This window comes from Ylistrum balloti, unplaced genomic scaffold (genome assembly GCF_031769215.1).
Source record: "Ylistrum balloti isolate Yb309-2 unplaced genomic scaffold, AGI_CSIRO_Ybal_v1 Utg370050, whole genome shotgun sequence".
Classification (NCBI taxonomy): Eukaryota; Metazoa; Mollusca; class Bivalvia; order Pectinida; family Pectinidae; genus Ylistrum; species Ylistrum balloti.
The window spans coordinates 358331-430419 of NW_026782103.1; the positions used below are offsets into that span (position 1 = coordinate 358331).

At 37.2% G+C, this 72089-nt stretch overlaps 3 protein-coding genes and 1 pseudogene across 4 annotated transcripts in view; 2 read left to right on the top strand and 2 right to left on the bottom strand.

The window, feature by feature from the left end:
* Window positions 1-2736: 2736 nt before the first annotated feature.
* Window positions 2737-18966, bottom strand: LOC132549234 (methenyltetrahydrofolate synthase domain-containing protein-like). Its single transcript, XM_060213149.1, has 7 exons — window positions 18865-18966; window positions 16246-16307; window positions 14131-14234; window positions 13734-13847; window positions 8568-8681; window positions 8081-8171; window positions 2737-7793 (listed from the first exon to the last, which is right to left on the bottom strand). Exons 2-7 carry the CDS (start codon window positions 16295-16297, stop codon window positions 6703-6705), a joined length of 1566 nt encoding a protein of 521 aa, XP_060069132.1. The 5' UTR covers window positions 16298-16307; window positions 18865-18966; the 3' UTR covers window positions 2737-6702.
* A 2935-nt stretch (window positions 18967-21901) lies between these two features.
* On the top strand, window positions 21902-48942 carry LOC132549228 (hydroxymethylglutaryl-CoA lyase, mitochondrial-like). 2 transcript variants are annotated; one of them, XM_060213144.1, is made up of 11 exons: window positions 21930-22013; window positions 22728-22858; window positions 24032-24100; window positions 25288-25395; window positions 35673-35768; window positions 36424-36482; window positions 37175-37264; window positions 44376-44439; window positions 44567-44755; window positions 45645-45770; window positions 46248-48942. In XM_060213144.1, the coding sequence occupies exons 4-11, from the start codon at window positions 25291-25293 to the stop codon at window positions 46350-46352; spliced, it is 834 nt and encodes a 277-aa protein (XP_060069127.1). In that variant the 5' UTR covers window positions 21930-22013; window positions 22728-22858; window positions 24032-24100; window positions 25288-25290; the 3' UTR covers window positions 46353-48942. The 2 variants fall into 2 exon arrangements, with proteins under 2 accessions (XP_060069126.1, XP_060069127.1); XM_060213143.1 differs by lacking the exon at window positions 22728-22858 and having other exon boundaries at window positions 21902-22013.
* A 13428-nt stretch (window positions 48943-62370) lies between these two features.
* Window positions 62371-67078, top strand: LOC132549218 (uncharacterized; annotated as a pseudogene).
* Window positions 67079-68213: 1135 nt separating this feature from the next.
* Window positions 68214-72089, bottom strand: part of LOC132549235 (ankycorbin-like) — a 5672-nt gene continuing 1796 nt past the window's right edge. The window contains exons 2-3 of the mRNA XM_060213150.1: window positions 68730-68828; window positions 68214-68587 (exon numbers count right to left, since the gene is read on the bottom strand). Coding sequence (XP_060069133.1) covers window positions 68214-68587; window positions 68730-68828 — 473 coding nt within the window. The remainder of the gene's footprint in view (window positions 68588-68729; window positions 68829-72089) is intronic.

Consider the following 72089-nt stretch of genomic DNA (forward strand, 5'->3'; position numbering starts at 1 on the left):
ATTTTACTTTTGTAATCAATGTTTTTGATAAACAAGTATATTGACATTCATGAACTAATATATGAAAAAACAAATTTTGTTTATGTTGAAACAACAGAATGAATAGTTATACTATGTAATCATGATTATTGTTTCTGTTATGTATACCACTAGCTCTCTTCATGTCTTTATGCCTACAGTACATATATCTGTCTATAAAAATATTTAAACAATTCCTTGCCTTTACTTTTTCCTAAGTTCCTAATAGCATGCTTATAGTTGAACCGGTGAATTAGGTATTGAATACACTATACTTATTTTCATCCAGGTAAATACAGGTAATTACAGGAAATGTTTTTTACAAATGTTGATGAGTGGTAATGAATCAGATTGCCAATTCACCAATGTCAGCCAGGTCCACTTCTCATGGGGATGTTTCAACTCCTTACCTGGAATATCCTGGATGTTGTCAGATGACCGTGATTACCTAAATCACTACCTGTCTGTAGATGCTTTTTTTGACGGTTGTTCCACAACTACTCTCCTGTCTTTTGACCTATTGGGATTGAGCTGGAAATTCCCTGTATCCTCTCTCTGTGCAGAAGATCCACACATCCATCCTGTTATTCTAACCTCTTTTAGTAATGAAATGCCTCTCCACATAATTCTTCCCCATGCCTTGTCAGCTCTACCAAAACCATTTGTTTCCTTGCTTTGACCAGATGAGAATATCTGATCATAGGTTTTTGTAGATGATGTTGGGTAAAAACAAGTTTCCTACCTAGGACAGCTCTCATTTCCCAGCTCTGTTCGCAGCCAGGATTCCAGTCTAGGGAGTTGTTGCTTTCCCTGTTGTATCCACATTGTCCCTATGTCTAGGTTGTCTGCTGTACTTGATGACCTTTTTTACCTGACCTTATCTTTATGCCAGTATTCTTTTCCTTAGAGTCCCCCAAAGTCTTTCCCAGTCTTATATTCAACATGCTAAGCTATTCCTAATCACTACTTAATTGAATTGTTCACAACATAAGGAATGTGTACTTGCACTCCCGTTTTAAAACAATGATATATAATTATGTTCTCTTCTATTCAACCCAGCATTTTCCATTCAGGGTATCCCTTAACATTGCTTGATTTCAGTCCATCTGACTTCTGGTGTATACTCTTGCAAAGTCGAAAAATATATGATCTTTGACTGCCACAGGGACAAATTCAAATCCCATGGACCATTTATGTCCCTGTGGTGATCGTTATACAAAACACATTTGTGGCCAAATCATCACTTTGTAACCAGCCATGTTAGTAACTATCAGATGTGTAACACAGCAACCTCTACAGAAAGTTATGTCCACTTCATGACTTTGCTTACAAGGATGAAACAGCTGTATGATGCAGTTTGATTCATTATTTGACTCGAACAAGAAATCATAAATGTCACCGGTGTTGTCAATAATAGAGATTATCAACAAACAATGAGATAGAAATTGATTTCTATTTGAATATGACTGTTGACCTTTACACCCTGTTAAAGCAAAAACAAAATTGTACTATTTCACCTGGAAAAGTAAGGGATAGTAGTTTGGGATTTTCACTTTTTTTTTTTTAAACTGATGTTTGGTAGCTTTTGACATTGATTTCTGAAATACAGCATGTTGGTTCAGGAATGATATTCCATTTTTGAAAATGATGGTCTATGTTATGAGTTTAAACTTAATCCATTGAACAGTGTACGAGGGTTTGCAATTAGAAGGTTCTGGACAGATGGACAGACATACAGACGAGTGTTTCCTATGTACCCTCTTTCCAACTTGTTTGTAAGGTTCTGGACAGATGGACAGACATATAGACAAGTATTTCCTATGTACCCTCCTTCCAACTTGTTTGTAAGGTTCTGGACAGATGGACAGACATACAGACTGGTGTTTCTTATGTACCTTCTTTCCAACTTGTTTGTAAGGTTCTGGACAGATGCACAGCCAGACCAATAATTCCTATATACCTCCCTCCAACTTATTTGTAAGGTTCTGGACAGATGGACAGACATACAGACAAGTGTTTCCTATGTATCCTCCATCCAACTTGTTTGTAAGGTTCTCGACAGATGGACAGACAGACCGCTGATTCCTATATATCCTCCCCCAACTTGTATCATCCAAGCAATGCAGTTATCACTTCACTTTCAAAATTATTCATGAGAGATGCATACTTGTTTGGGACACAGGATCTCAGCTTGGCTTTTTGTGAAAGTTCATGATGTTTTCAGGAATGGTGTACATTTAAAACTTTCATTGCAAAAACCAATGTTGGCATGGTGACCTGTATCACCCTTGATAGGTGTCAAGAGAATATTGACATCGGTCTGTATAAATACATATTATGTGTCTCTGGTGAATTTACTTCAGGAAATCAACAGAGATTTTAGAGTAACTTTTGCCAAAATGTTGAAAGTAATTGCAGTCAGAGGATGAAAAATTAGGTTGGTTTGAAAACATTTTTGCCCTAGTGAAGCATTGTATGTTGATTCAGTTTGATGTGCAAAGAGAAGCTTGAGTTATCTATCTCTACGGTTACATTGTCATTGACCTATGACTATCATATTTAAAGAAATCTCTGTCAAGCGTTCCCAATGACAAAATGTCTCAAAGTTCAATATTAACAGCTTAGTCATTGGTAGAGGAACATTTGTTTGGATGACAACAGCAGTTCGGTTCAGTCAACCTCTTCTATTCAGATAACAAAAAGTATTCAAACGAGGACTTCAATAATGACAATGCATTGTTTTATTATTAAATCATTATTGATTAATAAAAAACTATATCTATAAACTATGATATTGCAGTCATGCTTTCTCGAGTCACAACCTCATAGAATTTCATAACTTTTTTTAAAGGGAATTCAATTTCTTTGTAACTTGTTTTTAAATCAATATACAACACAGCACAAATCAACGGTCATTTCAATTATACAGGGTTGGAATAACAACAAACACAGTCATCAATTCTGAATTATTGGTTAACGAAGTTTTTTTTATAAAAGTTGGGTTTCAGCTGATTCAAGGAAACATGTTATACAGACGTATGCCAAAACGTCTGATTTTTCCACTAGCAAAAAGTTTATGAACTTTCCTTACTATCAAAAAATTAAGGCAAAAAACCTGAATATGCTTCAGGTTAGTTTATACCTAGTAAGTAAAGGTGAAAAATGTTTCAATTTGTCCTGTATTAATGCACATTAAGGCAATGGTATGTAAATGACTACCTTGTAAGGAAGTTTATCTAATCATAAAACTATCATCCGCTGTTTGCCAATCTCTTTTTTTATGCCTGAATATTTGACAATGGTGATTTATTTTCTTCTGAAAAGACAGAAAGCCAGAAAATCAGCAAGAAACCCATCTTTAATAAATCAACATTCTAAAGACTGAGAAATCACCGCCTTCCAACCCTACGACCAAATCACCAATTTTATTATAATTTTTTGCATTTCATCTTCACAATGTTGCTGAATTTGATTTGACCAACATTTTTCCTAAATAAAGAAGATAAGTGGCACTTGTTGGGATCCAATTGCATAGTTGACAATTTCTTTGGCAGATAATGCTACTTTATAATGTTAAGCTGAAAACAGGATTGCTTTTGAAGATTTCTGAGAGGCGCTTTTTACTCTACATAAGGATGAAGGCATGTTATTTGTTGCTAGAAGGTAACTGCTGACATTTAGGTTATATGCTCCCATGCAAATTGAGTTGGGGTTGTCTCCCTTGAACATATTTTTTTTTATCAATGTCAATACTTTTTTGCACTTCTGATTTCAACTGCAATGTTCTCATGCAAATTGAATTTGTCCAAATTGACATTCTCAAATATATAACTCTGATATATTTCAGCACTGAACTCTTTTGGAAAGAAGATAAAGGTAGCATATAACCTTAAACTACTCACTAATTTCTGACTTCGATATGTTGAAAGTTAAGATTATTAGATCAATTCATGGATGGATTTTTTTTCTTTTGATGCATTCACGAATCATGACACTGCACACACTTGATAACTAAATAATTATGTCCAACCTTGAACACATCTATGTATAACCTATATACATGTTGAAAAATAAGCATAAAAATGGGTGTATATATCTATATGAAAGCTGTACGGTAGAAATTCCTTTTCAATCCATTTTTATGAAGCATCCATTCAAATAATTTAATACTTAACACAATACATGTTAAATGTATATATGCTTCGGTGGTTGAAACCCTTTTGACCGTTAAACATCTTTCAGCTTTCCCCTGATAATGCTAATTTGATATGACATGTATAGTAACAGTCTAAAAATGGCCTTGACAATGCATTTCTTATTTAAAACTATTTCACTTCCAAGACAGGCAGCAGGACTGCTGTTACTGTAAATTTGAAATACCTGAACTCATTTCCAAAACAAAGTGTTAGGCCTTAAAACCTGTTGTCATAAATGTAACAGTACATTATGTACCATATCACTCAGGGAAACTGGATTATTTCTTGACTGAGCTAAAATATCCTCTACTTATATGAATATCAATCAAAGAGACAAAACAAAGTGCTCCAACCCGGCTACTTTTAAACATCTTCTATACAACAACATGGATTCTATGGCCATGAAAAAAAAACAAAAACAAGCCTCAGATATCCGCTTCAGAATTAAAGTAGAGCAAGTAGTACATTTAAAGAAATCTTAGAAATAATTTCTTTGATTAAACACAGGAAGTGAAAAACAGCATACTTATTTTTTCTAATCAGAACTACAGGGTACATGTGTAACTTTGGTCAGTAAAATCTCACACGTGTAATTCATTGTTTCAATCATTATAAAGATCATAGTGAGATGATAATTTAAGCTAGTTACTGTTGAAAGTCCTGTCAGTTAAATAACAGTCATTTTGAATGTGAATGTGTTCATAACTTTGTTTTTAAGACCTCTTTCAGAGATATTTTTATCCAGAATAACTCCTTCTATGATGTACCACAAGGATAATGAACAAAAAAGCCATAGTAGATATTGTAGTGAAAGGACCACCACATATCATCAATACTGATACATCTAATATTGTGTATTTCATATAGATTCCACTTGATTTTCCATAACATTGTCCCTTTATGATGATAATCCTTACAAAAAGCACTCATTTTCAAGTATCAAAAATGCTACTGACATTTTATAGACAGTAAAATGAAATCAAAATAGTCAGACGAAAAGGTGCTTCACATATTTCTAACATAAATAGCTCTTGCCAACAACATTTAGCAAAACAACCTCCAATAGTTTGTAAGTCCTGCAATTAGAATCACTAATACACTTTCATGTATGATTAGGACTCTTAATATCCAGACTACAAAACACCTAAGACACAGTTAGTTCATTGAAAGGGTTTGCATAACTGCTTAAACTCACAATCAGGATTTGATTGCATTTTGAGGCACAATACTACAAATTGCTTCATATGGCATTTCAAATTACTGTAAATCACTTTGATTTAGCAAATTCTTTATTTCCCAGATTTACCTCTTTTACCTTATTTGCAGATAGATGATTTCACAAACGCTGATCTGGAATTGACTTTAAATTCACGAATCATGAGCTATTAGACACCTACACTCTTTAAGACTTCAAAAATGGTTACCGAATCAACAAAGATACCATACAGAATTATTTTACAAATAATAGCATGACTTTCCTCGCATATTAACCCGGAGATAAATCCCACGCAAAATTTAAATGATTTACAGTAAGTCAGCCATTTTAAAAAATAGGAAATGATTTCTCAAACACCAGAAGATCAATAAGAACCAAACTTGGACATATACAGATGTCCATTTTGTACAGCTATATTGTAGTAATGCTGATCAATATCATTAGCTGCTACATAATGCATACATAAAAAAACATTCACTGTATTTTTAGGAGCTGATCAAACATCCAATCCACTTAAATGTTACAGGCCAAAGGGTTCAACCAATCAAAACCATTGCAGCTAATATGCAATCAATGAGAAGCTGTCTCGTAAACTAAAGAGGGATTTAAAGTTGAAACACAAACCCATGAGAAATAAACATGAGAAATGAAATTGTTTTGTGTCAAACATTTCAATGAATATGATTTTAATCAAAAGCAACAACAATTTCCTTCTTTGTGACCTTTAGAACAATCTTGCTCTCCAAAAACAACTTTTTTCCAAATTAACACTTTTACCATGAAATGGTGAAAAATCAATTGTGTCTTTAGCCTGTCACAGGTTTCACGACTGCCCTCGGGGACTAGTGCACATTTCAGTCAATTTCAGTCTAGAATCACAGGTTCTGAATCAAGGTTATCAGAAAAACTCCCATTCACCATAAATTAATCGGACAAAAATCATGTCTGTACTGTTAATATCTCATTCCATTACAAACAAAAGATGACTGTGTGGCATCCTTTCCATGACTGCATAAAACTGGAACAGTGACAATCACTACAGAGGGTCAGTGATAAATGATTACAGTTTCTTCCTACGTCATCTCTTATTAAAACCATGAACATGAACGATCATCAAGATTACTTGCTGCAGGCTTACCTAACCTGGCACAGAGACTGGAGGCATCGGTCAATGATGCTGATTTTAAATAACAGTATATATATACCTTAGCACTATTTGGGCACAGCACGTAAGTGCTACATGCATCCCGACCACCTATCTCCAGTATTGCTTCAATCATCATTCTTAATGGACATCTGTTGCATGCCATCAGCTGCACCGTTGATATCCACATCCCCGTCTCCACGGTCTCCAGATGAATTATTTGACCGATTTGTCATTGGCTTGGATTCTTCTATTCTTAGCTGCTTGCCATTGATTTCAAATTCTCTGAGAGAGTCTAAGGCAGTTTCCATTTCACCCTGCTTTGTGAATTGAAAGAATGCATATCCACGTGCCCCATGCCATATTACGCGAATTGGGAAGATATCCATTTCACGGATCCTCGTTTTCAGTTCACTGACACGAGTTGCACGTGGAATGCTACCAACAAAGATTGTAGGCATCCTGGTACGAGGGTTGTTTCTCATTCTGCGTGGAGCACGACGCTCTCCACCTTTACCCCTTCTCTTGTCTGGCATCTCTCTGTCACCATCACCCTCTCTCGGTGAATACTCATCAACATTCTGCTCAGAATTTTCTTCCCCTTCATCACGGCGATCGGAAGCCCTCCGCCTCCTGCGTGGAGGTCGTGGACGTCTTCTGCGCTGCGGACGCCCTTGATCACCTTCAGCATGAGTTGCTTCATTGCCTGATGACTCACCTCTCTCCTCATTGACTATTTCTCCATCTCGTTCACTGTTTGGCCTTCGACGTCCTCGTCCTCCTGGAGCACGGCGCCTCCTATTAAATGGTGGACGTCTACGGCGGTAGCGATCATTCTCTCCGCTCTTTTCATCCTCACCATCATCGGCTGTCTCATCAAATTCCTCCCCATCTTTAAGAGTTACGTCCACTCCTGCTTCACGCTCCAAGACGCGTAGACGCCTAAGGATAGCAACTTGTCGCATCTTCTTGGGTGTAATGTAAGACCAGATAATACCTTTTGGCTGGGAACGTTTGCAGTCACACTTGATGATTTCAGTTGGTGTGACGATGTAGTTTACCTGAACATCATGGGGGGTCATAAGGGACTCAGGGATATCGAGTACCTGACAGTCGTGGACGGTCGAAATGACAATGGTGTTATCGTCAATGGCACCCATGCTTTTCATCATGGCATACTCAAGATCTCCAAAACCCTCGCCCTTACCAATACGAAAACCTGAAAGCAGAAAATCTATGTGTTGTAATACATGCGTTTTCTTTGACTTCGGACACAAAAACATCAGAGACATCAAAGATGAATCATTATTACTAACAGTTCTGTAAAGGCAGATTTTTTAAACAATTCCATTTGATTTTTTTGCAGTTTTACCAAAAGCTTTTGAAAGCGTTCTGTACAAGGTGCTGTTTTAAAACCCTAAGGATGTTTTTCCTTCTTTTTTTCTGACAAATGTCATACGGGCTGTCTAAAGATAAAAACAATGGGAGTCATTTAGTATAACTGACCTTCCTTGGACACTGCCACTGACCCTATAACAATAAGGTCAACTTTTACTTTGTCATCCAGACCAATCGGCTCGCTGTGTTCCCTCACTCCCTATAACAGAGAAAATCATTAGACCACACATACTGTTTGTGTGTTAATGTATTTGAATAGACAACACATACTGTTTGTGTGTTTATGTATTTGAATAGACAACACATACTGTTTGTGTGTTTATGTATTTGATTAGACAACACACTCTGTGATTATATGTACTTTATTAAACAACATATACTGTTTTGTGTTTATGTGCTTGACTAGACAACACACTCTGTGTGTATATGTACTTTATTAAACAACATATACTGTATGTGTGTTTATGTACTTTATTAAACAACATATACTGTTTGTGTGTTTATGTACTTATTTAAACCAGTGTATAATTGATCTTTTACATATGAAAATATTGTTTATTGTACAACAAAGCAGGAAAATCAATTAGAAATCTACCTGAGTAGTGGAACAAATCCTCAGCATTTCCTTGTTAGCATCCTCTGGGACCACAATCCTATTAAACAGTCCTGTCCTCAAGCGTGGAGTGGGCACTAACAAGGTCTTGTTAGCCTGTCAACAAGGTTCAATAATGACCTGGTGTTTTACACTTTATCATGTTATATTGTATAAATTTTTCTATATTTTTATTCCATCAGATAATCCACAAAAAGTATACAAATTATTCAACTACTAACAAAATTGATTAGTTCACGGAATTCCTTATAACAAATATTACGATAATATGTAGCACAGTATTACAACTTTTTGATACACCAAGCTGGTCTTGTGTCAGGCTCACCTCCATAACAACCATGTCTTGTGTCAGACTCACCTCCATAACAACCATGTCTTGTGTCAGATTCACCTCCATAACAACCATGGCTTGCGTCAAGCTACCTACTATACCACTCCTGTCAGACCTACCTCTACACAAAGCATGTCTCCTGCCAGACCTACCTCTGAACCAAGAATGTCTCCATAACAACCATGTCTTGTGTAAATCTCCTGTCAGACCTACCTCTACACAATCATGTCTCCTGTCAGATATATCTCTATACCAAGCATGTCTCTGCCAGACCTACCTCTATACCAAGCATGTCTCTGCCAGACCTACCTCTATACCAAGAATGTCTCCTGTCAGACCTACCTCTATACCAAGCATGTCTCTGTCAGACCTACCTCTATACCAAGCATGTCTCCTGTCAGACCTACCTTAACAATCCTGTCTCCTGTCAGACCTACCTCTATACCAAGCATGTCTCCTGTCAGACCTACCTCTATACCAAGCATGTCTCCTGTCAGACCTACCTCTATACCAAGCACGTCTCCTTTCACACCTACCTCTATACCAAGAATGTCTCCTGTCAGACCTACCTCTATACCAAGCATGTCTCCTGTCAGACCTACCTCTATACCAAGAATGTCTCCTGTCAGACCTACCTCTTTACCAAGCCCGTCTCCTGTCAGACCTACCTCTATACCAAGCCCGTCTCCTGTCAGAACTACCTCTATACCAAGCCCGTCTCCTGTCAGACCTACCTCTATACCAAGCTGTCAGACCTACCTGTCAAGCCTGTCAGAACTACCTCTATACCAGGCCTTTCTCCTGTCAGACCTATCTTACCAATCCTGTCTGCTGTCAGACCTACCTCTTTACCAAGCCTGTCTCCTGTCAGACCTACCTCTATACCAAGCATGTCTCTGTCAGACCTACCTGTATGCCAAGCATGTCTCTACCAGACCTACCTCTATACCAAGCCTATCTCCTGTCAGACATACCTCTATACCAAGCATGTCTCAGACCTCACCACCTACCTCCTGTATAAGCATGTCTCTGTCAGACCTACCTCTATACCAGGCCTGTCTCCTGTCAGACCTACCTTACCAATCCTGTCTCCGGTCAGACTTACCTCTATACCAAGAATGTCTCCTGTCAGACCTACCTCTATACCAAGAATGTCTCCTGTCACATCTACCTCTATACCATGCCTGTCTCCTGTCAGACCTACCTCTATACATTGCATTTCGTCTGTCTCTTCTAGCTCTCTTCACTGCCTGTCTGCTGTCAGACCTACCTCTATACCAAGCATGTCTCCTGTCAGACCTACCTCTATACCAAGCCTGTCTCCTGCCAGATCTACCTCTATACCAAGCCTGTCTCCTGTCAGACCTACCTCTATACCAAGCCTATCTCCTGTCAGACATACCTCTATACCAAGCATGTCTCTGTCAGACCTACCTGTATGCCAAGCATGTCTCTGCCAGACCTACCTCTATACCAAGAATGTCTCCTGTCAGACCTACCTCTATACCAAGCATGTCTCCTGTCAGACCTACCTCTATACCAAGCATGTCTCTGTCAGACCTACAAGCATGTCTCTACCTACCTCTATACCATGCCTGTCTCTGTCAGACCCTACCTCTATCAGACCTACCTCTATACCAAGCATGTCTCTGTCAGACCTACCTCTATGTCTCTGTCAGACCTACCTCTACCCTGTCTGCTGTCAGATGTCTCCTGTCAGACCTACCTCTACACAAAGCATGTCTCCTGCCAGACCTACCTCTATACCAAGAATGTCTCCTGTCAGACCTACCTCTTTACCAAGCATGTCTACTGTCAGACCTACCTCTATACCAGGCCTGTCTCCTGTCAGACCTACCTCTATACCAAGCATGTCTCCTGTCAGACCTACCTCTATACCAATCCTGTCTCCTGTCAGACCTACCTCTTTACCAAGCATGTCTACTGTCAGACCTACCTCTGTACCAAGCATGTCTCTGTCAGACCTACCTCTATACCAGGCCTGTCTCCTGTCAGACCTACCTTACCAATCCTGTTTCTTGTCAGACCTACCTCTGCACAAAGCATATCTCCTGTCAGACCTACCTCTATACCAAGCCTGTCTCCTGCCAGATCTACCTCTATACCAAGCCTGTCTCCTGTCAGACCTATGTCTATACCAAGCCTGTCTCCTGTCACACCTACCTTTATACCAAGAATGTCTCCTGTCAGACCTACCTCTACAAAAAGCATGTCTCCTGTCAGACATACCACTATACCAAGCATGTCTCCTGTCAGACCTACCTCTATACCATGCCTGTATCCTGCCAGACCTACCTCTATACCAAGCCTATCTCCTGTCAGACATACCTCTATACCAAGCATGTCTCTGTCAGACCTACCTGTATGCCAAGCATGTCTCTGCCAGACCTACCTCTATACCAAGAATGTCTCCTGTCAGACCTACCTCTTTACCAAGCCCGTCTCCTGTCAGACCTACCTCTATACCATGTCTCTGTGACCTACCTGTATCCATGTCAGACCTACCTCTATACCAGGCCTGTCTCCTGTCAGACCTACCTCTGTACCAAGCATGTCTCTGTCAGACCTACCTCTATACCAATCCTGTCTCCTGTCAGACCTACCTCTTTACCAAGCATGTCTACTGTCAGACCTACCTCTGTACCAAGCATGTCTCTGTCAGACCTACCTCTATACCAGGCCTGTCTCCTGTCAGACCTACCTTACCAATCCTGTCTCCTGTCAGACCTACCTTACCAATCCTGTCTGCTGTCAGACCTACCTCTATACCAAGCATGTCTCCTGTCAGACCTACCTCTATACCAACGCTGTCTCCTGTCAGACCTACCACTATACCAAGCATGTCTCTGTCAGACCTACCTCTATACCAGGCCTGTCTCCTGTCAGACCTACCTGACCAATCCTGTCTCCTGTCAGACCTACCTCTATACCAAGAGTGTCTCTGTCACACCTACCTCTATACCAAGCATGTCTCCCGTCAGACCTACCTCTATACCAACTCTGTCTCCTGTCAGACCTACCTCTATACCAAGCCTGTCTCCTGTCAAACCTACCTCTATACCATGCCTGTCTCCTGCAAGACCTACCTCTATACCAAGCCTGTCTCCTGTCAGACCTACCTCTATACCAAGCATGTCTCTGTCAGACCTACCTGTATGCCAAGTATGTCTCTGCCAGACCTACCTCTATACCAAGAATGTCTCCTGTCAGACCTACCTCTTTACCAAGCATGTCTACTATCAGACCTACCTCTGTACCAAGCATGTCTCTGTCAGACCTACCTCTATAGCAGGCCTTTCTCCTGTCAGACCTACCTTACCAATCCTGTCTGCTGTCAGACCTACCTGACCAATCCTGTCTGCTGTCAGACCTACCTCTATACCAAGCATATCTCCTGTCAGACCTACCTCTATACCAACCCTGTCTCCTGTCAGACCTATCTCTATACCAAGAATGTCTCCTGTCACATCTACCTTTATACCATGCCTGTCTCCTGTCAGACCTACCTCTATACCAAGCATGTCTCTGTCAGACCTACCTCTATACCAGGCCTGTCTCCTGTCAGACCTACCTTACCAATCCTGTCTCCTGTCAGACCTACCTCTATACCAATCCTGTCTCTGTCACACCTATCTCTATACCAAGCATGTCTCCTGTCAGACCTACCTCTATACCAAGCATGTCTCCTGTCAGACCTACCTCTATACCAAGCATGTCTCCTGTCAGACCTACCTGTATACCATGCCTGTCTCCTGCCAGACCTACCTGTATACCAAGCCTGTCTCCTGTCAGACCTACCTCTATACCAAGCATGTCTCTGTCAGACCTACCTCTATGCTAAGCATGTCTCTGCCAGACCTACCTCTTTACCAAGAATGTCTCCTGTCAGACCTACCTCTTTACCAAGCATGTCTCTGTCAGACCTACCTCTATACCATCCCTGTCCCCTGTCAGACCTACCTTACCAATCCTGTCTGCTGTCAGACCTACCTCTATACCAAGAATGTCTCTGTCAGACCTACCTCTATACCAGGCCTGTCTCCTGTCAGACCTACCTTACCAATCCTGTCTGCTGTCAGACCTACCTCTATACCAAGAATGTCTCTGTCACACCTACCTCTATACCAAGCATGTCTCTTGTCAGACCTACCTCTATACCAACCCTGTCTCCTGTCAGACCTACCTCTATACAAAGCATGTCTCCTGTCACATCTACCTCTATACCATGCCTGTTTCCTGTCAGACCTACCTCGATACCAAGCATGTCTCTGTCAGACCTACCTCTATACCAGGCCTGTCTCCTGTCAGACCTACCTTACCAATCCTGTCTGCTGTCAGACCTACCTGACCAATCCTGTCTGCTGTCAGACCTACCTCTATACCAAGCATGTCTCCTGTCAGACCTACCTCTATACCATCCCTGTCCCCTGTCAGACCTACCTCTATACCAACCCTGTCTCCTGTCACATCTACCTCTATACCATGCCTGTCTCCTGTCAGACCTACCACTATACCAAGCATGTCTCTGTCAGATCTACCTCTATACCAGGCCTTTCTCCTGTCAGACCTACCTTACCAATCCTGTCTGCTGTCAGACCTACCTCTATATCAAGAATGTCTCTGTCACACCTACCTCTATAGCAAGCATGTCTCCTGTCAGACCTACCTCTAAACCAACCCTGTCTCCTGTCAGACCTACCTCTATACCAAGCCTGTCTCCTGTCACATCTACCTCTATACCAAGCATGTCTCTATCAGACCTACCTCTATACCAAGCCTGTCTCTGTAAGACTTACCTCCAGGGTTAGGAAGCGCACATTCTCCTGTGGTTTATCTGGATTGACTTTCACAACTCGTGCTGATTTAAACTCAGCCATTGTTGGTACCTTCTCAGCAGCATTGGCTGCTCCCTGTTACAAACAGCAAGTCAAAGATGAACAATAATGATTCCAACATAACACATCTTTCTGATTTCATCAATAAATTCCTAATTTTGAAGGAAGGATAACAGTTTTGATAATTTTAGGGATTTTGAAGATTTCAAAGTGTTTATATGCTATATTGATAGTGCCATGAGGCCTTTAATTAACTAAGTGGACATAATAATCCTCTTTCTGAGTCACTGGGGCAGGTGTTTTATTAGAATGAATACCACAAACATATTTGAAAAATTTTCTACAAGGATTCTAGTACCTTAAAGTTAGGTATCCTGTTGTAAACTGGACGTGGGAAATTGACCAGGTTATTCTGCTCCAGGTAATCCCAGACAACTTTACGTATGGACTGCTTCGTAATCTCTGTAAATGTTGTTTCACATTGTCAGTTAAGTTCTGATCTAACATCCAAATTGAGGACTTCCAAAAGCAACTAAAATCTATTTATAAACTGATATTAAAAAGGACAAAGCCTATGTAAGATATATCTAAACAAGAGGTCCACAGAGAATTTATTGCTCACCTGAAAAAACTTGCTCCTTCTCCATCCAAAATTGCTTCTGACTAAATTTGGTCATAATCCAATCACTCCTAAAGGAGGAGTACGATTTTGAATAATTTGCTCAATTTCCCCTATTGGGCCCTGCCCCCAGAGGGCTTAGACCCAACGTTTTGCTCCTCTGGCTCAAACTTCCGCAATAAATGCTTCAGACCAAATTTTGGCAAAATCCAACCATTCCTCTAGAAGAAGTAAGATTTTAAAGAAATTGCTCTATTTCCCCTTTTGGGCCTTGCCCCTCCCCTTCTAGAGGGGCCCCGAGTCCCGCCAGGGCAGGTGAGCTAAAATTGAAAATCTAACTGACACACAAAGTAACTGAAATGGAAGAGTCACACTGACTTGTATTTTATGTTGCACCTATTCCAAGAGATGGATCGACTGAAAAGTTTGATGAAAATTGGAATTTCAAAAAGAATAGTGGAGCCAAATACAGAAGTCTGAAAAATGCAACCACATACACACATGTATGCACTAGTATGTCACTGTGCCCTAAATATGATATATGTTTTATATAAAAAATATTTTCATATGAAGTTTGCTGAAATCTGTGTATTTAATACTGGTATACTAAAATACAGACTCTGTAAGGAATGATGGGATTACTTCACAAAACTAGTTAATTCTGGTTGGAATGCTGAATAATACAGGTAATCTACTTAGTGACTGACAGCACATTATACTATTGATCAGCTCACAGCTACTGAACAAGTCTGTAACTCTTCACAAAGTATACAGTTATTCTACACCTAAATACACATTGATATTGGAGAGTGGACAATATTCCTCTCTTCTGTCCATAGAATATTTCCCTGAGTAACACTAACAATTACAGAACACCAGTGTTGCTGATATCTACTACATTTGTGTAACAGGACTAAGCATGAGTAAAGATACCAGCGTACACTAGCTATGTTGTAATAGTACTTTTATCAAGTCGTTATATTTTCATGTGGGATGAAACTCGGAAAGAACTACTTTACATATCTATATCAGTAAAAACAGCTATATCAATATCAAGTTTCTCAAGATATCCCTCTTGTAGTTGTGGAGAAACTCGGAAAGAACTACTTTATATATCTATATCAGTAAGGACAGCAATATCAAATTTCGTGAGATATCCCTCTTGTAGTTTCAGAGAAATGGTGGAAACAAAAAAAAAAGCAAACTAACAGATAAAAATGTACCATGAACTAAAGCAATTTGAAAAGCCTGTCATTCTGATTTGATAGTGGTCTAAATTACCATAACGAGCAATATTTTTCATTTTTCTCAAACAAAGAAACTTATAACAAAGAAAAAAAACAGATTCTTCAATTATGAAAAAATTCAAAGGAAATTTCCACAATGAAAGGTTTAAGTTTCTGTTTTAGAATTATATTTGTTAAAACTACATCAGCCAGAGAAAATACTGTGTTGATATAGTTACTGGCATTGATAGAGGGATTATCAAGCTTATACATCACTATAAATATAATTTCTCTGTGGTATGAGTCGCCAATAGGGGGCGCTATGTGTATGATTTGCACATGCAAATTAAGACCAGGGTCGTACTGTCATGTGTTACCTGTACGTGTCATTCAGGCGGCACAGGTAGGGACACACAGACGTGGAAATTTTTATTTATCATTATTAATGGAAAGGAGTGACATGTATATACATACATCGTATATTGTGTATTTGTAACAGATTAGTGTATGATTTACACGTTTGTTTAATAAATCAGTTGCAATGCCTCTGTCGCCGTGAAATACATTTTCATATTTTGTGTTGTTTATCCTATTGGATAATAAAACAGAGAACAAAACCAGCACTAACCTTCAGGACCCATTGCCTTGACAGACTCTGCTGGCGTTCTTGATTCCGACATTTTGTCTTATCTGAAGATATAAAACATAAACCATAAAATCTTTTTGTTAGATACATAGCAATAAGTTATGGTATTATCATTCTTAATCATATACTGTGTTCCTCCTACAATAGGCCCGGGTCAACATTACTTACCATTAGGGGTGGGCTTATGACAATGACATTGGTTTATGATCTGATGGAACTATTAAAAGGATAGCTTTGTACCAGATATAGGCATATTGACAGATAAATATAGTAATCACTTTATACAAAACATGTACCTAGGCCTTTGGTATCATTGGATGTTTGACTATTGCTCATCATTGTTACATGGTAAGAATGATGGAGTCGAGAAGTAAATTATATGTAGAAACTTAACATAACTATATCGCTTATGATAATTCACAAGACAAGTGTCTACAGGTTTTGTGTTAGGGAGGTTGGGTCATGTAGTGGTGATTCACTTGCCTTTCATCTAGGCAAACAGTTGATTTCCCTAAAAAGGTATAAAGCTGTGTTAGAATATTTTACATACCCATGTCTACAGTACATCTGATTATGTAGGTATTAAGTAATTGACAATATCAATGACATGGGATGGAGCATCATTCTCGTCAGGTTGCCCCAACATTTTTCAGTTCCATCAATGTTTGGGGCCATGGGGCATTGACAGGTTCTAGCCAATTGCATTTTGTACAAGCTTGCAGATTTGTAGGTTATACATGCAATGACCTACTCATTTAGCCTCCTGAACATTGGGGAATGACCATGTCCAGGCCTCTGGTGCCAATATGTTTTTAAGGTCTTGAAAGCAGAAAGCCCCATCTAACCCATCCTTTACACAGATGACATCTTTCACGTTGTAGTTACAACATAGAAGATGTCTCTTAGCAGAATACCAGTACTTCATAATTTGTGGACTGTGTTGTCCACAGCTAAAATACTGTGTAATGTTACATAATGTTACATCATCATCAAAAATTGGTTACATTTAACCCAAACCTGTGTTTGAGTTTATTATATACCCATGTTTACAGTACATCTGATTAATGATTGGTATAGGATTGTATGTGTGTAACTTGTTTCACTACTATTCTAAAATAGATAAAGTTAATATCTATATTACTGTTATACAAACCATTGACTTATTGGTGGATAAATACAAATATACCTGGCATTTCAACATGAATAATTTGAAGAAAAAAGAAAAATGTCATTCAGGACCTACAATAAAAAAACAACCCTTATCTTAAGATCCTATCTGGTGTTGTTTCAATGTAAACTTAGAATGATGAATATGAAAAGTACAATGAAAAACAAAGGGTATGACAGATGAAGTAAGATGACAAAATGCAAAAAAAAAATAAAAAAACAGAAAAAAAGTGTGTGCATGAAAACGTTTCAGTGTAAAGAAGCCAAGAACAGTACTCAGGAATTTTAATCTTGTAAGTGTCTAATTATGAAATAACCCCCCATTTTGTGTTTGTTATTTTTAAACTTTAAAACTTGCTGGTTAAAATTCAATGTGAAGCACTAGGTTTAAATGTGCTCTTGTAATAAATGCATTTACTGCTAACATTTTCATGATTACACAAAATGAAAGCTGATATGGGTCTAAAATGGTTCCTATTGTTTCATCATAGGAAGAAGCCAACACTGAAGTTCAAGGAACTAAACAGATCTTAATATTCTTTTTTGTAAAGAAACTTGGCAGTTAATTTTTAGGAACTTTATATCCTATATGGTATCATATATGATGCTGACTAATTATTGCCCAGTACCAAAACAAATCTAGCCACATCTACTTTTGTTTTAAACAGGATGACAAATAAGATTTAATTGGATAGGATCTCTAACATCAAGAGAAGGCCTTGTAGTTGACAGTGGGAAATGCATTAATCAGTTCACTCAACAACAATGTGCAGTAAAATAGCAATAAATATGTTACTGCCTCTGCTTGTAAAAAAAGAATGAAAAAGAAAACAGAAAGAAAAAGATATATAGCTTATTAATAATGGAAAAGCTAGAATTCGGAAGCTACTTTCAAAGTATCATCAGAAAGGATGATCTGAATTGCTGAAATTTCTACATTTCACTAAAACTTGACAAACAATGTGAAAACAAATATTCACACTTCAGTGTAATGTGCCTGTTGTTTCTTAAAATGAACACGATATAACTTACAAATCACTAGACTCAAATTATTCTAAATGTTCATCTTTCGGTTGCAGTTTCTGCTCAGTCTAGCAACGTTTCCATGGTGATCACGTGCAGAAAACGTCGTTTCAAAACATCCGCCCGTCGAAAGAGTTCTGAACATTTTTTCATAAAAAGCGGGATTACACGATGTTAAAAATGACCCTTGTATCGCATATATATGAAATCGTTACTGTTTGTGCTTGAAAATATACGAAATCAATGACCAACGCCTTCCTGCTTAATAAATCTTCGTCAAAATAACGAAAAGGAACTGAAAGTTTCCAGTTTGGCCGACCGGTCCAAAGGGCGGTGAAGTTTCCCTTAAATTTTTGAAAACATAATCATATTTAAACATTCGAATATATCATAAGATAACACATTGTATACCTTTTGTACTAGCTAGATAAAAATTCGGACTGTAAAGCACCTTCAAATGGAGAATTAGGTCTAAAGTTTTATCACAATTTCTCAACGTGGCACATGGAGGCTGCCATAGTCTAGGACCGCAGCAAAAATGTTTCTGAAAGAGTATCAAATGATTTTAAATAACGATTAGAATTCTTGCAATCTTAAAGATTATATTTAAAAATATTTATCAGAATAAGCATAGTGATATGTTGTTGTACGTAAAAAATCGGTCAAAGGAAGGAAATTTATATTCTGCAGCCCTACATTCAGCCAGCTTTTAGCATCAATTAGTTTCGTATTTTCTTTTTCACAAGGATTGCGCATATTGATGAATTGCTTACTTTCACTTTATGTCAAAAACGGTCGTCGCTGTTGAAATTCAAGACAATCCGATTCAAATCGATAATAACGAATCCTATGTATGTCTTTGTCTTTTTTTTGTTATAGTAAGGAAACATTCCCATCTCTCTCTCAACCCCTCACCCCTATATTTGGAATTGATTGGCGATTGTTCAGTGTTGTTTAATCAGATCACATGTACGTATATAACACATGTGTTATATACGTCTCGAATCAAATTCAGCAAAAATTAGATAGATCAGATAGCCGATTGGGGACAGTTACTGAGATCAGAGTGGAGTTCCCAATTGAGGGACCATACATCAATCTCTCTCAAAGAGTGCACTGCGGTACCAAACATTGCATTAAAAATTGTCATATTATAGATTTTTATCCTGATTGTTAGAATAATTCAAGCCAGCCACTATTTTATTCAAAATAAAAATAAATGTGTGTCATGCTGAGGCAGTAATGTTCTGTTGTTGTAAACGGTAAAAAGTAAAAAAAAAAAACTTTTTAGAAATGCCATGCCTTATCAAGCTGAAAAAATCCTTGCATTTTTGCTTCACTACTTTGAAAAGTTAATCAATTTTGCACCAAAACCTTGAACAGCATTGAATTTACCTTTGGCCGTGAGAAGGCTTCTCTCCCGGTTCCTTTCGGCCCCAAACCAGTCTGTCCTTTGTTGTTCCAGCTCAAGTCAATCCGGCACCCAACACGATAACAGTTTATATTGGTATACTTTGTGTGAATAATAATTAAATCTGTTCGTTTTATGTATGAATAGTAAGAGTTCATCCACGGTAAAAACAAAATCATGATAGAAAACAATCACAACCAATCATAATTAATCTTTTTATTGGTGATATAAATGTTCTTTTCATTTCGTCCTACAAATAATATCATCTTCTTAATCATCATCATCATCATTGGGAATATGATATGGCTTTACCCATCAACATGAACATCACCCATCAAGAAGTCCTGGCACCATGTCAATCTGAAATACAAAAAATATTGATAAAAACCTACTCTCAAATAAAACTGCCTTCAATGTTTTTTACACATCCTTACTTTAAAATGTAAAAGTATCTTTGTTTCTAAATTTTCAAAAAGCATCAACAAACTTGATATTTTACATGTAATTATATATATCACTATCTGTTACTGGTTAAGATCCATCAGATTATTGAGTATGTAAATAAGTAAGTAAATAAATAAATAATAAAAAAAAAATACTATAATCATACTACAATTGCAGTGTCACAAATCACTGTGTAGATGACACAAGATCACATATTATAAGCAATAAAAAAAATCAACAGGTAAGAACAGCTGTATGATATTGTTTGATTATTTTTAATTAGCATGGCCTAATTTCACTTTACATTACTTCAACCCAAAACATATTATTCCTTAAAAGACATAGCGATATTGTCAAGCAATTGTAGTTACTTTACACCAAATTCCTTATTACACTATTTTCGAGCAATTTATTTTGTACTGTTTGAAGATGTTTTATAGCACATAATTACGAATGGACCCCAATAGGAAGTTGTATTTTTTGAACATCAGAAAGTTTCGCTTCATGTCAAAAGAGTTTCCAATGTATTCCAAACTGTCAACTCTTGATTTGCATATCTAGCATGTTATTATCAGCATGTTGAAATGTTGTTATTTAAAGTGATTACTGTGTGAAATTTCGATAAAAAAAATAATGAATCATCAGATTTGACAATTCATCATAAATTATATATAAAAACAACAAATCATTGTATTTGATGATTTCACACTACACATATATAACACAAAAAGAAAGACAGAAAACCTTTTTTCTGGAATAAAGTCACTGAAGTAATTGAAACAAAAAGAAAAGCACCTGTAAATATTCACATGTAAATATTGAAATTTTTACCTTTAGCATTAACCAGGTGACCTTGACCTGAAATCGGATATTTTCTCAATTGATTTCAGCAGAGACGTATATATCACACATGTGTTATATATGTCCGATTTCAGTAATGTTTGCCTCAATCCTGATCACCATATATATGGTAGTTTGACAGTCCAGTCAAAGTTCCATTTTCAGTTCATTTTCATATTTAAAAATGTTTGTGCGGTCTCATAGTTTTCATCCTTACGTCTACCAATAAGTTTTTCTTTCAATTTTGTGGTATGGACCATCGGATGTATCGTTCAAAATCTAAGACACACCAACTTTCCTTAAAACCTGTAGTCGATGTAGACGTTCCGGACACTCCAAATTTCAATCGGAAAAATAAACGTCTCAGGATTTTTTTTTATATGGTCACCTTAGTCCACATTATTTTCCCAGGAATAATTTCAGACACATGATATCTTACTCGAAAACTTATGTCAACGTAACATGACATATGTTACATACGGATTGGCCGAGATGACTTTAGCCGACATTCCCTTTGGCCGAGGTGACTCCAAAGGGATTATTCTAGCAATGTGATAATCTCTTATTTTTTATAATAATGTTTGTAAATTCATAATAATCATATGCTTCAATGATTAAATCGTCGAAAATAAAGTGAAAAAGAAATACTGTTTTCGTTACGTGAAGAAATACGAAACTATTTGCTAATTCTGACTGAATTCAGGACTGCAGAAAGAGTCATTTTCCAAACGGAAGCATACCATATTGGGGATATTGTTTACTTCCGGTGAAAATGGCCTCGTTGACTTTCACTTTACACCGATGTACTCAAATATTTTCGAAGTTGTCACGAAAGAAAGTGTCACGAAATTGTTCAAATGCTGCTGTAAGGATATATTTTTTTCCTTTTTAAGGAATGCCGTTTTGTTGTCGCTGTCGTCAATCATAAAAAATGTGTTCCCATTTCGACAACCCACACAAGTTAGATGTAATATAATCTTATTTTGAATTTAGAGTTACCACGTTATAGTATGCTTGTATGCTACTAAAAATACAAATCACGTATTTGAAAGGTTTCCACGTGTCTTTAAAACACCATTCAAATGTACATCTGATAATACTTTCTCGTTACTACTTTGCTGTCTTGACGATTTAGAAGAACGATTTATATCCTTGGCACATTAGTTTCGGACCACAGAAAAGTCATTTCTCGTTAGCTATGCTGTGTCGACGAATTGCCAACAAATAAATACATAAATGAATTCAAATGTGTCCATAATATAAGATTTATTTTTTAAAACGGTGAAACAACAGTATTTTTCATTCAAAATATCCATGTATTCAACTTCAAATCTGCTCACCTGAATTGACTGACATTTGTATCGGACACGTGACTGCACTTTCGTTTCTGATGACCAAGAACAGTATCAATTTGTTATAAGACGTTATTGTGCCGACTGAGAATTCTTTCCAAGCTCTAAATCTTTGATGCTCATTCTACCATCAAATCAGGGTGGAAAGAAGGATTCAATATATATATGATATATATGTAAGCTTTATTTATTTTATATAACAGTTGTAAAACAACAACTTATTTCAGATTATGTAAATCACTGAGAGGGGTCTTACTGTAGGAGAAAACTGGAGTACCTGGGGAAAACCAATGTGGTCAGACAGTTGGCTTCCTACCTTTACAGGAGTGTTCCTGGAATCAACTTCATGGACAGCTAGGTGAAAGGGGAGTGCATTACCACTGCACCATCTCACCACTTGTTCACTGCCATAGTAATATTGTGTTAGGACTAGAATACTCGGTCCCTGACAAATCTTAGGGACATTGTGCTTCTCATACTGTCCAAGGGCAGCCTACAGGTAACCAGGCCTGTTCACTGCCATAGTAATATCATGTTAGGACTAGAACCCTCAGTCCCTGACAAATCTTAGGGACATTGTGCTTCTCATACAGGTAACCAGGCCTGTTCACTGCCATAGTGGTGTTGTCTTAGAACTAGAACCCTCAGTCTCTGACAAGTCTCCAGGAACCTTATGCTTCCCATACTGTCCGAGGGCACCCTACAGGTAACTAAGCCTGTTTACTTCCATAGCGGTCTCGTTTTTGGACTAGAACCCTTAGTCCCAGAAACACTTTGATTTCCATATTGTTCATGGAGCACCTTACAGTTAACCAGGCCTGTTTACTGCTACGAAATGTAACATGCACTTTGGGTATGACATAGCAGTCCCCCATGCACGTGCAGAGTATGTCTTATATTGTGTGTCTTATAAGTGAAATAGCTTTCAACAGGACAGTACAAGCAATTAAGCTTCCTTTATTCTGTTGAAAATTGATAAAACCCATCAGGTACATGTGTACATTAATTAATTTTTTGACCCCACATGTCTTTGTGGATAAAGTATTATACTCAGTCATCTGTTTATTACAAAAACAAATTTTATAAAAGTCTTTCAGAAAAATTGTGCATGTTTAAATATCAAAACTACAAGATGAAATTTTACTTTGAAATACCAGTATTCAATAAGAATCGTACTCAGAATAATAATTCATGGATCTACCAGCTGATTCAAAGAAGCATGTTCCATCAGGAAAGTGACAGATTCCATATCTATCTATAAGCACATTGATCCTCTTCTTTTACACCATTCCCTCCTTTTCAAGATTTAGTAAGTCACAATCAAGAATCTCAACACCACATTCCTTGAAAAAAAAACTCACATTTACTGCTCGTCCAGACAGAAATGGAGCTTCCACAGCTTCAGCTAATAAGTTATTCAGTTCTCCTTTTTAACCCAAAGTGACAATGAAATGATTAAAGTAAAAAAGATACAGGAATAGATGCTGTGTTTTGTATGAATATTAAAAAAGAAAAAAATTGTTGATTACAGTTTGCAGGATTCCCATCATTTGTGAAAGTGGTAGAGGTTGGCCCACGAGACGGATTACAAAATGAGAAGGTTGGTACAGGAAAATGTATACTAAATTGTTGAATTTGAAATGTTGATGAATTTTTATTTAGTTTTTATACAGTCAATAAAATGAATTTGAGATCATAATAACAATGTTATCACAATGTACTATAGTGCCACACATTTCCAGGTGATTCTATTTAACCTGTTATTTATTCATTGGTTACCAATGTTTCAGTGCCATGCATGATATAGTTGTGGTACCATACTTAGATTGTTTGAAAAGTCTCATACCTGTGTCATTCACTACACAGTGCTGACGTATATACAAATTTGAAACGAGAAACATCTCAGAAATGATGGTCAGACCAGGTGGATTTATATTGGCTTGGAAATTTATTGTAAAACACCTACTTTTTGTGGAATTTATTTTCGCATTATAAGAAGGGAGGGAAGGTTGCAAATTTGAATCCCTTGCAGTTATTTGTACAAAATTAATTCTGGGTGACATCTTTATTGTTATGGTTACTGGTATCAGCGTCCTTCATACTCCAGTTCTCTAATGGCCCATCTTTCCTGACTTTAAAGTCATTTATAAATCAGCAATAGCAAAAATATGTTTTCGCGAATATGTCTGAAAAGGCATATTTGCTTAATAAATTATTTACGAAAACTAAGTGATTTGCAGTAGTTTTTATGGGTTCTTTGGCAGTTTATGCATTATTTACAACAATTGAAGCAAATCTGTAAATAAGATAAGTATGGGTTCCAGCTGAGCATCTAACTCCCTTTATTAGACTAGTTCCATGCAAGTTAAGCTGGATGTGTTTGATGCTTGTTAGTCACCTGTTGGTTCTGTTGTCGTATACCTAACTCTCATTTTAGAATGTGGTATTTCTTACTTGGATTGACAAAGATTTTAAATGGTGGGTAAACAGGAGATGCTTACTCTTCCAAAACATCTTGTGTTATTATCTTTATTTCTCAAAAGTCTCTGTGTAAATCTTTTGTTCATATTTGCCGTAGCTAGTATTATTGAATTTGAGTTTGGATTATGATTTTGTTGTCATGTTGGTATTTTTTTTTCATTTTTAAGCATATTTGGTAGAAACTCATAAGCATACTACCAGAGGGGGGAGGGGGGGTAATATCTCTGCCAGGTCTCTGTTATGTAAGATTAAAATAGATAGGTAGCATGCTGTTATATACTGACTGTCTGATATTTGAAATTATAGGTTATGGTGCCAACAGAAACCAAAATCAAATTCATAGATCTGTTGTCAGAGGCCGGACTACCTGTGATTGAAGTTACAAGTTTTGTATCTCCGAAATGGGTACCACAGGTAAAAATTAATAAGTCATTCATACACCTATTAAAATTGATATCTCTATCATTTGTCTGTAAGAATTTGATATTAGTTGTTTGTTATATATTTACCCAGCAATTAGCCCAGGAGGGCAAACATAACAAAAAATCCATTGATGGGCTTATTACAGAGCCCCAGTAAGGGCCAATATGAAAAAGATATGTAAGTTGATGGGCTTATAACAGGGCCCCAGGAGGGCAAACATAACAAAAAGTCAGTTGATGGGCTTATTACAGAGCCTCAAGAGGGACAACAAAACAAAAAGTGTCATTTGATGGGCTTATTACAGGGCCTCAGGAAGGACCAACATAACAAAAAATCATTTGATGGGCTTATTATAGGGCCTCAGGAAGGACCAACATAACAAAAAATCATTTGATGGGCTTATTATAGGACCCAAGGAGGGACAACATAACAAAAAGTCAGTTGATGGGCTTATTACAGGGCCCCAGGGGAGGGGGATGTAACACAACAAAGTTAAGGCGATGAACATATTACATGACCATGGGGGGTAAACATAAGAAAAGGATAGATGATGGGCTTATATCAGGACCCCAAAGGACCAATAAAGCAAAATTAGGTGATGGACAACAAAATAGAATTTGTTCGTAATTCTACTAAACAGCAATATTTACAGGTTGAATTTATTACCAAACAATGAAAATAGAATTTGTGTGTTATTCTTCTGAACAGCAATGTAAATGGCAATGTAATGTCTACCAGATATAGACTTCTACTAGATATATACCAGTCTATATAGTCTACCAGACATAGACTTATCACTAGATATATACCAGTCTATATAGTCTACCAGACATAGACTTATTACTAGATATATACCAGTCTATATAGTCTACCAGACATAGACTTATCACTAGATATATACCAGTCTATATAGTCTACCAGACATAGACTTATCACTAGATATATACCAGTCTATATAGTTTACCAGACATAGACTTATCACTAGATATATACCAGTCTATATAGTCTACCTAGATATATACCAGTCTATATAGTCTACCAGACATAGACTTATTACTAGATATATACCAGTCTATATAGTCTACCAGACATAGACTTATTACTAGATATATAGATATATACCAGTCTATATAGTTTACCAGACATAGACTTATTACTAGATATATACCAGTCTATATAGTCTACCCGACATAGACTTATTACTAGATATATACCAGTCTATATAGTATATACCAGACATAGACTATATCACTAGATATATACCAGTCTATATAGTCTACCAGACATAGACTTATCACTATATCACTATATATATACCAGTCTATATAGTCTACCAGACATAGACTTATCACTATATCACTATATATATACCAGGCTATATAGTCTACCAGACATAGACTTATCACTAGATATATACCAGTCTATATAGTCTACCAGACATAGACTTATTACTAGATATATACCAGTCTATAAAGTCTACCAGACATAGACTTATCACTAGATATATACCAGACTTATCACTATATCACTATATATATCTATATAGTCTACCAGACATAGACTTATTACTAGATATATACCAGTCTATATAGTCTACCACTAGATATAGACTATATATCACATAGACTTATCACTAGATATATACCAGTCTATATAGTCTACCAGACATAGACTTATCACTATATCACTATATATATACCAGTCTATATAGTCTACCAGACATAGACTTATCACTATATCACTATATATATACCAGTCTATATAGTCTACCAGACATAGACTTATCACTAGATATATACCAGTCTATATAGTCTACCAGACATAGACTTATCACTAGATATATACCAGTCTATATAGTCTACCAGACATAGACTTATCACTATATCACTAGATATATACCAGTCTATATAGTTTACCAGACATAGACTTATCACTAGATATATATATACCAGTCTATATATATATATACCAGACATAGACTTATTACTAGATATATACCAGTCTATGTAGTTTACCAGACATAGACTTATCTCTAGATATATACCAGTCTATATAGTCTACCAGACATAGACTTATCACTATATCACTATATATATACCAGTCTATATAGTCTACCAGACATAGACTAGATATATCACTATATCACTATATATATACCAGTCTATATAGTCTACCAGACATAGACTTATCACTAGATATATACCAGTCTATATAGTCTACCAGACATAGACTTATTACTAGATATATACCAGTCTATATAGTCTACCAGACATAGACTTATCACTAGATATATACCAGTCTATATAGTCTACCAGACATAGACTAGATATATTATTACTAGATATATACCAGTCTATATAGTCTACCAGACATAGACTTATCACTAGATATATACCAGTCTATATAGTCTACCAGACATAGACTTATCACTATATCACTAGATATATACCAGTCTATATAGTCTACCAGACATAGACTTATCACTAGATATATACCAGTCTATATAGTCTACCAGACATAGACTTATTACTAGATATATACCAGTCTATATAGTTTACCAGACATAGACTTATCACTAGATATATACCAGTCTATATATACAGACATAGACTTATCACTATATCACTATATATATACCAGTCTATATAGTCTACCAGACATAGACTTATCACTATATCACTATATATATACCAGTCTATATAGTCTACCAGACATAGACTTATCACTAGATATATACCAGTCTATATAGTCTACCAGACATAGACTTATTACTAGATATATATATACTTTTTTTTTATTCAAGTTTTTCTCCATAATCACATACAACTATACAATCTCACCTCACAATGATCCAAATTTGTGTACACACATACATTTAAATAGCATACTGCACTGTACAACTTACACTCATTGATATAAATCTGTATACACACATACTTTGTAATAGTATACTGTACTATACAACTTACACACCAATGATATAAATTTGTATATAGAGGTACGTTAGAGGTATACATATGTATATTGAACTTACATCTTACACATAATGATATAAATTTGTATACACATGTACTTAGTAATACACTATATTTTCACAAGTTGGTAACTTAAAGTATAGTTGTATAACTTTTATTTTAATCAGCAGATTATCTTAACTTAATAACTGATTGATAAAAATCCATTTGGTTTTTTTTTATCTCTTCTTGTTTTTTTATATGTATATGCATATATTCCCATATGTTCTATTTTATTATAATAGTTAATGTATTTTCTCCCTTCAGATATTGTTGGTACTGTATTTTTCAACTTACAATAGTAAATAAAGTATCTCATGAGAATTAGTAAAAAAATAATTTCATATTCGGTGTTCCACATCTACATCTGTTACACCAAAAATAAAGATTTTTGGATGCCTAAGTAAGGTTATTTGGTATTTGTTTCCTAACATTTCCATCAACAAAAGCCAAAATGTTTTGACAACACTACATTCCCAGAACAGGTGAATAATAGTTTCCCTCTCATTTATACAGAAAGTACATCTTTCAGTTTCTGTTAGTTTACATTTCATTAGCTTTGTATTAGTATACAATATATTGGGTATTATTTTATACTGAAAGTTTATAAGTTTTGTATCATCAGTTACCTCCCTTGGCATGAGATAATCAGTTCCCAAGTTTCTTCACTGATATCAGTAGTGAGAATTTCTTGCCATTTTCTTTGACTACTTATTGGCTTTTCAGAAAATAAATGAATAAGAATATGATAAAAGTATTTTGTTACTTTATCATGTGTAGTGAGGTGATTGATTAATTTATATTCAACAGTAGGTGTATCAACATTTACATTCTGCAGAATTGCTTTCCAATTTCTTGGTATGGCATTAATAACGCCATTGTAATCTTAATAATTCACATTAATGTCATACTTAATAGAGAAATTATCATAAGACATAAAGAATATTGTTTTCTAGTAAGTCAGAAACAAAAAATATGCCCTTTTTACACCAATGTTTATAAAAAAACTATCTTTTGTCTCTTTTAATGAAACTATTAAAAAAAAATACCATCAGGGGTTGTAGGCTGTGATACCACCTCTTTTCAGGGGTTGTGGGGAGGCTGTGATACCACCTCTTCAGGGGTTGTGGGGAGGCTGTGATAAAGGGGTTGTGGGGAGGCTGTGATACCACCTCTTCAGGGGTTGTGGGGAGGCTGTGATACCACCTCTTCAGGGGTTGTGGGGAGGGGTTGTGGGGAGGCTGTGATACCACCTCTCAACATACCACCTCTTCAGGGGTTGTGGGGAGGCTGTGATACCACCTCTTCAGGGGTTGTGGGGAGGCTGTGATACCACCTCTTCAGGGGTTGTGGGGAGGCTGTGATACCACCTCTTCAGGGGTTGTGGGGAGGCTGTGATACCACCTCTTCAGGGGTTGTGGGGAGGCTGATACCACCTCTTCAGGGTGCACCTGTGATACCACCTCTTCAGGGGTTGTGGGGAGGCTGTGATACCACCTCTTCAGGGGTTGTGGGGAGGCTGTGATACCACCTCTTCAGGGGTTGTGGGGAGGCTGTGATACCACCTCTTCAGGGGTTGTGGGGGACACATTTTCCTGTATAGAAGCCCAAGCTGTAAACACTTCTCTCCAGAAAGTATTAAAATGCTTTGATAATTCTGTTAATCCTTCTTTGGTCATTTTAAAAATATTATCACCTCCAACACCCTCCAATTCATCTATGAGTAGTATTTTCCATGCTGAATGGTTCAAGGGATCAATGATTTTTTTGATCCAAGACATCTTGAGAGAATGACAAAAACTTAAAACATGTGGAAGACACAATCCCCCATTTCCATAGTCACTATACATAATATTTCTCTTTATTTTGTCTGGCTTTCCATCCCACAAAAAAACAAAAAAACATTTTTGTAGCTCATTTGTAATATATGAAGGTGGGTCCGGAAGGACAGTTAATATCTGAATAAAAATAGGCAATGCTAGAGTTCGAATGATTGCTACTCTTCCAATGTAAGATAAATTTCTAAAAGACCAATCTTTCAATAATTTTTGAACTGCTTTTAATTTTTCAATGTAGTTATCTTCAAATATGTTCATTTTTTGAAAATTATATTTAATACCAAGGAGTTTAAAAATACCTTGGTGATTCCATGATAAATTTCTTTCAGGTAAAAGTTCCAACCCACAACCCCGTCTTGCCCCAATCCAAATTGCCTGAGTTTTTTCAAAATTTATTTTAAGTCCTGATACTTTTCCAAAATCTTCCAAAATATTTAATGTTGTTTCACTGGATCATCTGAGAGGGTAAAAGATGTATCATCTGCAAATTGGTTTATTAAATATTCTGAGTTGATAATAGTAATGATGTTTATATCTGGATTAATTTTTAAAGCTGAACTTAGTAGTTCTACACATAAAATAAATATATAGGGACTTAAAGGGTCGCCCTGCCTTACCCCACGCTGTACATCAAAAAATTCTGAACAATGCCCATTGTTTAAAATACAACAAGAACTATTTTTATACAGAGCTTTAATCCATTGAATAATTGAAGGGCCAAAACCATAAAAATGTAAAGATTGAAAAATAAAACCAAAATCTAAAGAATTCCTTCTTTTTCAAAGTCAATCAATAAAAGAAGTCCTGGAATATTACTTTTTTCAGTATTTTCTATTATGTCTGCAACCAATCCAGTGCACTCTCCTATATATCTACCTTTTATAAAGCCTTTCTGTGTATCACTAATAAGAGTATCTAAAACTTTCTTTATCCTATTCGAAATAACAGATGATGCAATTTTATAATCTACATTTAAAAGAGTTATGGGCCTCCAATTTTTCATATACAACTTAGACTTTCCTTCCTTAGGGATACATGTAATTATACCACGTCGTTGTGAAATAGAAAATTGACCACCTATATGTGCCTGGTTTAAAGATCGTATCAAAAAAATAATGAATATCTGGCCAGAAAAATTTATAGAACTCTACAGTGTATCCATCAATACCAGGCGATTTATTGTTCTTTATACTTTTTACTGAGAAGAGACACTCTCTGTATTCTAATTTACCTTCTAATTCATCAATTTGTGCGACAGACAATTTTTTTATGAATGGATTTGTATCATCAAAAAAAAATATGCTGATTTCCTTCTGCTGTATTTTTTGTATATAATTTTTCGTAGTAATGTTTCTGTTCTTGAATAATCTCTTCTAAATCAGTTATCTCTTGTCCATTATCTTTTATAAGTTTCGGAATTAGTTTTTCCTGAAAATGTCTCTTCTCCAGATTACAAAAATATTTGGAACATTTTTCACCTTCTACTTTCCACCTTGATTTTGCCCTTAAAACAATACCATTTATTTTCCTCTCCCTGAGTAGTTTTAGGTCATTCTCTACCTCTCCAATAAGTTCTAGCTGTCTATATTTTGCTTTTTGTAGTGTTTTTAATCTGGTTTCTAACTGTTTTTCTTCCCTTTCCCGTCCTCTTTTTTTCTGTGCTGTATAAGCAATAGTTTTTCCCCTAAGAGTAAATTTCATGGTTTCCCATAATAAAGAGTCACTGATACTAAATGTCAACAAGTCTTTGTTTTCTACCTCAGGATTTTCTGCATATTTATTAACTACTTCATTTATACATCCCTTTACTAAATCTATATAGTCTGGATCTCTCAGCAAACTATTATTAAACCTCCATGTTCCCTTTTTTGTTTAATAAATTCTAACACTGTGGTCTGATCTATAGCTTATGCCTATGTCACTTTTTGTTACAGCAGAGATTAAATCAGAGGATACCAGAAAATAGTCTAGTCTTGAGTGTTTCCTATTTGGACCATGCCAAGTATAAAAATTTACATCTTGATGCTGCTCTCGCCAGATATCTACAAGATCAAAAGAATCCACAATGTCTATAATTCTACCTTGATTGATTACATTATTTCTATTGGTGTAATTCTTAGTATCTTTACAATAATTCTGTGGTGCATTCCAATCCCCACCTATAATGATTGACGTATTTTCACAAAATTCAAGGTGGTGAGAGAGTTGATGATAAAAGTTTACATCTGTGCTGTTTGGTCCATACACTGCTACTAGAGTTAAGTTCCTATCGCATGAGGTTAAATGAATATTCACCATTAAAAAATTACCATTTGCATCTTCTTTCCTGGATAACAAAGAGAAACCAAAAGAATTTTTAAACAAGATTGCTACCCCTCTACTGTTCGATACATATGAACTAAACCAGGCCTCATATCCCCATTCTATTTTCAATAAGTTTTCAACTTTTTTAATGGAATGTGTATCTATAAGGAAAGTTATATCATAATTTTTCCTACATTTGTCAAAAAAAATTCCTGCGCTTTATTGGATCTGAGGACAACCCTCTACAATTTACACATCCAATCCTGAGACCTTCAGCCATTAACTAAATATACAACTATGATTTTTAACATACATAGTAAAATGCTAATATCATAAATGTAAGAACAGATTATATGGTCCATTGACAGTTGACAGCATGTAAAAATGTATGAATACATGAATGATATTGTGATGTAAGACAATACAAAATTTCCCCTTTCCCCCCAGCTTCCCTCTCCAACTTCAATAGAGAATATATTCTCTATTCCACTAGTCCGACTACAAATCATTTCAATTATTAAAAAATAAGAGATGTTCATTGTACTTCAGTCCACTTACAGGTGTCTTCTTTACAGCTATAGACATGAAACCAACAAACATACTAAACATAACTTGCCTTCAACTAGCTTACATTTCTGTATTATATTATATGTTTTAAACACAAAAAATGTCATAAAAGAAAAAATGAAATTGAAGAGTGCAGGTCTGGTCTAATTTTGTCTGTACTCGACTTGTACATGTAGTAGATAATTGAATAGTACGTACATGTACATCAATTTTAGTAGTGACCTAATTCATTTACCTAATGCATATTGTAGCTTTTTAGTTTTTCAAATAGAGATCGTAACAGTCGTCAGAACAATTCCGAATGCACTGTTTGTGTTGGTATTGTACTGGATCGCCTCGAAGCTACATGTGGAAAAAATAATAAAAAGAAAACAAAACACTCCGGCAAAGATAACGAATCATGATGAAGATTCACGATTGTTTGGTTTTTAATAATAACAGATGACATTGTGACTATATGTGTTGCATTTGCTATTTGTTACCTTCAACATTCGGCGAGTATGTGTTGTTCAATGGTGGCTGCCATTTTATGTGAAACCGTGCAAGCGCAAATGTGAAGTATCTGTTTCCTGTTTTAAGCGGCCTTACTACATACTTTTTATATGAAGCATTTCAATTGGCCTTGATACTAAAAAAATACAAACATTACAATACTTTAGAATTGTAGTATTAGAGTTTGTTACCAGATGAGTAAAAAGCTATGGAGTATTATCTTTATATTGTAGGCAAGATAACTTTCACATTTTTTCAGTAACTAGTAACTGGGTATGATGTTTTACTTTATATTCTGTACATTACTTGTATACACGGGTTTAGACACCAATAGCAACACTATCCATAGAAAACACACACACTCGGGTAGTTGTGGCCGTGAGGTCAGTCTATAGAATTTAGTGTCATGCACGTGCGATCGGAATGTGTTAGGTCATCCAGTTCTCTTTATTGTACATGTACACCATGGAAATGGATTATAGACATAAAATTAGGTTATTACTTACGGCATTAAAGGCACTTTACTGGTGTTATTCTCACAAGTATAACACAGATATCGTACACATTCCAAACGTATATAATCAAACATCATAACTTGTGACCAGAGACGCACATAACATCTCATTTTGGCTACAACAACCTGGGTACACTTGAAATATTTACTTACAGAATTTGAAGGTGCACAGCAGAAATTACATGTACTTCGTATACACATTTAGGCTTTTATAAACCCTTCACATGATAGTATCTAATAGTAAATGTATATATATATCAAGTATACTTGTACACAACTGTATATTTATTGTTTTTAATTGATAACCAATGAATCTAATCATTTTTACTGTCTTTTCTTGATATCAACACTATGACTCGATCTTTTCTGTACTGTACCATGTTATCCATGTACGTATACATACTTCTATACTGTCCTTGTATGTTGTATGCATACACACCAGAAGTATATATTATACATGTGTAGAAGAGTTACTTTTTTTCAAGTGTCAGGAAAGGCGCGTTCTTCAAGTATATCAGTTTGGTCTTCCTCTTCTCATCTACAGGGAGATTTTTCCTTTTACCAAGTAATTCTTGACGGAGTTTGGCCAAAGATGGTGGTAGGTCAGGTACCACTGCAAAGCCCAACCCTGGTTTAAGTTTGGACATAGCCTGTTTGAGGACAAAATCCCTGTCCATAAGGGCCGAAAAACGAACAATAATGTTTTTCTTTCTAGGTTGACCACTGGGCAATCGATGTACAGCTGTAAATAAGAGGTTCCTAGTAACCTCATCATTAATTTCAAGACTATCTTTCAGAAAATCCCTTACCTGTTTTAGGGTGGTCCGTGGCTCCTCCCTCACCTCCCCCTCAATACCTCGAAAAACCAGGTTCCACTTGCGCCCCCACAACTCAAGACTAAGCCTTTCGTTTGTTTCTGCAGAAATATCACTTTTTTTGGTGGAGATTTCCTCATCCACATGCTCTAAAGCTTTTTCATTTTCAAATACTCTGTCTTTGACCGACGTGACTTCTGCATTTATTTTCGAGACTTCATTTTTCTGAGTTGCTATTTCCCCTGAAATTCATCTATCTAATTGTCTGAAGCATTCACTTATATCTGAGAAATCGTCGCATTTATATGTCGACTCACTTCTAGTTTTTGTTGCTTTGGGTGGCATGATAGTAACTGCACGTGCAATGACATGTATACACGTAAAAATACAGGTCGTTAGACACAAAACTTACAAACCAGTTCAAAAACACCGACAAAGCGACTCCACAATACCTGAAAAGTCTTCTACTCACAATTCTTTTTCGCAACTGTCAATTCAAAGTTCAAAAAGAATCACTTTAAGGGAAAAATAAACAAATTTACGGAGACACCTGTAGGTACGTCCACTCGCTTACACCGTCATACCGGAAGTTTTGTAAAATCTTAGTTGAAATTATTACTAGATATATACCAGTCTATATTATGTAAATAGTGTAAGTAGACCATAAACACTTGAATATGATATACATAATGTTTTTAATCAATTTCTGTCTCCTTTTGTCTAGATGGCAGATCATACAGAAGTCCTACAGGGAATCAAGCGACATCCAAATATCTCCTATGCTGCTCTCACACCCAATCTTCAAGGATTTAAAAGTGCTGTAAGTCTCTCCAATACTATCTGATAGGATTGCCTCCCTTGATCTTACATTGGACCAGCCAACCTTGATATCACAGAATTGTCACTTTACATTCTAGTCCTTTGGCAATTTGAAAGTTAAAATTAACTAAATTGCATAGAATTTTCTGTAGTCTAGTTAGCTTTTACTTGTTAACTCAAATTTGACAGATTTATGTTAGAAAGAATGGACACTGTATCTTAGCTTTGGGATGACAATTAGCAGCCTGCTTCTCAGCTTTCTATTAAGTATTGGATTCTTATCATTGACAGAGAAAATTAATATTTAAATCTGTTTATATGTTAACAGATTCAATCAGTTCAGGAAAGGAGAATATGAAAGAAGTTCTCATAAAGATATTCATTCATTGTCATGTAAGACAATGGAGAACATAAGAAAAGAAAGTTACAATGCCATTGTGAACAACAGTTTTCAATGTATCCAAAACGGAATTCCTTATTCTAAACACATGATAATTATAGGTTAAGAAGACAAAGAGTAAGAATGATTTGGGTGTAAAAAATATTCTGTTGTAAATCACAATATGAATAAGGAAAGAAAAATCTTTTTTAGATATTTTTTCAGCTTAATTTCAAAGTTATGTGTGTTTGAATCTTTAATTATATTTGTCTTACAGGTAAATGCGAAAGTCTCTGAGGTGGCCATATTTGGAGCAGCTTCTGAAAGCTTCAGCAGGTATGTGAAGCCAACAAGTCAGTATGTGCCTATGTGCAGGATCTCAGATATCACATGAATCCCTATACAATTGGATAGTAGTGGCCATGAGTCAAGGTTAAAGGTCAAAGGTCATGCCAATTTTGAAAGTTGAAGCGTGTGTACAAGCCATGCACAGATTTAGTTAATATCTACACCATAGCATCAAATTCTACACCTGATTATATCTTGATGGTCATCTGCCAGGGTCAAAGGTTATATTAGACTACTTCTGAACAGGCTTCTTGTCTGATATTACTACCTTTTAGTCTTTCAGTAGTTGAAGTCATTGATAGCTTGATGTGAACAAGATATTTCATGATCAGATTTGGTTAAAAAATAAAAAGACCGAAACTAGGTGGATATCTATGTGAGCTGTGGCTCACTTTGTATATCTATGTGAGCTGTGGCTCACTTTGTATATCTATGTGAGCTGTGGCTCACTTTGTATATCTATGTGAGCTGTGGCTCACTTTGTTAATGTATTTTATCAGGTATCTAAGTTTACTTTATCAAAATTACCAATAGAAGAGTTATGATGCTTAGATAATATCACACTGATAACAGATCTGTTGTTGAAAGACTAAAAACTTTCTGTGAAGTACCATGAATTTATGCAATGTGATATTTATTGATATGTTTATTTAATAGTTTTCTTTCTTGATTGTTTACAGAAAAAACATAAACTGTAGTATAGAAGATAGCTTGAAGCGATTTGAAGAAGTCATGAAGGCTGCTAAGGAATGTAAGATGCCTGTTAGAGGGTAAGTAAAACTTGTAGGCTTTACCTGTGTTGGCCATTTTAGGTACCATTCATCTGTATATAAAGATTTAGAGATCCGCTGCAATGACTTAGCTGTAACATGTTGCATAAAGAATTTGTTTCCTGATCGCTTTTTTACATCAGGTAATAATGGCCTTTGTGTAGTTTAACTGAAGGTTTTTTAAACCAGATGAATTTTTTAGGCTATCATCAGCAGATAGTGGGCAAACTTGTCAAATTACCCTTTGTTCATCATCAATCCTTCTCCCTTAAACAATTCTTGTTATCACGATTTCTTGAGATGTGCTGGATGAATTATATGTCATGTTGTTCATCTTGGATTTAAACAGTAATTATAGTTTGTTTTCGCCTTTCTGTAGTTGTTTTACATATGTATATACAGAAAAACTTACTTGTGTTAAACACGCTTGAACCAAATACATCAGACAAATTGAATGTTTTGTTCCTTCCCAATTTTTTTCTTCCATTATCTTGGTAAATCTCAGATGCTTGGAACACTGTTGAATCAAAAACTGCATTTGAGTTGAATATAACTTGTGTTCCATCCCTTCTAAATTATACCAAAAGTTCCTTTTTTTGTGTCAAACATTCAGGCGTCACACCACCTTGTCTTGGGTACATCTACTGTGTTTTGTTTATTTTTATGTGCATGCATGGCTGACAGAAACCAAAAGGAAAAAAAAAACTTGATAACAGTTACGCTCTTACAAAGCTGTACGTGTAAAGTTATACTTCAGCGATGTTGCCGCAACCTTCACCTTTTTGTAACCCAGGGTTACTGATTTTGTATTAACGTAGAATGTTATTGAGTAGGAATTTATTGAGTTTAATTTATAATATTGTTGATGGGAATTGTTAATCTTAAAGATATAGTTGTGAGTACACTTTAAGTATCGATTTCACAAATTATGTGTGTGAGAGTGGTTGTGTATTGACATGTGAGCTGCAATTCAATGACGAGTGTTTTACATTAGTTTTTTTTATCCCCCGCTTTCACTGAAACGGGGGGATATTAATTGGAGTTTTTTTTCATGTAAAACCAATTTTCATGAGGTAATACTTACCATAACTTTATAATGCAAATACAGTACCGACACACATCTTTGTATCCCAACAACAAAAGATTCAAACAAACCTGTCATTCCTACGATCCATGAGCCATCACCGCAGGAACATAGAGTGATCTCCTTTCCTCTAATAACCTTTATGGAGTACCCCACAGAGGGGCAGCCAGGCAAATAAGGAAGAGGGGAGGATAGGGTGGGACTCCATAAAGTTATAGTAAGTATTACCTCATGAAAATTGGTTTTACATGAAAAAAACCTCAATATCATTTCAGTAATAATTACCATAAATTTAGTAAGCGAATTCGTCTTACCGTAGTGGTGACTAGAAGCCAGGCAGCCCCTTCAGCACAGCCAAAGTAGTAGGGAGGGAGAACAGAGTGCCAAAGAGAAGGAAGGGACCTCTCTGTGAAAGAGCAGGTGTACCCACATGCCGCTGTACAGAAAGACATGCCTCGGGCTAACAAGGAGGCCCAGCCACTGACTATGCCACCACCAGAGGTCCCAACGAATACAGGCCTTCTGAGTGGGAAGCTAGGTATCGCAGATAAAGATCTGTGAAGGTATCCCTGCCCCACCAGAAGGCAGCAGACAGGATCTCCTGAAAGGAGGACCCATTGAGAAGGGCCAAGGACGCAGCGAGGGCCCTGACCTCATGAGCCCGCACTTTTACTCTCGCCCGAGCTTGATCATCAGAATGCTCGTAAGCATACTTAACCCCCTGGCAAACCCACCTGAAAACCGACTGGGAGGAGATATTTCGTTGTCCCTGTTTGATGGGCAAAAACAGCCAAAAGGAAGACTGCCTTGAAAGTTACAAACCTTAACGAGGCAGACTCCAGAGGCTCATAAGGAGCCCTAATCAGGGAATCTAGCACCAGGGCCAGATTCCACTGTGGGGCCAGCTGCCGAACACTGGGTCTTTCCAGAGCGAAGCCTCTGATTAAGGCAGAAAGAGAGGAGGACGAACCTATCTCTTTCCTGCCATAACACGCAAGGACACTGGCAATAGCTGTACGATAGCCAGCGATAGTGCCAGGTGCCAGATTGCAATCCCTAAACAGAGAGAGTAGGAAATCCGCAATCAACTGCACAGAGGCTTCGAACGGATCAACCTTCCTGCCAACACACCAATCACAGAAGATCTTCCAACGTGACAAGTAGACAGCAGAAGAGGAAGCCCTGATTGATCACTCGATGAGATTGGACACCTCTCGAGAAAAGCCTGCCTTGGCGGGGCTTCCAAAGATAGCCTCCACGCGTGAAGGTGGAGGATCTCTGGTCGAGAGTGTGTCGTTCTGGACCGAGGAGATTCGGTCTGGTGGGGAGAGCCAAGGGCTCCTCCACGAGAAACAACAAGAGCTCCGGAAACCAAGGTTGTCTCAGAACTTCTGTAGCACCCTGCCCACCAGGTTGAAGGGAGGGAATGCATATGCATACATCCCTTCCCAGTCCAGAGAAAGGGCGTCCACAGCCCAAGCCTTTTGGTCTGGCACCGGGGAGATGAAGGTTGGCAGCTGGTTGTTCAGGGAAGTGGTAAACAGGTCTATAAGAGGTCTGTCCCACATCTGACAATTCCCCTTGAAAATCAAGGGACACAGCTGCCATTCCGTCAACACCGGCTGGCAGCGCCTGGAGAGAGTGTCCGCCAACACATTCAGCCTGCCAGGAAGATGCTTGACTGCTATGGTCAACTGCATGTCCTGGCAGAGAAGAAGGATGCGGATGATATATACGATATGATATCCGTTCTACTGAATGGTCCACCAGGGAGCAAACTCCCTGACCGACTGGGTAAGCGGAATCCAGGCCTCCCACTCCTGGATGATGGAACCCAGTTGGACATGAGGAACATCTGGAGAGGTCTGATGTGAAGCCTCCCAAGGGGGACCACATCTGCCAGGGAGTTGAGATAACCCAGAAAACTGAGGAACCAAAGTACCTGGACAAGCGACCAAGCAATGAAGGTCAGAGCCCTGGCCTTCTCAAACTTCTCTAGAGGTGGAAGGGCTAAGCCCCAAACCATGACGAAACAGTTCCACAGGAAGATGAAGTCCTGAGATGGAGAAACCTCTGACTTCTCTCTGGAAGGAATGAAGCCGACTCTGAGCAAGAGTTTCAGGACCAGACGAGTGTCCTTCACTAGCGATTCCTTCATCATACAAAGCATGAGGGAGTCCTTGAAATAAATGTGGACATCTATTTCGCGTGAGTGAAGGAATCCCATGACCACCTGCAGCAACACCAAAGGTGCTATTATGAGCCAGAAGGGCATCAGGCCCTTGGCTAGCATGGTCCCTACTTCCTCCTGGAGCGCCCGAGCCTTTTCCAAATCCCCCGGTTGAGGAAAGAAAATCAGGCGGGCGGCAAGGGGTGGATCCCGAAGAAGGGGAATACCTAAACCCTCCTTGAACACAGACAAAGCCCAAGCGTCCTCTGTGATCTCCTGCCACTGGGGAAGGGAAGCAGAGAGACGCCTGCCCACAGGGAGTTCTGGATGGGGCAGATTGAGCCCCTGCCAGACCAGCGAATCATCTGCCCACCCGGAGCCTGAGCCTGTGGGAGAAGGACAAGAGCCAGGAACGGGAGGACCGCCGTTTCCCTGAATAGGGTAGAGCCCTAGAAGGGGGCAGTCAACAAGCGGGAACGGTAGAGTTACTCGACTGGGCGGGTTTTCAGAACTGAAAGGAGGTGGATTCGAGCACCTACGATGCAGAAGGCGGTTGCCAAACCTCCGCCCTGAGAATCCAGGAGATGTCGGCCCGGAGGGCCGGGATCCCCGAAAGCACATGCTGAGCCTTGGCTTCAGCAGTATCAGGGCCATCTTCCCCCTTTGGAACCCTTCTGGCCGGGAGGGTCATGATCAGATGACTTGGATGAATCAATCTCCGAGCACCCAGGAGAAAGATGAATGACATTGTCTTCCTCTGCAGAACGTTGGGGAGATTCCACACTGCTATAACGTTTCCTAGAGGGAGAGACCATGAAATGAAATTTGGTTTGTCCGTCCGTCAGTCTGTCCGTCCTGCCGTCTATATGTCTGTTACACTTTCGTTTCCGTGTTCTGACTTCCCCAAATATCATCCAATTTGGGTGAAACTTGGTCAGCAGATGCATCTTGAGGTCATTAAGACTGAGTTTGACTATCAGTGTCATCTGACATATCCTTTGATTTCATTGGTCAGTTTACTTTTGTGCTGTAACTTTCCTAAATATAATCCGATTTAGACTTGAAGTCCCACAAATATTATCCAGTCCCCTATACTGATCATCATATTATGTGGACTGCTGTACCTGCTGATGACCATGGATCTGCTTAGCACCATTAAAGTTACTAGTATGCAAGTTTTCTTCAATTAGTTCACTTTATTGGTTAATATTTGATATGTCCAATAAAACATCTACTCTCTATAATCCTTTACATCTTTCTTTGGCTTTAAAGCAATACACCATAGCTCAAGAGAATATATCATTCTACATAGCATTATGACATGTTTACAACCGAACCTCTAAAATATTTACTTACAATATGTTTGGAATGCGGGGGATATAAATTCCATGAATTTGCTTGTTTGTTTTATATTTGTACTTATAAATGTTTATTTAAATAAAAGATATTGTTAGTGTAAAAAGTAACATGATTTGTTTTTTATTTATTACTTATTTCTTACTGTTACACTGAGACACGTATCCAGTAAACAGCCTTGAGACACGTATCCAGTAAACAGCATTGAGACACGTATCCAGTAAACAGCCTCGAGACACGTATCCAATAAACAGCGTCGAGACACGTATCCAGTAAACAGCCTCGAGACACGTATCCGGTAAACAGCCTCGAGACACGTATCCGGTAAACAGCATTGAGACATGTATCCGGTAAACAGCCTCGAGACACGTATCCGGTAAACAGCCTCGAGACACGTATCCGGTAAACAGCATTGAGACATGTATCCAGTAAACAGCCTTGAGACACGTATCCAGTAAACAGCCTTGAGACACATATCCAGTAAACAGCATTGAGACATGTATCCAGTAAACAGCCTTGAGACATTTATCCAGTAAACAGCCTCGAGACACCTATCCGGTAAACAGCATTGAGACATGTATCCAGTAAACAGCCTTGAGACACGTATCCAGTAAACAGCCTTGAGACACATATCCAGTAAACAGCATTGAGACATGTATCCAGTAAACAGCCTTGAGACATTTATCCAGTAAACAGCCTTGAGAAATGTATCCAGTAAACAGCATTGAGACACATATCCAGTAAACAGCATTGAGACATGTATCCAGTAAACCATTGGTTAAGTCGAATATTTCATTTGGTCCCATCAGCTTTGACTTATCTGTGTTTTACACGTATCCAGTAACAGCCTTGAGACATTTATCCAGTAAACAGCTTGAGACACATTCCAGTAAACAGGGACATGTATCCAGTAAACATGAGACACATATCCAGTAAACAAGGTGACACTATCCAGTAAACAGCATTGAGACATTTATCCAGAAAACAGGCTTGAGAAATGTATCCAGTAAACAGCTAAAATTGATGGACACATATCAGAAAATGCATTGAGACATGTATCCAGTAAACAGCATTGAGACATGTATCCAGTAAACCATTGGTTAAGTCGAATACTGTCCCATCAGCTTTGAAATCTGTGTTTTACTGGAAGGTGACCCAAAAATTGAGGGACTGATCAGAAAATGGCTGAAAGGTGACCCTAAAATTGAGGGACTGATCAGAAAATGGCTGGAAGGCGACCCTAAAATTGATGGACTGATCAGAAAATGGCAAGAAGGCGACCCTAAAATTGAGGGACTGATCAGAAAACGGCTGGAAGGTGACCCAAAAATTGAGGGACAGATCAGAAAATGGCTGAAAGGCGACCCTAAAATTGAGGGATTGATCAGAAAATGACTGGAAGGCGACCCTAACATTGAGGGACTGTTCAGAAAATGGCTGAAAGGCGAAAGGCGACCCTAAAATTGAGGGATTGATCAGAAAATGGCTGAAAGCGACCCTAAAATTTAGGGATTGATCAGAAAATGGCTGAAAGGCGACCCTAAAATTGAGGGACTGATCAGAAAATGACTGAAAGGCAACCCTAAAATTTAGGGATTGATCAGAAAATGACTGGAAGGCGACCCTAAAATTGAGGGACTGTTCAGAAAATGGCTGAAGGCGACCCTAATATTTAGGGATTGATCAGAAAATGGCTGAAAGCGACCCTAAAATTGAGGGATTGATCAGAAAATGGCTGGAAAGCAACCCTAAAATTTAGGGATTGATCAGCAAATGGCTGAAAGGCGACCCTAAAATTGAGGGACTGATCAGAAAATGGCAAGAAGGCGACCCTAAAATTGAGGGACTGATCAGAAAACGGCTGAAAGGTGACCCTAAAATTGAGGGACTGATCAGAAAATGGCTGAAAGGCGACCCTAAAATTGAGGGACTGATCAGAAAATGACTGGAAAGCGACCCTAAAGTTGAGGGACTGCTCAGAAAATGGCTGAAAGGCAACAATATTGACAGTGTTAGGTTACTGTAGTCATTTCTTGAGAAACACTGGATTAATGATTCCTGTTGATCATAAGTTGTGCATAATTTATTTTTGGACTGATTGAAAAAACAACATGGATTTAGATAATTGCAGTTGGTCACCACTGTTCTTTGAGAGGGATTTCATCTTTGGATTTTCCTTGATCCTTAATAGTGCATATAAAAAGTTATTACCAATTTGAAATAAACCATTGCCAATAGGGGGTCACCTGTTTATTCCTGTATTTGTAGTCAAGACTGGAAATTATTAACAACAAACAATATTAAATACACTTATAATAAACTTTTTTTTTTTTTTAAATAAAATTTTCTGAGAGAAGTGGGGAAGTGATTATGATGAAAAAACCCAGGAAAATATGGTGTTCCACGGTAAAGTATTTGAAAGTTTTGTTTAAAATACCAGTAAAGAATTATCAGAAGTAGATTTTGATGAAGTCAAGGTGCTTTATTTTGGTTTATTGCAGGTATGTTTCCTGTGTACTGGGATGTCCGTATGAAGGAGATGTGGCACCAGAAAAAGTAGCCCAGGTAAAGTTGTAATATAGGTTATTGTAGTGCATGTACAACATATCTGCTTATTTAAGTTTAAAAGTACCACTGATATGGATCCTTGCAACATATCTATTGTTACACCATATTTGATCGGCTGTTTTAGGTATCTAAGAGTATGTATGACATGGGTTGTTATGAGATTTCTCTCGGAGACACGATAGGAATTGGCACCCCTGGAGGAATGAAGAAAATGCTTACTGAAGTGATGAAAAGTGTACCGGTCAACAAACTGGCTGTTCACTGCCATGATACTTATGGTCAAGCTTTGGCCAATATTTTTGCTGCTTTACAGGTAGGTTTTAGCTCTCAAAACGGTCATTAAATAGGTCAAATGTACCACATAACATGGCCATGTTTCATTGTAAAAAGATAACTTTTTGCATGCTCAGATTTAACCATGATATTATATCCTTATTGAGTGGTGTAACCATGGTCACCCAAAGTATATGTATTGTGTTTACATCTATTGTGAGACATTTTTACCTGTATAGAACTAGTAAGGATCTTACTGTTGGATGAGTACCAAGAGAAAAACCATATACTAGGGAAAGTCATTAAACAGTATACTTCTCCAAATCTCTTCAGGTCATCACACTCTGGTCACCATTTAACACATTGCCACTCTGCCAACTGACCACTCAATGTAAAAGAAAGCTTGAGGTGTAATGATGGAAATTTTACGCGCTAAAAATATTTACATTAGATAATGGTAACTCTAGTCAAATCCTGACCGCAGTTTACCGCTTGGCTGGAGAAAACTTTTCCTTGGCTTGATTGTTGAGTGTCAGGCTTGTAAATTAGTGGTCCGGAGTTCGAATCTTTACAGAGGCATTGAAATAAATAATGACCGCTGTTACATTGGTGTTAATTTAGGGACTCAGGAATACCACTTATTGTTACTTTCATAAGCAATGCTGTTACCCTTGGAAACTTAAGGACTAATTATTTCCGAGAGGGAGAGTATGTAACGCTGGTAATACTATCCAGTGGTCCTGAGTTGGAATCCTAGTAGAGGCATTGAAATAAATAAAGACACCTCTGTTGTATAAAAGCTAAGATATGAAACATTTAATGAATGATATCTTACTTTGATTCTAAAATTCTTGATTCTGGAAATTAGCTTTTTGATCCTCCTTGTCACAACACATTTTGAATTGTTTGACGTTATTTTTTGTACACAGATGGGAGTGTCAGTTGTAGACAGTTCTGTAGCAGGACTCGGTGGCTGTCCATATGCCAAAGGTGCCAGTGGTAATGTCTCCACTGAGGACGTTGTCTACATGTTGAATGGTCTTAATATCAAAACGGTGAGTTTATATTATTTCTCCTTTTACCAAGAGGATATTATTTATTTTTTTCTCGAAACAAGCATTTTCATTGGCTAATAATTATTGTTTCATTGTTTGTTAACTCCCTTTTGATTAGCTAATAGAGTTGGTGATAATTTCTGAAGTAAGACAATCCCTATACTAGTCAATAAAATAAGATATATAATTCTTAATATGATTATGTAAGTCATAACACTTAAAACCAGTTAACAACTTAAAGGTCATTAAAATTAATCCATAAACGGTGTTAACCAGATTTCAATGGATAATTTAGGTCACCTGAGACAAAGACTCGTGGTAACCTGTTGCAATCAACTTCATCCAATGTCTTGCGTCCTTAAACAATTTAACCTTTATATTTAATATTACTTATTTCAGGTGACCGTCATAGTGGCTAGGTATCTTGTTTTCAACATGAGTGATTTGTAACTTCGATTTTTCATTTTACTTTCTCAGGGTATCAATATACAGAAGCTACTGGAGGCAGGACAGTATATTTCCTCGGCTATAGATTGTCCTACACATTCCAAGGTGGCCCAGGCTAAAAAATCTAGCTTATGATATCACTGCTTGACTGTTAGATATAGATACAATAAATACAATGAATGTGGAGACGTCTGTTGACCCCCTCAGTTTATCACAGTATAAATACAGTGAATGTGGAGACGTCTGTTGACCCCCTCAGTTTATCACAATATAAATACAGTGAATGTGGAGACATCTGTTGACCCCCTCAGTTTATCACAGTATAAGTACAGTGAATGTGGAGACGTCTGTTGACCCCCTCAGTTTATCACAGTATAAGTACAGTGAATGTGGAGACGTCTGTTGACCCCCTCAGTTTATCACAGTATAAGTACAGTGAATGTGGAGACGTCTGTTGACCCCCTCAGTTTATCACAGTATAAGTACAGTGAATGTGGAGACGTCTGTTGACCCCCTCAGTTTATCACAGTATAAGTACAGTGAATGTGGAGACGTCTGTTGACCCCCTCAGTTTATCACAGTATAAGTACAGTGAATGTGGAGACGTCTGTTGACCCCCTCAGTTTATCACAGTATAAGTACAGTGAATGTGGAGACGTCTGTTGACCCCCTCAGTTTATCACAGTATAAGTACAGTGAATGTGGAGACGTCTGTTGACCCCCTCAGTTTATCACAGTATAAGTACAGTGAATGTGGAGACGTCTGTTGACCCCCTCAGTTTATCACAGTATAAGTACAGTGAATGTGGAGACGTCTGTTGACCCCCTCAGTTTATCACAGTATAAGTACAGTGAATGTGGAGACGTCTGTTGACCCCCTCAGTTTATCACAGTATAAATACAGTGAATGTGGAGACGTCTGTTGACCCCCTCAGTTTATCACAGTATAAATACAATGGATTAACTGTTTGTCTGACAACAACTGTATATGTTTATAGTATGTATCGCTTCGTGATGACATTGAGGTATTTTTGACAGCTTAACAGTATTGTATAACAATAAACCTGTGTTGATAATAAGGCTTTCTACATCTGTTGTAGTGAATTTAGAATTCTAAAAATTCTAGATGATACAATTAGTGTGTTCCTCTATTATTTTAGCATATGATACTTTTGGTAATTCTATTGTTAAAATGGAAAATTGTCTGCAGTATGTTTTTTTTTTAATTCCAAAAAGTTTTTGTACAATTTTTGTGTCGCCTGCAGAGCTGGCTGACACTAAGGGATCACTTTGTTCAACGTCACGCGTCATCGTTGTTGGCAGCGGGGGCGTGGTCGTCCATACGAAAGCTTTCCGGACTTTCTTCGGTAATGCTTTGAGTTATCAAAATGAAATTTGGCATGTGGCTCTTTGTTGCAAGAGTACAGATTAAGCTGGATTCACAGCTGTCTGTGACGCATTTTGGCAGAGATATGCCCCTTTCAACTTAGAAAATTTCCTGGGAATATTGTTTTCCGGACTTTTTTGGCTTATGCTTTGAGTTATCGAAATGAAATTTGGTATATGGCTTCTTGTTGCAAGGGTACAGATTAAGTTTGATTCCTGGCTGTCTGTGGTCTTTCTTGGCTGAGTTATGCCCCTTTGAACTTAGACAATTCTCTGGGAATATTGTTTTCCTGACTTTCTTTGGTTATGCTTCAAGTTGTAGAAATGAAATTTGGTATTACAACTTTATGGTTGATCGTTGCACATCCAGTCCAATTTCTGGGTGACTGTGACACTTTATGCAGGCGACACATACAGTTCTCTTGTTTAAGATGAAAGCATGACATGATATGAATTGTTTAAGAAACCATGCTTTCTTGTGGAGCATGTCATTTTTTCTAATAATTGTCATAATTATTGTTGGAACAAATTTCTTTGAGGAAAAGCAAAAGTTTTTTACGAAGTGGCAGAAAATCAAAACAGTGTTACTTTTAAAAGAGGTCAAAGTTCATCAGAGCATGTCTTTTAGAATAGGTCAAATTTGATCACTGTATTTCTAGTAGAAATTATATTTATATAGAGTGTGTCAAAGTTCAATATGTATCTTTGAGAAAAAAACAAGGTTGATCACAATACTTGTAGTATATTGATTTGAGTCTTAAAGGACAGTTCATAATACTGCTTATGTGTTTGCTAAGTGTTTTCATGACCTCAACAAAAAAATATTTCTGCTAAGGACAAACATCAAAAGTAACATATGGTGTCATTTAATTGTTAAAGCTCTAGTTTAATGATAAAGAGGTGAGTCAATTAAATTATTTTAATTAATGTGATTTAACAAGGCTCAGTTGTCATGGTTCAGTGACAAAAATGAAATGGCATTTAGACTAGTCAGATTTTAGTGATCATGGTTTTTCACCAGAACACCCTCACCTAGCTTTTATAATTAGTTAATAAATTGGAAAATGTTGAACTTAAACAAAATTTGTTTTTAAAATGCTATGGTCACAAGATTTCTACAATTTCATTATAAAACAATGTCCATTTTATTTACGGAGTATCCACTATATGTTATAAAACTGTTTGAGATTTGAGTTTTAATTCTTTGATGATAACGTGAAGTTTAATTGTAATTATTTACAAATGTGTTTGTGTGTCTAAATATAGTATAAATAAAGTGTAACCATTTACAGAAATAATTGTGGGTGAAAAATAAGATGTAGTAAAAATTAAAATTCTTTTTACTATTTTGTTATTTTTAGCCCACCATCATCCAATGATTGAATTTTTCAAAATGCTGATTTTAGCAAATGCCAAGAGTCTTCGGTCTGTTGTCTGTGATCCGTCATTCATAGTCTGTGGTTCTTTGTCTGCCTCTCGGTCCTTAAGATACTTGTAATCGCTACTTCTTGAGAAGTACTGGATGCACCTTTTGTGCATTGACCCATTTTCAAACAGATCCAAAATATAACATGGCCGACAGGTGGCCATTGGATTTTGACAGAATAGATTGTTATCTCTATTTCTTCAGAAGTGCTTGGTGGATAGTTTTCAAATATTATATGTAGGGGCCACTCAGTCTCTAGTTGTGCATTGTCCCATTTTTCACTGATCCAAAAAATAGCGTGGCCAGGCTACCATCTTTGATTTTGATGTAATAGTTTGTCATCTCTATTTTTCAGAAATACTTGATGGATCTTTTGCAAATTTCACATGTAAGTGGCGCTTATTTGTTAACTTTTCATTTTGGGGCTGATCAGAAAACAATGGCAGACAGGCGACAATCTAGGATTTTGACAATGGAAACTTTTTGGAAATGTCTGATCTTTCTCGTATTTCATACTTACATAACTTTTGGTCCTTAGTTGTGCCCATTCAATGGCCAGTCAGATTTACAAAGACAAAACACATGTAGGATGTAGTTTAATATCTCTGACGAGTCAGGGGACAAAGCACCTGTAGGATGTAGTTTAATATCATTGACAAGTCTAGAGAGATGTAGAGACAAAACAACTAAGGGATGTAGTTTAATATCTGTGACGAGTCTACAAACAAAACGCCTGTGGTATTTTGTTTGATATCATTGAGGAGTCTAGAGACAAAACACCGGTAGCATGTAGTTTAATATAGGATGTAGTTTAATATCACTGTCGAGTCTAGAGAGATGTAACACCTGTAGGATGTAGTTTAATATCACTGACGAGTCTAGAGAGATTTAACACCTGTAGGATGTAGTTTAATATCATTGACGAATCAAGAGAGACAAAACACTTGTAGGATGTAGTTTAATATCACTGACGAGTCTAGAGACACAAAACACTTGTAGTATGAAGTTTAATATCACTAACGAGTCTAGAGACAAAACACCTGTAGGATGTAGTTTACTATCTCTGACGAGTCAGGGGACAAAGCACCTGTAGGATGTAGTTTAATATCACTGTCGAGTCTAGAGAGATGTAACACCTGTAGGATGTAGTTTAATATCACTGTCGAGTCTAGAAAGATGTAACACCTATGGGATGTAGTTTGATATCTCTGACGAGTCTAGAGTCAAAACACCTATAGGATGTAGTTTAATATCACTGTCGAGTCTAGAGAGATGTAACACCTGTAGGATGTAGTTTAATATCACTGAGGAGTCTAGAGACAAAACATTTCTAGGATGTAGTTTAATATCACTGTCGAGTCTAGAGAGATGTAACACTTGTAGGATGTGGTTTAATATCACTGTCGAATCTAGAGAGATGTAACACCTGTAGGATGTAGTTCAATATCACTAACGAGTCTAGTGACAAAACACCTATAGGATGTAGTTTAATATCACTGTCGAGTCTAGAGAGACAAAACACTTGTAGGATGTAGTTTAATATCACTGACGAGTCTAGAGACAAAACACCTGTAGGATGTAGTTTAATATCACTGACGAGTCTAGAGACAAAACACCTGTAGGATGTAGTTTAATATCACTGACGAGTCTAGAGAGACAAAACACCTGTAGGATGTAGTTTAATATCACTGACGAGTCTAGAGAGACAAAACACCTGTAGGATGTAGTTTAATATCACTGACGAGTCTAGAGAGACAAAACACTTGTAGGATGTAGTTTAATATCACTGACGAGTCTAGAGAGACAAAACACTTGTAGGATGTAGTTTAATATCACTGACGAGTCTAGAGAGACAAAACACTTGTAGGATGTAGTTTAATATCACTGACGAGTCTAGAGAGACAAAACACCTGTAGGATGTAGTTTAATATCACTGACGAGTCTAGAGAGACAAAACACTTGTAGGATGTAGTTTAATATCACTGACGAGTCTAGAGAGACAAAACACCTGTAGGATGTAGTTTAATATCACTGACGAGTCTAGAGAGACAAAACACCTGTAGGATGTAGTTTAATATCACTGACGAGTCTAGAGAGACAAAACACTTGTAGGATGTAGTTTAATATCACTGAGTCGAGTCTAGAGAGAAAACACAAAACTGTAGGATGTAGTTTAATATCACTGACGAGTCTAGAGAGACAAAACACCTGTAGGATGTAGTTTAATATATGACGAGTCTAGAGAGACAAAACACTGTAGGATGTAGTTTAATATCATTGACGAGTCTAGAGACAAAACACCTGTAGGATGTAGTTTAATATCACTGACGAGTCTAGAGACAAAACACCTGTAGGATGTAGTTTAATATCACTGACGAGTCTAGAGACAAAACACCTGTAGGATGTAGTTTAATATCACTGACGAGTCTAGAGACAAAACACCTGTAGGATGTAGTTTAATATCACTGACGAATCAAGAGAGACAAAACACTTGTAGGATGTAGTTTAATATCACTGACGATTCTAGAGAGACAAAACACTTGTAGGATGTAGTATAATATCTCTGACGAGTCTAGAGAGACAAAACACCTGTGGGATGTAGTTTAATATCACTGACGAGTCTAGAGACAAAACACCTTGTAGGATGTAGTTTAATATCACTGACGAGTCTAGAGAGACAAAACACTTGTAGGATGTAGTTTAATATCATCTGACGAGTCTAGTTTAATATCACTGACGAATCTGAGACAAAACACCTGTAGGATGTAGTTTAATATCACTGACGAGTCTAGAGAGATTTAACACTTGAAGGATATCGTTTAATATCTCTCTCGAGTCTAGAGAGACAAAACACCTGTAGGATGTAGTTTAATATCACTGACGAGTGTAGAGACGAAACGCCTGTAGGATGTAATTTAATATCACTGACGAATCAAGAGAGACAAAACACCTGTAGGATGTAGTTTAATATCACTGACGAATCAAGAGAGACAAAACACCTGTAGGATGTAGTTTAATATCACTGACGAGTCTAGAGAGACAAAACACTTGTAGGATGTAGTTTAATATCACTGACGATTCTAGAGAGACAAAACACTTGTAGGATGTAGTTTAATATCACTGACGAATCTAGAGAGACAAAACACCTGTGGGATGTAGTTTAATATCACTGACGAGTCTAGAGACAAAACACTTGTAGGATGTAGTTTAATATCACTGACGAGTCTAGAGACACAAAACACTTGTAGTATGTAGTTTGATATCACTGACGAATGTAGAGACACAAAACACCTGTGGGATGAAGTTTAATATCACTAACGAGTCTAAAGACGAAACACTTGTAGGATGTAGTATAATATCACTGACGAATCTAGAGAGACAAAACACTTGTGGGATGTAGTTTAATATCAATGACGAGTCTAGAGAGACAAAACACTTGTAGGATGTAGTTTAATATCACTAACGAGTCTAAAGACGAAACACTTGTAGGATGTAGTATAATATCACTGACGAATCAAGAAAGACAAAACACTTGTAGGATGTACTTTGATATCATCGACGAGTCTAGACGACAAACGAGTCTAGAGAGACAAAACAGTTGTAGGATGTAGTTTAATATCAATGACGAATCAAGAGAGACAAAACACTGGTAAGATGTACTTTGATATCACTGACGAGTCTAGAGACAAAACACCTGTAGGATGTAGTTTAATATCACTGACGATTCTAGAGAGACAAAACACTTGTAGGATGTAGTTTAATATCACTGACGAGTCTAGAGACGAAACACTTGTAGGATGTATTTTAATATCACTGTCGAGTCGAAAGAGATGTTACACCTGTAGGATGTAGTATAATACCACTGACGAGTCTAGAGACAAAACACCTGTAGGATGTAGTTTAATATCACTGACGATTTTAGAGAGACAAAACACTTGTGGGATGTAGTATACTATCACTGACGAATCTAGAGAGACAAAACACTTGTGGGATGTAGTTTAATATCAATGACGAGTCTAGAGAGACAAAACACTTGTAGGATGTAGTTTGATATCACTGACGAATGTAGAGACGAAACATTTTTAGGATGTAGTTTAATATCATCGACGAGTCTAGAGAGACAAAACAGTTGTAGGATGTAGTTTAATATCAATGACGAATCAAGAGAGACAAAACACTGGTAAGATGTACTTTGATATCATCGACGAGTCTAGAGACAAAACACCTGTAGGATGTAGTTTAATATCACTGACGATTCTAGAGAGACAAAACACTTGTAGGATGTAGTATAATATCTCTGACGAGTCTAGAGACAAAACACCTGTAGGATGTAGTTTAATATCACTGACGAGTCTAGAGACAAAACACCTGTAGGATGTAATGTAATATCACTGACGAATCTAGAGAGACAAAACACCTGTGGGATGTAGTTTAATATCACTGACGAGTCTAGAGACAAAACACCTGTAGGATGTAGTTTAATATCACTGACGAATCAAGAGAGACAAAACACTTGTAGGATGTAGTTTAATATCACTGACGAGTCTAGAGACACAAAACACTTGTAGGATGTAGTTTGATATCACTGACGAGTGTAGAGACGAAACACTTGTAGGATGTAGTTTAATATCACTGACGAGTCTAGAGAGACAAAACACTTCTAGGATGTAGTTTGATATCACTGACGAATCAAAAGAGACAAAACACTTGTGGGATGTAGTTTAATATCATACTTGTAGGATGTAGTTTAATATCACTGACGAGTCTAGAGAGACAAAACACTTGTAGGATGTAGTTTAATATCACTGACGAGTCTAGAGAGACAAAACACCTGTAGGATGTAGTTTAATATCACTGACGAGTCTAGAGACAAAACACCTGTAGGATGTATTTTAATATCACTGACGTATCAAGAGAGACAAAACACTTGTAGGATGTAGTTTAATATCACTGACGAGTCTAGAGAGACAAAACACTTGTAGGATGTAGTTTAATATCACTGACGAAGTCTAGAGAGACAAAACACTTGTAGGATGTAGTTTAATATCACTGACGAGTCTAGAGAGACAAAACACCTGTAGATGTAGTTTTGTAGAGAGACAAAACACCTGTAGGATGTAGGTTAATATCTCTGACGATAAGACTTATACAAAACACTTGTAGGATGTAGTATAATATCTCTGAAGAGTCTAGAGACAAAACACTTTTAGGATGTTGTATAATATCACTGACGAATCTAGAGAGACAAAACACTTGTGGGATGTAGTTTAATATCACTGACGAGTCTAGAGACAAAACACCTGTAGGATGTAGTTTAATATCACTGACGAATCTAATATCACTGACGAGAGACAAAACACCTTTAGGATGTAGTTTAATATCACTGACGAATCTAGAGAGACAAAACACCTGTAGGATGTAGTTTAATATCACTGACGAGTCTAGAGACAAAACACTTGTAGGATGTTGTATAATATCACTGACGAATCTAGAGAGACAAAACACTTGTGGGATGTAGTTTAATATCATTGACGAGTCTAGAGACAAAACAACTATGGGATATAGTTTAATATCATTGACGAGTCTAGAGACAAAACAACTATGGGATATAGTTTAATATCTCTTACGAGTCTAGAGACAAAACACTTGTAGGATATAGTTTAATATCACTGACGAGTCTAGAGACGAAACACTTGTAGGATGTATTTTAATATCACTGTCGAGTCGAAAGAGACAAAACACCTGTAGGATGTAATGTAATATCACTGACGAATCAAGAGAGACAAAACACTTGTAGGATGTAGTATAATATCTCTGACGAGTCTAGAGACAAAACACCTGTAGGATGTAGTTCAATATCACTGACGAGTCTAGAGTAGGATGTAGAGACAAAACACCTGTAGGATGTAGTTTAATATCTACAAGAGAGACAAAACACCTGTGGGATGTAGTTTGATATCACTGACGAATCTAGAGAGACAAAACACTTGTAGGATGTAGTTTAATATCACTGACGAGTCTAGAGACAAAACACCTGTAGGATGTAGTTTAATATCACTGACGAATCATGAGAGACAAAACACTTGTAGGATGTACTTTGATATCATCGACGAGTCTAGAGACAAAACACCTGTAGGATGTAGTTTAATATCACTGACGAATCAAGAGAGACAAAACACTTGTAGGATGTAGTTTAATATCACTGACGAGTCTAGAGACAAAACACCTGTAGGATGTAGTTTAATATCACTGACGAATCTAGAGAGACAAAACACTTGTAGGATGTAGTTTAATATCACTGAGGAGTCTAGAGAGACAAAACATCAGTAGGACGTGGTTTTATATCACTGACGAGTGTAGAGAGATGAAACACTTGTAGGATGTAGTTTAATATCTGAAAATCTAGAGACAAGTAGTATCATTGAAATATTCATATATTTAGAGAGACAAAACAAATAGTTTAATATCCTTTGACAAAATCAGAGAGATATCTCTAGAGAGAAAAAACACTTGTAGGATGTAGTTTAATATCACTTACAAAACATCAGTAGGAGAGATGTAACAAAATGAAAATGTGATCCATGAGGAATAATCAATATATTATTTTTACTGAATTATCCATCACATTTATTCTATTGCCTCGATGTGAAATTGACGGAGATATATTGAAAACTACAAAAAGTGAATAATTGATGAAATCATATCTCTCAGGAATTGACATTACACTTTGAAATGATTTTTGTACATCATTGATGTTATTACATATATTTCTAAATGTTTATCCTTTTAATTTCAGTAATATTCCATTGTTTTAGTTTTATATATGAAGCCAAAGTACATGTTTTCTCTGTATGTTACATCACACCAATAATTTATTCCGATTTAAAAATTTTTTCAGGAGTCTCCATTTAATTTGTTTTGCCCTAGGTTTTATTAAATTTGGGTTTTGATTATAATTATGTTGACATGTTAGTATTTCTTAGTTTATTGAATTTGAGTTTGGATTATGATTATTTAGACATGTTGGTATTTCCAAGTTTTATTGAGTTTGAGTTTGGATTATAACTATGTTCGTATTTCCTGGGATTAATTGCTTTCTTATTTACTGTTAAATGTGCTGTGACGCAAAATTAGGCCATGTTCAGGAATACTAAGTGTCTTCTGATTCATGAGCAATGGCTGTCGTGAAAATCTTGTTCGATCCAAATAGGTAATGTAAAGTTTGGGTTAGGGTTATTGGCGTTGGTATAACTAGGATAACTAATTGCACCTCTGTTGGCTGACTTGTTTTTGTTTTATATGAGGCTGACTTTATTGAAATGCTTATCAAAACAGGTCACAAAGACTCTGAAAAGTCGTAAAATTTCTCTTCAGATTAATGACGTTTTGTCTAGAAATTACAATAGATTTATTCACTACGTCTATCGTATATTTATCCACCAAAATTGAAAATCAAAGACTTAACACACTTTCTACATCAGCTGCTTTTCTCGATCTTTTCTTACAACGAAATCAACATGAACAGCTGTATGATAAACGTGATGATGTAAATCGTATTCTATGTTTCCATTTCTGGATAGCAACATTCCTGCATTTCCAACTTATGGTCACAGTTGATTTGATACTCAATGACCTGTTGCCAGTATCACGATTTTCGTGTTAGAAGTCGTCAACTGATGGATAAACTAGTAACACAGAGGTTCAAACTTATGGACGACATAGTGATCTCAATGAGAAATATTTTATTTCTTTTTGTGATATTCGGCTGGACATGTTTGATTCTCGTTAATTTGTCTGTTGGTTCCGTTACTGCATACCTTTTTTTCATTTGAGAACGTGACAATATTGTGTGTTACTATAGATACAGTAGATATAATCTGTATAGATACAGAAATTATAATCACGGTGTTACTATAGATACATTTGATATGTAGACATTTATTTTAGAGTTTAAAACCATTCTTTTATAAATTGAGAGAAATATACTCATTGAAATGAGATAATCCTTAGAAACAAAGAACAGCTATACTTAAATATTTCCGATTGGAATCGACAAATAATGACGTATTGCCAAAATCATTTTACGACGAAAATAACAAAATAGTTTGTGCCTTTTGTATAATCTTTAAGATATCAGGTGGTAGACACTTCTGGCGGACTTTTGTACAATCTTTGAGACAATATGTGGTAGACACTGCTGGTGGACGTTTGTACAATCTTTGAGACAATATGTGGTAGACACTTCTGGTGGACTTTTGTACAATCTTTAAGATAGCAGGTGGTAGACACTGCTAGCGGACTTTTGTTTAATCTTTGACATAGCAGGTGGTAATCACTGCTAGTGGACTTTTGTACAATCTTTGAGATAGCAGATGGTAGACACTGCTGGCGGTCTTTTGTACAATCTTTGAGACAATAGGTGGCAGACACTGCTGATGGACTTTTGTACATTCTTTGAGATAACAGGTGGTAGACACTGCTGGTGGACATTTGTACAATCTTTGAGACAATATGTGGTAGACACTACTGGTGGACTTTTGTACAATCTTATATATAGCAGGTGGTAGAAACTGCTGGTGAACTTTTGTACAATCTTTGAGACAATAGGTGGTAGACACTACAGGTAGACTTTTGTACAATCTTCAAGATATCAGGTGGTAGACACTGCTGGTGGACATTTGTGCAATCTTTGAGACAATAGGTGGTAGACACTACAGGTAGACTTTTGTACAATCTTCAAGATATCAGGTGGTAGACACTGCTGGTGGACATTTGTACAATCTTTGAGACAGTAGGTGGTAGACACTGTTGGTGGACTTTTGTACGGTCTTTGAGATAGCAGGTGGTAGACACTGCTGGTGGACATTTGTACAATCTTTGAGACAATAGGTGGTAGACACTGCTGATGGACTTTTGTACAATCTTTGAGATAGCAGGTGGTAGACACTGCTGGCGGTCTTTTGTACAATCTTTGAGACAACAGGTTGTAGACACTGTTGGTGGACTTTTGTACGGTCTTTGAGATAGCAGGTGGTAGACACTACTGGTGGACTTTTGTACAATCATTGAGACAATAGGTGGCAGACACTGCAGGTGGACTTTTGTACATTCTTTGAGATAGCAGGTGGTAGACACTGCTGGTGTACTTTTGTACAATCTTTGAGACAATAGGTGGTAGACACTACAGGTAGACTTTTGTACAATCTTCAAGATATCAGGTGGTAGACACTGCTGGTGGACATTTGTGCAATCTTTGAGACAATAGGTGGTAGACACTACAGGTAGACTTTTGTACAATCTTTAAGATAGCAGATAGTAGACACTTCTGGCGGACGTTTGTAAAATCTTTAAGATAGCAGGTGGTAGACACTGCTGTGGACTTTTGTACAATCATTGAGACAATAGGTGGTAGACACTACAGGTAGACTTTTGTACAATCTTTAAGATAGCAGGTGGTAGACACTGCTAGCGGACTTTTGTTTAATCTTTGACATAGCAGGTGGTAATCACTGCTAGTGGACTTTTGTACAATCTTTGAGATAGCAGATGGTAGACACTGCTGGCGGTCTTTTGTACAATCTTCAAGATATCAGGTGGTAGACACTGCTGGTGGACATTTGTACAATCTTTGAGATAGCAGGTGGTAAACACTGCTGATGGACTGTTGTACAATCTTTGAGATAGCAGGTGGTAGACACTGCTGGTGGACATTTGTACAATCTTTGAGACAGCAGGTGGTAGACACTGCTGGTGGACATTTGTGCAATCTTTGAGACAATAGGTGGTAGACACTGCTGATGGACTTTTGTACATTCTTTGAGATAACAGGTGGTAGACACTGCTGGCGGTCTTTTGTACAATCTTTGAGACAACAGGTTGTAGACACTGTTGGTGGACTTTTGTACGGTCTTTGAGATAGCAGGTGGTAGACACTGCTGGTGGACTTCTTTGAGATAGCAGACAATAGGTGGTAGAAACTACTGGTGGACTGTTGTACAATTTTTGAGATAGCAGGTGGTTGACACTGCTGGTGGACTTTTGTACAATTTTTAGGATAGGAGGTGGTAGAAACTGCTGGCGAACTTTTATACTATCTTTGAGACAACAGGTCGTACACGCTGCTGGTGGACTTTTGAACAGACTTTGAGATAGCAGGTGGTAGACACTGCTGGTGGACGTTTGTACAATCTTTAAGATAGCAGGTGGTAGACACTGCTGGTGGACTTTTGTACAATCTTTTAGACATCAGGTGGTAGACACTACTGGTGGACTTTTGTACAATCTTTAAGATAGCAGGTTGTAGACACTACTGGTGGACTTTTGTACAATTTTTAAGATAGCAGATTGGAGACATTGCTGGTGGACTTTTGTACAATCTTTAAGATAGCAGGTGGTAGACACTGCTGGTGGACTTTTGTACAATCTTTTAGACATCAGGTGGTAGACACTACTGGTGGACTTTTGTACAATCTTTAAGATAGCAGGTTGTAGACACTACTGGTGGACTTTTGTACAATTTTTAAGATAGCAGATTGGAGACATTGCTGGTGGACTTTTGTACAATCTTAGTGATAGCATGGGTTGACACCGCTGCTGCATACCACGTTTTAAAATAGTGGCACGGTCCAGAATATACACATGTTCTTGACATTGTTCTGAAATTATCTGATATATAAAAATACGAAATTTATTTAATTATGGGGCAACTGCACCGCTCCTTTTAGATTTTGACTTCCCTTTCGTTCACTTTGATCTTTTCTCAGCCGTCTTAGTAGATTTGTGCTGTAAGCATCACTAAGAGTCTTAGAAGGAGGAAACAGCTGTATGATGCAACATCACTGACGAGTCCTAGAAGGACGAAACAATTGTATGATGCAACATCACTGACGAGTCCTAGGAGGAGGAAACAGCTGTATGATGCAACATCACTTACGCGTCCTAGAAGGACGAAACAGCTGTATGATGTAACATCACTGACGAGTCCTAGAAGGACGAAACAATTGTATGATGTAACATCACTGACGAGTCCTAGAAGGACAAAACAGCTGTATGATGTAACATCACTGACGAGTCCTTGAAGGACAAAACAGCTGTATGAAGTAGCATCACTGACGAGTCCTAGAAGGACGAAACAGCTGTATGATGTAACATCACTGACGAGTCCTAGAAGGAGGAAACAGCTGTATGATGTAACATCACTGACGAGTCCTAGAAGGAGGAAACAGCTGTATGATACAACATCACTGACGAGTCCTAGAAGGACAAAACAGCTGTATGATGTAACATCACTGACGAGTCCTAGAAGGAGGAAACAGCTGTATGATGTAACATCACTGACGAGTCCTAAAAGGACAAAACAGCTGTATGATGTAACATCACTGACGAGTCCTAGAAGGAGGAAACAGCTGTATGATGTAACATCACTGACGAGTCCTAGAAGGACGAAACAATTGTATGATGTAACATCACAGACAAGTCCTAGAAGGACTAAACATCTGTATGATGTATCATCACTGACGAGTCCTAGAAGGACGAAACAGCTGTATGATGTAACATCACTGACGAGTCCTAGAAGGAGGAAACAGCTGTATGATGTAACATCACTGACGAGTCCTAGAAGGAGGAAACAGCTGTATGATGTAACATCACTTACGCGTCCTAGAAGGACTAAACAGTTGTATTGGTGTAACATCACTGACGAGTCCTAGAAGGACGAAACAGCTGTATGATGTAACATCACTTACGCGTCCTAGAAGGACGAAACAGCTGTATGATGTAACATCACTGACGAGTCCTAGAAGGGCGAAACAGCTGTATGATGTATCATCACTTACGGATCCTAGAAGGACTAAACAGCTGTATGATGTAACATCACTGACGAGTCCTAGAAGGACGAAACAGCTATATGATGTAACATCACTGACGAGTCCTTGAAGGACAAAACAGCTGTATGAAGTAGCATCACTGACGAGTCCTAGAAGGACGAAACAGCTGTATGATGTAACATCACTGACGAGTCCTAGAAGGAGGAAACAGCTGTATGATGTAACATCACTGACGAGTCCTAGAAGGAGGAAACAGCTGTATGATGTAACATCACTGACGAGTCTTAGAAGGAGGAAACAGCTGTATGATGTAACATCACTGACGAGTCCTAGAAGGACAAAACAGCTGTATGATGTAACATCACTGACGAGTCCTAGAAGGAGGAAACAGCTGTATGATGTAACATCACTGACGAGTCCTAGAAGGACGAAACAGCTTTATGATGTAACATCACTGACGAGTCCTAGAAGGAGGAAACAGCTGTATGATGTAACATCACTGACGAGTCCTAGAAGGAGGAAACAGCTGTATGATGTAACATCACTGACGAATCATAGGAGGAAACAGCTGTATGATGTAACATCACTGAGAGTCATAGAAGGAGAAAACAGCTGTATGATGTAACATCATTGACGAGTCCTAGAAGGACGAAACAGCTGTATGATGTAACATCACTGACGAGTCTTAGAAGGACGAAACAGTTGTATGATGTAACATCACTGACGAGTCTTAGAAGGAGGAAACAGCTGTATGATGTAACATCACCGACGAGTCCTAGAAGGACGAAACATCTATATGATGCACTTAAACCATTGCTTGCTCTGGTGTATCTAACACTGAGTTATAAAAAGGCGTTGTTCACTAGTGTGTCTTTTGTACAATATTCCAATCGCTGTTGGTTGTCTTTTTTGTAACTTTGGGAAAATGCTTCATTATAAAATGTCCACCCCATCAATCTTATGTTCAGTTTCCAAATGAAAAAAAAATATGTTGTTGATGTCAGTTACATTTGAATTGGATTTTTGACTTTTTTGAAATTTGTTATGATACTTGACGTATTCGTGTTTAGAAGTCAGGATCGATGATGTTAGTACTCGCGCTTTTTCTGGTGGGTTTATTATCCGACAGAAATGCTGCTGGACTGACTCAAGCGGAAGTCCAAATGTTTGGTGTTTCCGGCCAACATGGAGCGACTGTCTCCATAACCACAACGGGTACCAAGTATGTACATTGCTTTTTATTCCTGTTACTTCCACAAATACATTCCATCGTTACGTTGTATGTTACTGTATTATGGGATTACTTTTTATTCTCCTGGCGCTACCAGGATACAGTTCCAGAACGCTGTCAAACGCTTTACAACTGTGGGACCAATGTTGTTTCGGAGAGAATTGCTTAAAAACATAATTAACATTATCCTTTGGTTGTAGCGCCATATAAATGTTATTTTTCACTAGATGTCTCTACATTTTTTTTATATGTTTAAGGTACACCATAATACCCAAAAGTTTGCCGGATCATGATTGGCAGTCAGTGAATCCTAACGGTCCACGGGCACAGTACCATGAAATAAAAATACCTATCACCCCAACTGTATCCACCACGAAGAATTGCCTCCCGATGGGGAAGATTGGCCTCACCAGGACTGGGGTTTCGCTGTACAATCCTCTTACCAGAGGCAGCAAAAATGTCGTAGAGGGCACGTATGCTGAGACATTTGATAGTTGTGATGGGCATGCAAATGAGCGCGGTGACTACCATTACCATAAGTTACCGTCTTCTTGTCTCTGGCGAAATCAATTCGACTATCTAATTGGCGTGGCCATGGATGGATATCCAATCTATGGTCTAAACACCACTGGGTAGTAAGTATAGGTTTCAAGGAAATCAAGGAATCGTCTTGCACAAAACGATGTCGCAATTTAACCGTTAACGAAGATTCCCAATGAGAATACAAAATAGATATTCCTTTTAAAACTAGTATATGTTGATCAATGGATACGACTTATAGAAACTGGCTTTGTACTAAAGGTAGAAAACCGACCCTCGCAAGATAAATGAATTTCCTGATTTTGACATTTAAGACTGAGTACTACCAATAACATTTTAGATTAACTTGTACGATTGTGATGTTATTCATAGGAAGCGTGTCGTCGACCTCTACAAATTACATTATTTGATGCTAATTACCACGCTATGATTTTAGTTCCTACAAATAACATTATTTGATACTAATTACCACGCTATGATTTTAGTACCTACAGATAATAGTATTTGATGCTAATTACCACGCTATGATTTTAGCTTCTACAGATAACATTATTTGATGCTAATTACCACGCTATGATTTTAGTTCCTACAGATAACATTATTTGATGCTAATTACCACGCTATGATTTTAGTTCCTACAGATAACATTATTTGATGCTAATTACCACGCTATGATTTTAGCTTCTACAGATAACATTATTTGATGCTAATTACCACGCTATGATTTTAGTTCCTACAGATAACATTATTTGATGCTAATTACCACGCTATGATTTTAGCTTCTACAGCTAACATTATTTGATGCTAATTACCACGCTATGATTTTAGCTTCTACAGATAACATTATTTGATGCTAATTACCACGCTAAGATTTTAGCTTCTACAGATAACATTATTTGATGCTAATTACCACGCTATGATTTTAGTTCCTACAGATAACATTATTTGATGCTAATTACCACGCTATGATTTTAGTTCCTACAGATAACATTATTTGATACTAATTACCACGCTATGATTTTAGTTCCTACAGATAACATTATTTGATGCTAATTACCACGCTATGATTTTAGTTCCTACAGATAACATTATTTGATGCTAATTACCACGCTATGATTTTAGTTCCTACAGATAACATTATTTGATGCTAATTACCACGCTATGATTTTAGTTCCTTCAGATAACATTATTTCATGCTAATTACCACGCTATGATTTTAGTTCCTACAGATAACATTATTTGATGCTAATTACCACGCTATGATTTTAGTTCCTACAGATAACATTATTTGATGCTAATTACCACGATTTGGTTTTAGTTCCTACAGATGACATCATTTACATCCAAATCCTTGCGTTCGCTGCTTCACTTGTATCACTGATCAGCGTTCAAAACCCATAATTTTCCCGAAAAACAACAAAAACAAGAAAACCAACATGTCAACATAATCATTATCCAATTCAAGAAAACTAAAGCAAAATATAAACAAAAGAAATATTTGCATGAAGACCCATGGACAAGTACACGGAACATAAGACCAAGGATTCAGAAGGAATGAACGCCTTCTCCTTACTGATTATTGATTCTAATATTTTTTTCATCTCATCATCCATTTAAGGTATAATTTGGTTTAAACAGAATAATGCACCCACCGTTATGATACATTGATTGGCTACAGTTTCACGTGGCTTAATACCTCTGACGACTGTCATGGACTCACTTGATACTACCGGTATGTTGCAACTGTTGACTTCTCGTATCTTTTTGGGTGTTTTTCTGGTACTGTGATCGACACACAGATTCGAACTTCCCCTAACTGTGAACCAGAGACAAGTGAGTATTGTAAATATCACTATAAATGAGGAAAATCGGTTAAATTTATTTCACTGTTTTTCATATCTTTTATTAAAAATAATCTTAATTTGTGTGTATCTGAATTGATAATGAATTTATAATTGCATGGATTGTTTTAAAGGCAAACTTTTAGGATTGGATACAGTAGAGCCAAACCATGCGTTAAACTATATCATAAATCTATTACGTCCTAAGACTCGTCAATGATGCTACATCATACAGCTGTTTCGTCCTCCTAGGACTCGTCAGTGATGCTACATCATACAGCTGTTTCGTCCATCTACGACTCGTCAGTGATGTTACATCGCACAGTTGTTTCGTCCATCTAGGTCTCGTTAGTGATGTTACATCATACAGCTGTTTCGTCCTACTAGGACTCGTCAGTGATGTTACATCATACAGCTGTTTCGTCCTTCTAGGACTCGTCAGTGATGTTACACCAATACAACTGTTTAGTCCTTCTAGGACGCGTAAGTGATGTTACATCATGCAGCTGTTTCGTCCTTCTAGGACTCGTCAGTGATGTTACATCATGCAGCTGTTTCGTCCTTCTAGGACTCGTCAGTGATGTTACATCATACAATTGTTTCGTCCTTCTAGGACTCGTCAGTGATGTTACACCAATACAACTGTTTAGTCCTTCTAGGACGCGTAAGTGATGTTACATCATACAGCTGTTTCGTCCTTCTAGGACTCGTCAGTGATGTTACACCAATACAACTGTTTAGTCCTTCTAGGACGCGTAAGTGATGTTACATCATACAGCTGTTTAGTCCTTCTAGGATCCGTAAGTGATGTTACATCATACAGCTGTTTAGTCCTTCTAGGATCCGTAAGTGATGTTACATCATACAGCTGTTTAGTCCTTCTAGGATCCGTAAGTGATGTTACATCATACAGCTGTTTAGTCCTTCTAGGATCCGTAAGTGATGTTACATCATACAGCTGTTTAGTCCTTCTAGGATCCGTAAGTGATGATACATCATGCAGCTGTTTCGTCCTTCTAGGATCCGTAAGTGATGTTACACCAATAGAGCTGTTTCGTCCTTCTAGGATCCGTAAGTGATGTTACATCATACAGCTGTTTAGTCCTTCTAGGATCCGTAAGTGATGCTACATCATACAGCTGTTCATACAGCTGTTTAGTCCTTCCCGTAAGTTACATCATACAGCTGATCCGTAAGTGATGCTACATCATACAGCTGTTTAGTCCTTCTAGGATCCGTAAGTGATGCTACATCATACAGTGCTGTTTAGTCCTTCTAGGATCCGTAAGTGATGCTACATCATACAGCTGTTTAGTCCTTCTAGGATCCGTAAGTGATGCTACATCATACAGCTGTTTAGTCCTTCTAGGATCCGTAAGTGATGCTACATCATACAGCTGTTTATGCTACATCATACAGCTGTTTAGTCCTTCTAGGATCCGTAAGTGATGTTACATCATACAGCTGGATCCGTAAGTGATGCTACATCATACAGCTGTTTAGTCCTTCTAGGATCCGTAAGTGATGCTACATCATACAGCTGTTTAGTCCTTCTAGGATCCGTAAGTGATGCTACATCATACAGCTGTTTAGTCCTTCTAGGATCCGTAAGTGATGCTACATCATACAGCTGTTTAGTCCTTCTAGGATCCGTAAGTGATGCTACATCATACAGCTGTTTAGTCCTTCTAGGATCCGTCAGTGATGCTACATCATACAGCTGTTTAGTCCTTCTAGGATCCGTAAGTGATGTTACATCATACAGCTGTTTAGTCCTTCTAGGATCCGTAAGTGATGTTACATCATACAGCTGTTTAGTCCTTCTAGGATCCGTAAGTGATGTTACATCATACAGCTGTTTAGTCCTTCTAGGATCCGTAAGTGATGCTACATCATACAGCTGTTTCGTCCTTCTAGGATCCGTAAGTGATGTTACATCATACAGCTGTTTAGTCCTTCTAGGATCCGTAAGTGATGTTACATCATACAGCTGTTTCGTCCTTCTAGGACTCGTCAGTGATGTTACATCATACAGCTGTTCTGTCCTTCTAGGATCCGTAAGTGATGATACATCATACAGCTGTTTAGTCCTTCTAGGATCCGTAAGTGATGCTACATCATACAGCTGTTTAGTCCTTCTAGGATCCGTAAGTGATGCTACATCATACAGCTGTTTAGTCCTTCTAGGATCCGTAAGTGATGCTACATCATACAGCTGTTTAGTCCTTCTAGGATCCGTAAGTGATGCTAAGTATCTAAACTGAAAAGCTTAGGAGGCGACTGACAAAAATCCAAAGTGATCGAAAAAATGTAAAATCTTGATCGAGAGGAGCAGTAGCCCAAAATGAAATAGATTTCGTAATTTTCATAAAATTCTAAAATTTAAATTTCTTAAAAGGAAAATAATGAAATAACTTCTGGCAGTACAGACATGTCATATGTTTCCCGGCTCTGAACTTTTGCTAACTTGTGTTGTTCTTCAATTTGCCACAGGCGCTAAATTCGCTGGATGGGGAGGTTACTTGTGTAGCTGCGATTGTGCCAGATCTATGACGTCATCATCGCTTTTCATTTTCATCATCATGATGGTAAAGTCAAACCTGGTTGTCTAGGATACCGAAGCGAAATAGCAGGACACTTACTTGATATTAATCACGGAGTGATGGTTAAAAAAACGATAAATTCTTGAAAGTCAGCAATACGACAACAGGCTGAAGAAAAACAATATTATTCAATAGTGCAAGAAAACCTTATTTCGATACCAAAATATAGGACGATATTTGTCTATGAGTGACATGCTATTCATCTACATCAAACTTAAGTAAACACACAAAGAAAATACAAAGAAAGAATGTATGTATGTATATATAAATATATATTGTGAAAATGTCTAATAGAGTGGACAGCTTTATTCTTAGATAAACTGTAAATGATAGGACATGAACAACGAAGTTGTTACTTAACCCGAACACCAAGATTAGTATTCTAATGATAACCGATTGAAAAGTCTACGTCTCAGGGTGGTAACCTGTTTGGTTTTGTATTTCGAAACAATTTCTTCAGGTTGACAATGTTAAAAGAATAAAATTTCTTATAACACAACTAGTAGAGGATTAGAGTCTGACGTTTCGATGACTACACGGTCAACTTTATCAGAAAAAAATGATCAGTGTGGAATGTATTAGCACTGACGTACGTAGTGAACGAGGTGGCAAGGGACCTATTACACCAATATCGAAACAGTTTGACGAGATGGTAAACAGATTGCAGAAAAGATATACACAAGATGGTAACAATGTATAGCCGTCGATTCGGCTGCCAGTTGTTTTATACCTGGTCACAATCTGCTGGTTTTGTTATAGGAACTTTATCGTATTTTAGGTTGTGTATCAAAGTATGTTTTTGAAGCAGAGATCTTTTCGTAGAATCCTAAATCATATTTATTTAAAAGAAACATTTTAGTTAATATACGTTGTAGTGTGTTGTATGTTATTTGTATTGTATTCAGCGTGAATGATAACAACTAATAAAATGCTTTCAACTGAGTATTAATATCTCCATAATTCCCATAATGCTTTGCGCCAATGGCGGAGAGCAACAAAAAAGTTTCTGTCAATAACACGCTTCGTCACGTGTGAAGACAACACGAGTCTGTCGGAGAGAGCGATTTTCTACATGTATATACAACATTCAACCGGTCATATTAAACAAGTTTGTAGAATGTTAAGTAACAAGGCCACAAGTCAACTAATCCTGTTCCGACGACTCGTTTTTGTGTTGGTGATGTTTTCCCTTCACCTTCGACGCTATCTTGTGCAGGATACCAGAGTGTTGATGCGATTCCAGTTCAAGCTTTTGCAGGTCATCCATTTCAGAGGACTTTAGCCAATGGGAATCTCTGTTGTAATCGTATCCTGCCTTGAGTAGCTTACGGATACTTTCATCAGATGTTCTCTTGGCCTCCTTCATAGCTATATATAGTGCTGTTTGCCCAAGCTTGTCTTGCAGGTGAACATTGCTGCCCGCGTGCAACAGATACGATATGACATCCTCACGACTTTCCTGTAATCCAATCATAAGTGCGGTCTTTCCTGTACAATCCCTTTCATCCAGATCTGCACCTTGATGGACACAAAAAATCATAAGATTAAATCTAATATTTTCGTCAAAATATGCATAATTATCATGAAGACATTTTCTGGTTATTTGATTCTGAGATCTGAAAAAATTCTGGTGATGACAAATTATCCATGTCATACACACCTGCCTTGTGGAGTATTTTTACTACTTCCAGGTCATCATATAGCACAGCTCTCATTAATGGCGTCTGACCTAGAATATTCTTGACGTTCAGGTTACAATCTGCCAAAACGGACAGAAACAAGATCGTAAATAGAAGAGCCTCGGGCAATGTGTCAAAACAGTACTATAGTCATAAATTGTACAATTACAATGTGGCTCGTGTGTCACACACAAGATTAATAGAATCTTCCCCTACCCTGAGGGTGTGATAGAGAAATCTCCAACCCGAGGGTTGATTTTTGTTGTTGTCTAACCCGAGGCTCTGCCGAGGGTTAGACTACAAAAAAATCACCCCGAGGGTTGGAGATTTCTCTGTCACATCCTCTGAGGGTAGGGGTTGATTATTTTTCTCCCACCCCATTATTTCTGTCACGACGTAAAAAAAAAAAAAAAAAAATCCCACGGTACAAGTGTCTGAATGGCGCATGAATATCACCATTCATGTTTCCAAAATTCTACATTCTTCCGCGAGAGCAAAAATGACAGACTACAAACGCAATATGAATAACCATTAGAAATATTAATTTTGTGGAAATTGAATATTTTAATTAGAGATAGATACATGGAAATACTTGTATTGAACAACATTTAACTCTGTATCATTTATTAAGGTAGGGTAGGCTTGCCGCGATGTCATGGACAAAAAGGGGATTTCCCAGTTTATAATGACGTCAATTGTTTATGCGCGCGAAAAATTGCAATGGTGCGAGTGTCACGCGTGTGTTCATTCAGAATCAGAGTCATAGATGATCCTCCGACGTTTATTTGTGTTCACTGGACAAGGATTGTTATAGTTAATGTTAACTGTGATGTTACAGTCGCGCATTACGGAGCCTGCAAAGCATCCACTCGGCGGTTTGAGTAAGTTGTGATAGCCGACTGAGGTCACCGAGTGCAGTCATGTGGGATAGATTTATCCTCCATGGGTGTTCCACATAGGACATGTCTATCCTACATGGGCTGAGGTGGGAGAAAATACACCTGTCCATTTGTGGATGCAGCCATAACTTTAGTAAAACTCTCTAATTTGGGATCTCACAAAATAAATTGAGATTGACAGGCATTTACTCCAAACTGATAAAAAAGTATCAGGAACCTTTCCCTATGAGGTTTCATGTAACACAATGGTTGTACAGCAGTAGAAATCTCGATAAACACTAACAGTATTACATTTATTATTATTATGGTTTTGATGTATAAAATACACAACACTATTTCTGTTGTGACGAAGTGATGTTATCATGATAATTCTGAATACAGTTCTGTGACATGCGACTGTTTAAATATATTTAGTGTTGAAGATAGTAAATATTGTATATGCATGAGATATGTATTTCAATTTTTTAAATGTAATTATTAATGATACACTTCATTTGTCATGCTATTGAGTTATCGCAGCGTGATAGTAATATATAAGATGAAAGATTTACCACGATTTGTTTTTGCTTAATTAAGGTGAGGCATACTCAAAATTGGTAACTGTTACTACATCAGGTGCCTTTCAGCAGACGAGCGGAACATGATTAAGGTCCAACTGCTTCGTCTTTGGAAGTCTCGCTACTTTTCTTTATTTTTATTCACCATCTCGTATTAATTAAATATACAGTTCATTGCGAAATGTGTAGGCCTATATATATAAATATTACCATGTTTTCATGAATGAATCATGCAATTAAACGAGGTAATAACACTTGAAGATAAATTATGTCAAAATTATGTAAATTTTATTTAAGATGTATAAAATGGCAAGCGCAAATGCATTGTGCCATGTATGTTGGTGTATATGTCGTCTTGTTCACATGTATAACAATTATACGGATTACGATTTGAATACGAGTAAACATATCACCCATGAGAAGGGTTACAATATTCCTGCATCGTCTTTACGTTTTCATAACTTGATGCATGCTTTAATAAGCATATGATGTTCGTAGTACATAGTTTTATATCCTACCCTGGCTTGACGTAAATTTACATGATAGGTGTTGCTGATGGAGAAGAAGACGCTTACCCTTAGAGAACATATTGTCTTATTCCCATTGTCATTTTTCAGGGGTCTACGTGAACATATTTCTTTGTTCCTATATTTTAGTTGAATTAGGATTCTGTCACCATGTCGGTATCTTCTTTATATTTTAGATACACATACACTGTACTATTTATGCTTTTTGATTCAAACTTTTGTGGTTTCATCGAATGCTTGATGCAAAAACATGCATTTTATTTGAATAAAATGACAATAGATTACTTTCTCAAATTTATTTTAGATTTATATATATATTTTTTGTTGCTTTTTTTCCCTCAAAAAATAGTGAAAAAAGAAAATCCCTAGAAAAATCACTTTCGCTTGATTTTACTTCTAAATATACCACAAAAATTAGTTAGCCTTTGGTATATAGGAATATTGTATGTACCTTTACTTTGACAAATGCGTAATGACGGAAACGTATGAAGAAAAATGAGATACGACATTTAAAATGATTTATGGAGAAAATGAGGGGAGTGGACCATACAAAATATGAACATTTAGCGAAATGGTGCATAAAACGGAGACAATATGTTCTACTATTTATGTATACAAGCAAGGTTCATAACAGGCAATGGAATATAAAATAGGTTTTGTCTATATATAGAACATAGAATAAATGTAAGCTGCTGGAGAGATGAATTTTGAAAAAAAAAAAAAAAAAAAAAATGATGTCATATTCACATGCGTGTAATTTAAAGTGAAGCTGGATCTAGATGAGAAGATTTTGTTTTAATATAATGTATAATAAAAAATATATAAAGTAATTGATTCAAGACCAACTCAATTAATCAGCGATAAACGTCAACAAACTGTGGTTTGAATGTTGTAATTTGTGTAATAAAACACGATCAATACTTGGTTATCTGGCCGGTATTATCTAATATTAAAAAAGTACTATTTAAGAAATGATAAATATCATAATACAGGGGTGTAGGGGTTCAATACATTCTTACTTTCAGATTTTTTTTCATTTTTAAGCTGACAACTTTTTTTTTTATTATTTTTACTTCTGTCAATCTAGTGTCTTCGATGTCACGACTCTTTTATCTTTTCTTGAGGAATGTTGAATATAAAAATGATTTACGGAACAATATATTATTACATTGTTATATATGTAATCATATCAAGACTTCGCTCTCATGAACACCGAGAAACCAAACATGAGTAATCAAGTCTACATCTGTTGATTTTTTCTCACCTAGAATATGTTAAATATTATGTATTTATGTGTAAGACAAGGTAACGCCGGCGTGGAATTGATGTGGATGTCATATTGTTGATGACTGAACGTC

Bases quoted from the DNA above. Each gene is read 5' to 3' on its own strand.
- LOC132549234 (XM_060213149.1), bottom strand. From the start codon at position 16,297: ATGTCGGAATCAAGAACGCCAGCAGAGTCTGTCAAGGCAATGGGTCCT. The intron at 14,235-16,245 runs GTTAGTGCTGGT...CAACATTTACAG, and splicing joins CAAGGCAATGGGTCCTGAAG to AGATTACGAAGCAGTCCATA. The intron at 7,794-8,080 runs GTCAGTTATACT...TTCTGCTTTCAG, and splicing joins AGTGGCAGTGTCCAAGGAAG to GTTTTCGTATTGGTAAGGGC.
- LOC132549228 (XM_060213143.1), top strand. From the start codon at position 21,921: ATGGCCTCGTTGACTTTCACTTTACACCGATGTACTCAAATATTTTCG. The intron at 24,101-25,287 runs GTTGGTACAGGA...TTGAAATTATAG, and splicing joins ACGGATTACAAAATGAGAAG to GTTATGGTGCCAACAGAAAC. The intron at 44,756-45,644 runs GTAGGTTTTAGC...TTTTGTACACAG, and splicing joins ATATTTTTGCTGCTTTACAG to ATGGGAGTGTCAGTTGTAGA.